At 34.7% G+C, this 65,676-nt stretch overlaps 4 protein-coding genes and 2 pseudogenes across 4 annotated transcripts; 3 read left to right on the forward strand and 3 right to left on the reverse strand.

Moving 5' to 3' along the window:
- Positions 1–20,748: 20,748 nt before the first annotated feature.
- LOC18029929 (E3 ubiquitin-protein ligase RING1-like) lies at positions 20,749–22,116 on the forward strand. The gene is made up of 2 exons (XM_006414765.2): positions 20,749–21,712; positions 22,043–22,116. The coding sequence occupies exons 1-2, from the start codon at positions 20,749–20,751 to the stop codon at positions 22,075–22,077; spliced, it is 999 nt and encodes a 332-aa protein (XP_006414828.2). The 3' UTR covers positions 22,078–22,116.
- A 1,756-nt stretch (positions 22,117–23,872) lies between these two features.
- LOC112082063 (putative nuclease HARBI1) lies at positions 23,873–25,485 on the reverse strand. The gene is made up of 2 exons (XM_024149156.1): positions 24,247–25,485; positions 23,873–23,890 (listed from the first exon to the last, which is right to left on the reverse strand). The coding sequence occupies exons 1-2, from the start codon at positions 25,483–25,485 to the stop codon at positions 23,873–23,875; spliced, it is 1,257 nt and encodes a 418-aa protein (XP_024004924.1).
- Positions 25,486–26,219: 734 nt separating this feature from the next.
- Positions 26,220–27,107, reverse strand: LOC112082064 (glutathione S-transferase T3-like). Its single transcript, XM_024149157.1, has one exon. It carries the CDS (start codon positions 27,105–27,107, stop codon positions 26,220–26,222), a length of 888 nt encoding a protein of 295 aa, XP_024004925.1.
- A 7,816-nt stretch (positions 27,108–34,923) lies between these two features.
- Positions 34,924–36,351, forward strand: LOC18029930 (UPF0481 protein At3g47200). The gene is made up of 2 exons (XM_024149948.1): positions 34,924–35,182; positions 35,327–36,351. The coding sequence occupies exons 1-2, from the start codon at positions 35,116–35,118 to the stop codon at positions 36,316–36,318; spliced, it is 1,059 nt and encodes a 352-aa protein (XP_024005716.1). The 5' UTR covers positions 34,924–35,115; the 3' UTR covers positions 36,319–36,351.
- A 2,234-nt stretch (positions 36,352–38,585) lies between these two features.
- LOC112082065 lies at positions 38,586–42,175 on the reverse strand (annotated as a pseudogene).
- Positions 42,176–49,404: 7,229 nt separating this feature from the next.
- Positions 49,405–49,505, forward strand: LOC112082534 (annotated as a pseudogene).
- The last annotated feature ends 16,171 nt before the right edge of the window (positions 49,506–65,676 follow it).

Raw genomic sequence — 65,676 nt, forward strand, 5'->3', positions numbered from 1 at the left:
ACCTTCGTAGGAGAGTTCTAAGCTTTTTCAATACTCTCAATGAATTTTGGATGAGTAGCGAGGAAAGAGAAGTACTTAAAACTCTTCTTGATAACCGGAAGGGCAGAGTTAAGTGATATGAGTCTTGGAGAATGGTCTGAGTCACCTGGAGGGTCAAAAACAGCAACAGATTCCGGGAAGGAGGAGTCCCTTTCGCTATTAACAAGAACCCGATCCAGCTTCCTGAGGATTGGGTGCTCTGGTCTGAGATTAAACCAAATTTAAAAGGCACTTCGGCTCTGAAGATCCCTCAACTCATTGGACTGCAGGCAATCTTGGAGATCATTGATAACTGAGAGAGAAAAAGTAGAAGGGATAACCGAGAAGTGCTTAGAAGAAGACGCGATCTGGTTGAAATCCCCTGCAATGATCCAGGGGCGAAATCAAGCTGGAGAGTTGGTAGAAAGATGAGTGATCTCAGCCCACAGAAGCTTACGCTCGGCAACTGTGTTATGAGCATAGACAATTGCCAGGGAAAAAGATATATTTGAAACATGAATAAAAACCCCACAAAGGATGAGTTGGGAGGACTTGGAGAAAGTAATAACTAAGATGGAAGGATCCTAGACTATCTAAATTCTCCCATTATCAGAGTGCTCGTAATTGTTCTCAAGTCTCCAGCCAGGGAAGGTCGCAGCTAAAATATCAGCCGAGCTATCCACCTTGACACGAGTCTCCAAAACTCCTCCAATCAAAACTTTATTAGAAAAAACCCAGCGCCTAACTACATGCTGCCTTGAGATGCTATTTAAACAACAAACATTCCAGCAGAAGACATTCCTTATATACAAGAGGGGAAAGGCGGCGAGTTAACAGTCAGACAAATCCCTCGACAAGAGGCGACCTCTTGCTTGGGTGTCTGTCTGCGGAGAGTCATCTTCTTTTGACTGAAAGCGGAGAGCCGACAAAATGAGGTTCTTGGCTTTCTTTCTGGCCTTGTTGGAAAGAAAGTCAAGTTCAGAAAAAATCATTTGGACTGATGCTGGAAGAGAAATACGATGCCTGGGGTCAGAGTCTTCCCGAGCTATCGGAGCCTTAGGTGCTTTGATTGGAGAGTTCGCAACAGGCAGAGATGAAAGAACCTCAGAGTAGGATTTTTTAACACCCTCTATCGGCGTTTTGGGAGAGCAGACAGTATCAGGGAGGTCCTGGCTATGAGTAGACGTAGCAGCGGTGATCTCAGAGGTAATAAGAGGAGTGCTAAGAGCCCGAGATCTTGATTTAGCTCTGGATATTGATCTGGCCCGAGCTGCCGTTTTCTTAGAGACTGATTGAGGGTCCAGCAGAGGATCCTCAGGCTGAGTGACCATAGAAACCTCAGAAGATAATTCAATAGGCACCACGGGAGGGACAACTGGAGAAGCAGCCTTCTTTGGAGCCGATTTCCTAGGAGGAGCTTTCTTGGTTAGGGGAATGGGACAGCGGTTTAAGAGGTGCCCAAATTTGTTGCAATTAAGGCACTTTGGAGGAAGGCGAGGTAGACAACCTCCACTCTTGCCGTGTTATCCTGAGTATCGCAAACAATAACAGCTGAGGGAGGGGAACTGTCAAGCATGATTTCCACCTTGACTTTTGTAATCTCTATATTGACTGAGTCGAGTCTTGAGTTTTCTGTGTGAAGCGGGTCTCCAATGGCGCTAGCTATGGTACTGATTCCGTCGAGTGAGTAGAGCATGGGTGGCACATTACGAAACACAGTCCATGTCGGAGCGGAGGTCAGTTCTGGAAGAGCTAGAGGTGCCGAATCAGACTATGGGGAGACAACAAAAGAGCAGTTTCCTGCATTCCAGAAGCCGACTTGAAGGACCCATTCTCTAGTTGGAACCAAGGGAATGAGAATGAGAAAGGCGCGGTCAGAGATTTTCCTCATGGAGATTTTCCTCATGGAGATGTTCCCATGTTTTCCCCAGATAGGATTAAGGTCCATGAAGACCACCGATGAAGGAGGAAAAAGACCGTGGAAATGAGCGATGACATGGTCCTTCCACATTTCAGAGGTCTGGAGAATAACCAACGCAGGAGCTTGGACAACTGGTAACCCATCCTCTTGGAAAGAAGGAGGATCCATTTTTCTGAGATTCCTCAAAGAGGCTTTGAATCGTTCCGCGTAAGAGAGAGCTGAGTTTGCAGGAATCGAGGGAGGAATCGATGAGTTTGATCAGATCAGGCGAGAAGAAGGCCTGAACAGCAGGGCCACCGGAGAATCAGGCAGATCTGAAGCCAATGAGACAAATCGAGCGAAATCGAAGTCTGAGCAACCGCAACCGCAGGAGGGGACAGATCTGAGAGAACCGTAGAGTCCTCCAAATCCGGAGAAACATGAGAAACCAGAAGGGGAGAGAAGGAAACCATTGGGAGAATAAAGAAAGAAGAACTTCTCGTCGAAGGGCGTGAGGCCAGTCGACGGCGTGAGGCCAGTCGACGGCGTAATTTCTCGGTTGCACTCTCTCAAACTCTCTCAGGCATGGGAATAAAAAAAGTTAAGATAACTTTTTTTCACACAGTCAAAACTTTGGTCTAGTGGTCTCAAAATCAGTATCAATTTTTTTTCGAAACCTAAGTCATCTAGCGAAAAGGTCCTAACCTAAGTCATCTAGCGAAAAGGTCCTCCTTATCTCTCTCTCTCTCTCTCTCTTTATTTAATTGATAAATGAGTTTAATAATTAATATGTTTATTAAATTTCATTGTGTTAAAGTTTGTGTGTGAAGAATCATGACTTATATCTAGGTAATTATATTTTAAGAGTCATAATAGGGAAGAAACACAACTCTTATTTCAAAAGTTATTTAAGTTGGTGTCGTTGTTGTAATAAGAGCAGTCTGTGTGTTCAGATTCTATTCTAATAAATAAAAACACAAGTTTTAACATGGTATCAGAAATTTTTGCTTCTTTTTGTGCTTGTGTTGGCCCTTGAATCAAACACAAGTTTTAACATGGTATCAGAAATTGTTACTTCTTGTATAGAGGATAAATGAATCTACCACTCCACTATAGAATTTGTGGTTTATCGGCCACCAAATTCTAATCCTTGAACTCACCAAGCCTTCACAATATTTTCGACCATTACAAACCTTATCCTATCCAGAAGGACATGAAGGTTTGTTTCTGACAGATGAACGCTTCTTCGAAGTCACCATCTTTCTGACAATCACAAGAAGAAGAAGAAGAGAAGAAGAAGTGTTTCTGCCAAAAACAAACCTTCGCTTCTTCTTCTTCTTCTGATTTTCAGAAAGATGGTGACTTCTAAGAAGCATTCATCCGCCATAAACAAACCTTCGAGTCTTTCTGGATAGGATAAGGTTTAAAATGGTCAAGAATATGGTGAAGGCTTGATGGGTTCAAGAATAAGAGTTTGGTGGCCAATAGACCGCAAATTTTATAAAGTAGTGGTTCATTTCTCCTCTATACAAGAAGTAAAAACTTCAAGCATGGTATCAGAACTTTATTGATTCAAGGGCCAACACAAGCACAAAAAAGAAGTAAAATTTCTATGAAACAATTTCAAGCAAAAACAGAGAGAATGACAACGACATCATATCATGATTCTTTTATTTGTTGGAGAAAAATTATGATTTTTGGCGTAGTAAGATGAAGACCATCTTAAAGACATGAGAATTTTGGTGTTTCAAATCAAGGAGACACTCGAAGTGGTTCGACAAAAAATTAATGGAAGGAAGCATCAATGTATGACAAGAAGCGCTGCAACTCTTGCAAAAAGTCATGACAGATGCAATATTTTCCCAATCAATTGGAAATGTGCTTGGGATGCCTGTAACTTAACATAAGTGTTTTTACTCAACTAGGATAGCCTAAGTACGTTTATTAGCAGTTTATAGTGGGGATTTGGTTAATATATATATATTAATATATATATATATATAAATAAGATATATGGATCAATCTTATTACCAATTGGTTTTGAGTTGGAAGTTTATAAAACTATAGAGATCCCAACCAATCTTCAACTTCTTAGCTTTTTTTACCCCATTTGGAGTAATTTCCGACAAAACATCCAATAAGTCTAATTCAGTTGATTGCATATATTATACTCATTCAGGTATTTTTTTTTCAAATTTAACTCTTATATTTTGTTTGCAGTGTTAAAGTAGATTTTCAAAACCTTTGATAAAGTTTATCTACCAATCAAAACTGATTTGATAAGATTTTCTTTCTTTACCATGTCGATCTTCTTTTAAGATCTTTAAAAAGATACTAGTAAAATCTTCTACTTTGTTCAAAGGTGCTGACTTGAGAAGGTCTCTCAAATATCTAAGCTTTGTCTATCTTTAAAAATAAAGTTGGATCTAAATGTGTTAGAGATTGTAACAGAAATTTCATATGATATTGAAGTTCTTGAACAATGAATGAGATGTATCAAAATTTCTTAAGAGTGAAATTATTTTATTCTGTCATTTGGTCACCCAGAATCAATCCGTTTTTGTTTTGAGTGGCGGAGATTAAATCCCGATTATCAAAGATAAAAATTATGAGCTGTATTGGTTTTGGGTTAAGTGTGTGATTGGATATACAAACATTCCGGTCAATATGTTTAAATGATGTTACAATATTGTATTTTCTTTGAAAATATGCATAAAATTATTTCCTTCTATTTAGGTCTGTAATAGTTTTCTTTCACTACAGGTATTTTCTTATTTTATGAAAATTATTTTAAATTTACTTTTATAGAATTCATTCTTTTTTAGTTGATTAGATATATATATATATATATATATATATATATATAAATGCAAACATCTCACAAACATATTAAAACCAAATAACTTTTTCATAAGTGAAATTTAAAATCCTGAAGCTTATTTTGATTGAAAGTTACATTTATATAGTTCCTTTGTTGACTATATTTAAAATAAGAAAAATATATTTACGTTACTATATTTAAAATATTTTTGCTATGTATACTTGAAAGCATTTCCTTTTATTTTCTTTCTTTGACTAACTAAATCCTAGTGTTGTTTCCTTTTAATCTATGTATTTTTTGTTGTTGAAAGTTTTTTTTTTTTAAAAAAAACAAAATTGTTAAATCTACGATACGAAAGTAAATCTGAAAGTATTTAAAAATACATACTAATTAAATGCTTTTTACTAGTCAAAATTTATTCTGAATTATTAAAAAATTATGTCCTTGTTTATAAGATGTAACTTAATTTTTCTTTCAAAGAATAATTATGCTTTCTTTTTTTTATCAATTCCATCAAATAAAAAATTCAAACAGCTAAAACATTCAAAGAAAAATTGAGAGATACAAAATTGAGAATTTGAAATTTATTATTAACATTTACACCTCATGTTTACCTTATCTGTTTGGAATCAGTTTTTGAATCTGTTTCCAAACAACTTTAAAAAAAAAATGAATTAAACTTGTTGCCACATAGGAATTAAACATGTTGCCAAACAATCATTAAACTTATTCTAAATTTTAAATATTGCAAATTAAACATATTTGAATCAAAAACATTGAAATTAGTTATTATTTATCATTTCACATTTTATATATTATAAAATATAATTTATAAAAAAGAATCTAGTTGTTTTGAAAACACATGAATCCAATCCTATGGTAAATAGTAAATCACCAGAAAAGGAAAATTATCCAAGATCCAAAAAATCTAGTGTTATTCAAGAGGGAAAGATATCTGAGATCATTCTGTTAATAACCTATTCTTAATTTCTTAGATCTATATAGAGATGTCTAGCACCATTTAATATTTGAAATATTACTGTCCAATCTGTATTTTCTTTTCTATATAATTTTTATTTTAAATATTTTCATGTATTTAAATATCTGTATAATATTTGGATATATATACAACACATTGAAAAAGTGAGGTATAATTTTATTTTGTAATTTATTTATAAATTATTATTTTTGATTATTTTCTCTTATCATTGGTTCTGACAAAAAGTAATTATTTGCAGGTGTCAGGATTTTTTAGCAGATATTGATCTCAATATCCTGATATTAAGGATATATGATCCGTATCCAACTCTTATATTCACAGAATAATTTTTCAAGAAATTTTATACGAAAGTTAAATGATTTCTTTTTGCCAAATATGTTTCTCTTATCTTCTAATTTAATTATTTACAAATCTATTAATTAACAGCAAACAATTAAACAAAAGCGTTAAATTAAAAGAAATAGAATAAAGATTAAAAACTATGAGATAATCAGAGAAAACCAAATGATAAAAAAAAAACAAAATGTTATGAAAATAAATGAAATTGCATAAATATAAAATAATATTATTAGCACATACCTTTTGCAATAATTCTACGCGAGTTCGATGTTTCTCCATTGGTGCGATTGAAATTTCATGTAAAATTTCTTGGGATGTAATCGCATTCACAGTGTTTTTTTTTCTGAAAGAACAGCTAAAATGATTAGAAAACAAAAATCTTAACCTTTTATACAACAAGATTTAACCTAGCTGAAAAAAAATTCAAACGACATCATATAAACATTCATATATATTTTCTTAGCTTTTATGATAATTAAAATTAATACCAAATCAATCTTTTTGTCAACACCAAATCAATTCAAATTTGAAAGAAAAAATTTATGTCAAGTTTCAATTTTTCAAAATGGATGCTATTATAAGGTGTAAGGATCTTACTATGCATATGATTTAGAGAAAATAGTTAGAAATCTATGTATAATAGAGTTCTTTTTTGTGTTGATCTATATGTTCCACTCACTATCTGCTATTTGAGCCCAAGTATTTAGAATTTACATTTGCTCTGAAAAAAATTAAAATTTCTTGAAATTATTGTTGAAGAAACAACCCCGCAAAATGTTATTTGGGTGTTATTGGTTTGCCTGCTTTAGGGGACTGCAGCTGCTCGATGTTCTTTTAATTGTGGCAGACCCTGCAGTCAGGGTCAGGTGCAGTGATATGCGTCTCAAAATCTTTGGACACTAAATAATTCAGCGTTGCGATTAGTCACTGCGACCAGCTGTGCAACTGCCAAACGAACAACTACCCTTGCGTCTGGGCGCAGATCATAGCCGCAGCCGCTAGCGGCAGACAAACAAACAAGGCTTTTTGTGTGTCAAATAAATGGTGTATCATGGATGTTATTAAACACATACATGCTAGATTTTCTTATATAAAAAAATGATAGCATAAAGAGATGCAAAACTGCTTAAAACCTAATTTCAAAAATGTTACTATGAAAAGAAGCCATTTGCATTTTATAATAAGATGGTAAGAAGAAGCCCAGTTTCTTGCAACTTCATCAGTGGTCATTACGAAATAGAAAGCCAACTATATATGTACACTAGATAACCAAAACATCTTCAATCAATTCTGCATCTTGTTTGACTTCTTCTTTCCATGAAAGTAGTGAACTTTCTGTTCAACCAAAGCAGTGTTTCATAGTCTGTAGCAGCAAAAAATAATCTAACCATCAATGGTTTAAATGATGTTTATTGCATTCAGCTAAAAACACAAGGCACAATTATCCAACAAAATGATATACCCATTAATACAAGCACAGATCTGTCACAAGATTTATATAACTTTAGATAAGCAGATCTTCAAGTAGTGGACTTATTAAACGATGATGGTAGATCGAATAATGCCATTCAAGAGTATAAAAGCCATTGTGATGAGTTCACAAACTTAGTCTTAAAGAATCTCAACCAAGAGACATATATTCAATATTTATTAAGTAAAGGAATTTCACTTAAGTTAGATAAACAAAACAAAACCTAAGCTTTAAAGATAAAAAAGTATTATTCCTTTATATTCCAAAAATCTGTATATATTTTCACAATGAGAAATGATGAACTTTTATAGGCTCATTTTCAAGAATTTAAAAATCAGTATATATTTTTACAATGAACGTACATGGTTCACCACTTCACCCTGGAGTTTTATACAGGGTAATAATGAAAACTACTTGTAGGTATCGTATTTCTCATTGTCATCTGTACGATTAGTTGCTAAAAATATGATTGGATGATATCTATTCTAAAACAGTACATTAAGTACGTGCAAGCAGCTTCAGCTGGATGTGTAACTGATGAGTAAGCGAGAGATCTCTTAGCGTTTTTGTAAATAACCAGCAGAAAACATTGTGTGTTCACGATGGGAATTCTACAGTATAGATTTTTTTTTTTTGTGCAAGGTTTTTTTTAATAGTATGATTATCGTTAAGTTTTGGATCATTTTGCTCTATTCTGGTCTTGGCTGATCATTAGCTGCTATTTGTAGAGTTCGATTTAAGATTTTGTTTATCTTATTGTCAAAATTAAAAAACTTTTGATTCTGGCTTTCTGAATAAAGACAACTAGGATACTGGCCCGCACGAATGTGCGGGCTTGAATGTTTTTATAAATTTTATTTGTATTGGGTATATTGTTAAGTTTATTGAGGCGAAATTTTATAAAATTGATAATTGACAGTGTGTGTGGGTACAATATTACCACATTTGGGCCGAATTGTATGTTATTAGTTCAAGAATTGGATTGTGTCTTACAATTGGCTAAACTTTTTTTGATGTAAATATAAATAATAAGTGATGTATAACTGATTAAGTAATTATAATTAGGTATGTATAATGAAGAAAGTGTAGATGAAAAATACATGTAATTATGAATACATACATTAATTTTATGTTCGTAAATCGTAAGTTATTCATCGAAATGTGACATATATGAACATATTTTATAAATTATATGCGAAGATGTATTTATTTATTTCAAAATGTAAATTCATTTGGAAATGGTGCAGTATTAGTCAAATGTTATTTAATATGTTGTAATTATAAACAACTTTTGGGGAATATGAAACAGAGTGAAAAAAATGAGGAGTCACTCTCTAAGAATTCTATATATACACCCCATACGAACAATTACTTACTCAAACACAATCCATACTACAATTATTCTTCTCTAAGAATTTTGATCAACTAACCAAGCAAACAATTACTTACTCAAACACAACCCATACTACCATTATTCTTCTGATGTGATCCTCAGACAGACGTACAAAAAATACAATTTTTCCTACATAATATTTCTTGTGCATCTGTCGAGAATCACATCAGAAAAAATTGTTATATTCATTGTGTCGCCACAGAGTTATTATAATTATATTACTTGTGAATGCTCACTTTCGACAGGAAGTATACTGTTAATTCTCTATACCAAAATCTGAATAGAGTAGAAATACAAATAATTTTGATCAGTAGGTAATGAGAAATGTATACCGTTTTACATAAGTTTTTGCTATATATTATTGATTTTTTTTTTATTATTCACTGGAATTTTTAGAAAAAAACTGTCCTTGCTTATGTAGGAAATTGTTATTTACATCGAATGAGATCCAATATTGTGTAACACATAAAAACCTTTTAATTGGTATTTTTTAATTTGGAAATATTACAATTTTCCAAATTATCAGGAATGTTAGATTTTTTATATCTCATCGCAGCAATTATCTAAAATAACAATAAATCGCATTTTTCTATATTATGTATTTCATTTAAATTTGAAATTTAAAAAGTTTATCAATTTTATTAGAGATTTCTAAAATTTGAGATATATTTTATCTTATTAACAACTAAGTTACGATTAATCCACATCAACAATACATTAAACTTACAATTATAACAGTTTATTAACTAAATTATAAATTATAAGTTACGGTATATTTAATGAAATATTAATTGGTTGACTGTTGTATTAATTATGTAATATGTAACGATGGAAAATGTAGTATTTAGTAGATGATTTACCTTACTATTTCTGATATTCAAAATAAAAGGTAATTTAAAAATTTAAGACGATGAAAAACAACAAAATGAAAGTAACTTATTGAAATAAAGATTCAGCATGCAATTTTAAAACTAATATTAAGAAAGACATATAAATCTAATTGACCAGAAATAAGCCCATTGCATAGCATGCTTCTCTGAATGTGTCGTATACAACACCATTAACTGTTCAGATATCTTCATAACTGCGAGGACCTCTAATGATATTCAATAGACAACCCGAATAAAAAATTTTCCCATCATAAATTGAATACTGTTGAAAAATAGTTGGATTTCCTGAATCCTTCACCCGTGGCCTCCACTCATGAAATGTGGCATTGCAGACAAATTGATGAGATAATTCAGTGTAGAGCAGGAATCTGGCAGTTGGGTATATCTTGTTACACTCCATCCAAGCAATAAATTTTGTATTTTTCATTAGTTTTTTTACCTTGTTTCGCTTGGGAGAATTTGTTCTTGGTAGATGAAATTAAATAATTTCTGAAAACAATCATAAGAACTTGTTAAAACAGTTAAAAGGAAACAAATAATATATGATAAGAAGTTATAAAGGTTCAGTTCAAAAAAAAAAGAAGTTATAAAGGTTAAGTATCTATAGTTCTATACCAAGGATTCTTAATAGAATAAAGTTGGACGCAGAAGGATTACTTATCCTGTTCATGGCAGTAGAAATGGAGAATATTGAGAATTTTTTTTCAGTGTAACAAATGAAGTTGCAGTTCACAAAAGTATGATGTGAATATATAGATGGATTAAATAGGGCATACACGATAAGTTAAAGATTGCAATATGCATCTCGTTATAGAAAGTAACAACAATATATCAATATCATTCATATTATATTTTAAAAAATCCAGAATATATGGTTAGATAATTCAATTTATAAATAATTGCTTTATAAGAATATTAGTTTGAAATTATCGGAGCACAATATTATGTTATCATATATTGCGGTTTAAAACAAACTGTAAAGAGTAAAATCCAAATTTTTAAACATTTTTGTATGAGACAAGTTATGTGAATTAGACGAAGAAGACTTGTGTAAATATTATGTCCATTTATCAAAAGCGAAAGTGAAAAAGTCAAACAGGTTGGTTGAAACAGTATTCCCAAGAAAACATAGAAATGTGGTGACATTTAATATTTTATAACTACCCTATCCTATATCAAATATGAGGTAGCTTCTATTATAAAAGTACATATAAAATTTACTCTGCAACCCTAAACGCCTGATAAGAGTTTAGACAAAAATGGAGAATCACAAAAAAAAAACGTTTTGATGAAAACGGATTACTAAAAATTAATCCACCACCATTGAACATTAGATTTGGTGTGGAAGAAACACCATCACCTCCTTCAATTTCTGAATCAGAGATAGAGCAAAATAATATGTGGGAAGAGATGAATGATTTCCTTAGCAAATCAACTGCGAAAGCCATCGAGGTTCCTTCTGAGGTAATTTAAACTTTAAATTATTATGTTTTATTGATGATTTCTGTATTATTGGATGTTTATATCAATATGTAATATCTGCAGCTTAATGAAGAAAAATCGACTGATGATCCAAAGGAACGTTGCAAGAACGGAAAACACGATCTCCATCTAGATATGGAGATAAGTTTGAAATGTGTAGAATGCGGCTTCGTTAAGACAAAAATCCGCTACCTAGATACATCTCCGTGGGTAAGCTATTAATATTCCATTAATACATTGATTTTTTTAACTAATATGTTTGAAGTTAACTACATAATATGTTTTTCAATATTGTAGGCACATAAGAATAAACGTGGAAGGAGAAACTTCGAAGTTTAGCTAATATTATCTCTGTTTTTTTTTGTACCATAATTATATTCAATAAAATAAAAAAAATTATTCTCCGAATTCACTTTTTCATATATGTGTATTAATCAGTAAGATTATAAGCTCAACTGCTACATTGATTATAATCCACAAACATTAAAACATAAGCAACAGAATATAATATTTTACACTCAAGTCAAAAGGTAATGAGAAAAGCTTAATAGTAGTTGTCATCACTGAAATGCAAACGTCAATCGGAATTAATTTAAAATTACTCTTACACGTAAAGTTGTTAATAGATCAATTGTGAGCATTGGACCAAAAAAAAAATCAATACTGAGCCAACGTTGTCAATTGCGTAAGAAACGTTATAGTTGCATCGCGTGTCATAAACATCTCTCGGTTAAACTCATAAAGGCTCCTAATAAATGTAATTTCCAAGTCTACCGTAAAAATTAGTATGGTACTAAATTTGGCATAATATGAAAAATAGCCGGTAAAATATTATAGTTGTATAATTTGGTAATATCTTATTATTATGGAAATGTGAAATATTGGATGAAAGAAAATGTCTATAAAGGAAGTAACATTTCTAAATTCAAATGAATTCTATATATAGATGGTATGTTATATCCAAAACTATACATATATACATGTAAAATATATAAACAATAAATACAATGATATTAAAAGACATAAGTAAAATGGCAATTAAACATTACCTTAAAAAATACTAAATATTTCGTAACAAATATACGAAAATACGTTCAAATACATCCCAGTTTTATGGGTAAATATTACATAATGTTTGAACGTTTAACAGTTGGTATTAAAATATAAGTAGAGGGATAAAAGTTATGGCCAGCTCGGATCTCCATGGATATCGGTAAAAGGAAAGCCTGACAGAAAATAATTTTCAAGTTAACAATTGAAAAAAGAATAAAATAACCCATAAAACTTATTATAAACATTAATACCAATTAGAAAATTACCAGACAAGAAAATCAGAAACCTCTTTTATGTGAGGACTGAAAAGTATTTCAGAATGGTCTCCAGCATTCTTATGTGAGGACTGAAAAGTATTTCAGAATGATCTCCAGCATTCTTTATACGATATCTCCCTGTATGATTTAGAAATATAAAGGGCAGAAATGTTAGAAGCCAAATTAACATATTAACAAAGTCGAAATGAATGTTCCCACTCGCTTATAAAATTTTATTACTAACCTTCGGAATCATAGGTCAGACGAAACATGCGCAAAGTCAAGACTGTTTCATAAGTACCTATGTCTTCCCACTTCTTCCAGAAATCCAGAGCAGTCTTTCCAATGAGTTCGATATCCATATCATTATAACTAAACCAAAAATTATATTACAACAACATTAACTAAAATATAAATACTCTGAATGATAAGACAAAAGATTGGCCTTTACATATATAGATGATAATATAAAATGTCTTACTTCATGTCTCTTATCTGAATGTCCAATTTGTGAGAAGGTCCAAAAATCATCTCGTATAGGTCATCAATGTCAGTACTTAGATCATCATCAACATAGATGATTACGCCGATCAAATCTACAAAGAAAAATTTTTATTACACAATATTTGTAACTCTATATCTTAAATTGAACAAAGGTGAGAAGCCTAACCGATAGAGTACTCAGTAGGGAAATTCCCTCGAATAATGGCATCAAATGGCATAAAATCTATCATATGCTTAGGATTGACTTGAAAGGTCTTGTCTACAACAGTATCGGCGTTCATGTTGATGAAGTGGTAGTTTATAGTATTTCTGAAAGATCCGAACGCATTGACAACGTTGAAGAATTTGACATAATTCCATTCTCCTTCTTTAAACTTTGGACCGAGGGAAAAAATAAGATCCTGATCTATCAATGCCTCTATTTTGTAACCCTAAATTCGTGAACCAAATAATCATATCAGATATTCATGTGTTTAAATGGTCATAACATGTAACAGAATAAAAAAAATTTTAAAATATGAACTTACATTTTTGTCACCGAGGATAAGATGCAATTCATGGCGATGATTACGGTAGTTGAATTGTTCCCAAACTCGTATGACTATTATAAGGATTCTGGAGTCAGATTTTGTGGGAGAAAGATACTCAAGGGTACAATAGCGAGGCATGTTTGAGGAAAGTGGTTGTTTTCTGGGACTTGTTTGTTTTTTGTTAAGATGACGAGAAGTTTTTCTACTTGGTCCTTTTATATGTATAGGAAAACAATAGAAAGTACAGGGTTTGAAAGGTTGTGTCGTTTTGTAAAATCCGAATAAATAGTAAGCTTTGACATTTATTGCATTAAGTGACTTACGAACAAACCAAAATGGTAACATTCAATTCATTGGTATATTTGACTTTTATATTGATTAAAAATATATAGTGAAATATGTAAATATGGTAGGAAAATGTCATATCTTGTACTGACTACTTCTTTTTAATTAAGTCAATTACTTCATTTCATTAATTACAAATCATTAATGAGAGTACAAAACCTAAATTTATGTACTATATTTTTTAATACAGACACAAATCACGGACCATCCAAATTTTGAATATGATTATTATTTTTTATAATCAAAGAAATAGAGTACGATTCTCGACAATATACCCAAAAAAATGTAATTGTTATTTAGAAAATATAAAATATTTTCATTGGATAAGTTATCTCAATATAATAATTTTAAAGTATGGTTTAAGACTATAAAAATAAGAAAAAAGAACAACAACTTCTTTTACTGAGACTGGTCTTCATATTCATCGTTGACCGGAGGAAAATCATTTGAAGATGCAAGCCTGAAATAATATTAGAATTTTTTAATCATTATAAGCGTTATGTCAATATAAGAAATATAACTATCATATATTTAGAAAGATTATAATATAGGATACAATATCAAAGATGTAATAAACATACCTCAACTTTGCACTTTCCACTTCTGGGCTAGGAGGATCCTCGACAATATCAGATATGAATCTTTCCGATTCAACTATACATTCATCTAAATACATAGACATACTCACTATTTGGAAATATATATATGTAAAACTTGTAATTAATTTAAAATATCAAATAATGAGGTAGATAGTTACTTCTCCATCTAGTGAAAGAGAAAAATCGCAATACAATAATACGCCTAGAAGACCTTTCACGATTCGTCCAAAGATCTTCAAATTTCCTTGCCAAGTTATCCCAAGCAATACATTTCAAAGTTTCTCCACAATATATTTAAATCATTTAGAACATTATTATTATACTTTAAAATTGGTTTCAAAATAAAAAATATACAAATAACAGATGTTCTCAGAATAAGTTGTACAGACCTGAAATCTTGAATTTTAAAACGAATAAGTGGATGTTCCGTGGGTGTGTCCGATGTATCGGACATAGGAACTCCTAACTGAAGTTTCTGAACAAATGTGACAACGTCGAGAAGATCAACTGCAACAATAAATGTGTGCCTTTAAATACATGTGGAGTTCCTTAGATAAACGTTTTTTTTTTAAAAGTTGTAAAAAACATACCAAGATAACTATCTGTATGAATAAATCTATATAAAATATTCATGAAATTACAAATAGAATATATTCCTCTTGAAGACTTTGGATCGGTTTTCTCAACAATGGTATCCTCGAGGAAATGTATATGATAGTTGTTGGATGATATACTTGGGCGAATCACTCTGTCAGTAACTTCAAAATTACCAAGAAAAACCCAATCTCCTTCAACCAATTCATACTCGAATTTGTCCATTATATCATATTGAATAGTAGACTGGATGCAATTGCCCTACACGGTTTATAAAAATAAATAATTTAGGAAAACATTCCTAAAACATATAAACGGCAAATCTTTTCAAACTTGAAAAACTTACAAATTCATCTGCAAGAACTAACATCCGATTAGGTCGATCGAAGAGAGTATAATCATAATAATCTCTTAGTGTCTGAACACAAATACGATATCCACCGTTTGAAATCTGAAGATCGGAAAATCTTTCACAAGGAGACATTCTTTGTTTTAATAATTTTGTGAAGAAGGAATATGAAAGAGTATAAGGAAATGAATAGTTTTCTATGTGATGGAGTAAAACGGTTACTGTTTTAATGTCGTCTTAATTGGAACTCTCGTGTAAATTTATGACAGTTGGTTGGAAATACAAAATCACAAATTAAAAGTGCTAAAACAAAAATAATTAGGGAAAAACAATCTAGGGCAACATTAACGTTCCACGATTAAATAAAATACGCCAAAGGTTCCACAAATACCCCAAACAAAATAAGGAATAGAGTTCAAACGTTATCCACCCATGGGACAAATTGGTTACAAATATCAAAAGCAATAATCAATCACCAGCAATACATTTCTGCAATAAGTTCATTACGATGTCTTGCTTCTTCATAACTTCATTGAGATCTCTTGCTTCGGTCGCTTTTTGTTAACAGATCTTTCACCTTCATCCAAATAGTCGGGACTCTTAATTACCTTCTTAGAAGAAGGAGTGAGTGAAGATCTAGACGATGGATTCTCAAGTTCGTCTGAACTCGTAAGCATCAACGGTTGCTGGAGACATATGTACATTGTTGATGTCTTAATTTGACTAAACGATAAAAAAGTGAGCTTTAGAAGTTTGTAAAAATTTATCATATATTACCTCTGATCGAGAATCCCACTCAGTCATAATGTCGACATCTTGAGACTATAGTTCTACTACATACGGAGACTGGCTTCCTTTTGTATGTTCTTCTGAAACAGCATCTTCATAGTTAGGAGCTTTGTCAAGCCATCAGGGAGACCTCTTGGTAAATCCTGCGCATCATTATATATAATGGATTAATATTATTTAAGAAAATGTAAATATTGCATAATGTACAAAATTATTACACAACTAACCTCATCATTTTGTTCCATTATAGACTCAGCTGAATGACCTAACAACCTTTGAGCAGTGTCATCAAACATCAAAAAGCGGACATCGACGTCTGAATCATCAGTTACAAATAATACAATGTAGTACCTAAATTGTTTGAAATATAATAAAAGAATGAGTTATTTAAATGTTACAATCATAAACATATAATGTAATGCTGGAATAAATGTATGATGAGACGAATCAATGTAATAAAAGAAGGCGAACATTAATCCAGTCAATCAGAGAAAATCAATATTTCTAATTCTGCTATATGTGCTAAATATATTACCTAAGAAATACTTAATGAAATAAGTAATGTTTTCTTGACTTTATGGGACAAATCATTGTATTACCTTGCGACGATGGTATCATATGAATAAATATCACCACAATTCTTGCAACTGAAAAGAGGAATCCTCTTATCGTAATCTTCATCATCAGACATAATTCCATGCTCTAAAATTTTGATGTTGCAAGGTTTGCATGCCCAATAATACCACAGCTTTGAAGTGTCAATGTCTTTGACCGTAACGCATGTTACACTCTTGCCAGGCTATAACAAAACCATTAATGTGTATATAGTTAAATGTAAATATATTTATACCATTTTCAAAATATATAGCTCATACCACTTTTGTATCACGGATTCCAGCTATCGTCCGCCTCCTATTTTTCACACCTAAGAATTCTTCACGGTAGTCAATAGCACCACCCCAAGAAGTCTAATAACTCTGTTCAGCATGCACAATCATTTGATTGTTTTTTGGCAACCTACAAAAACGTAATCCTATAATTATATAAAGAATTTTAAAATGATATTAAATTGTCACATAACATACTTTTCTCTGAAGTCTTTCACGATCTTGAAATCAGGATTAAACAGAATCTTGGTGGAGTTGAAAGCATTTGATATTGAAATGTCACCTATACTCGGAAAACATAAAAAAAGAATAATTAACAAACTAATCCAAACCCTAAATCTCTAAAACTGTATATATATATGAATAGGGGATATAGTGATCTAACCTTTGTACTCTTTTATACAGACAAATCGCATTACACACACAACAATAGCAGCCATATGTTTATCAGTGTACTCAACAGTTGCTTTAGCATATTGTCCCCATAATGTACATTTCAATTGGACATCGCTTCATCAGTAAACATATTAGCGTTAAATTTTTTTAAAATATTGTTATGTTTATATTGGTATGATATCATAACCCCTTGGTATCCCGAAGTGTTATCATCAATTTCTCGCTGATCCCACTTTTTCCTTTAGTTTTTATAACTTCCATACTCCCAACGGTGACAATTTGTCCAATGACATCTTAAAGAAAAAATATTTGTATTCAATGATAAATATGTACATTATTATAATATAAATTTCATAATCAAGATGATGACATACTGATGAGGACGTTTTTGTCGAGTTTGTCTTCCTTGATTGACCTGAAATCAGACAAATATTTCTCTGGCAAATCTGATGGAAAATCATTAATCTCCTTAGCACGGGTTGTCCTGCACAAAGTGATATTGTATGGTAATGGAGTCGTCCTAAAATCACCATAGTATTCTTTAATTATGAAGCAATTAATAGAAAGTGATTTTCCTTCTGTAAGAATCCCTTTATGTTTTGCAATCAATTCTTCATCAACAGTAGCGTGAATCCTAGTGCCCTGTGAATCACACGTAAATAGTATTACTATATAATCTATACATTACTTAAAATAACAATAAGAAAAATATATAAGATTGCATACAAACCTCTTCTCAACCAATACCATTTCTATAACAAAGCCAGACTGCCTATTCTTGACTTTCCAAAGTGAAAATATAGTACCTCTAACTTTCTCAATTTCACTTGATTGATCTAATTTGGCAAATGGAACTATAGCAGCTGAACGTCTGCGGACTAAAGCCATTTTAGTGAATGAGAATGGTAGAGTTTTAGGGTTTACGATAGGTGGTATATATAGGGAGAGGAAGTGAATGAAAACAATTTAAAATGATGTTAGGCAGGAATTCAATTATTTGGAGAAAGAGAATAAAATGAAAAATATGGAAATTCGGAATGTGCGTAGAAGTAGGTATTTGTTGCGGGAATATTTGAGAATCAATATATTCAAATTGATTTTATTGCCAAAATTGATGTCTAGTATTAAACTGTAACATAAATTCTTGTTTCTTTTTGAAAAATTAAGATTTCTGTATATTTTGTTACATTAACTCCGGTAAATTCTGCTAATAGTTAATGTAATCTTCTATTTTTGGAATTATTTCTATTTTCTGACGCAGAAAAGTTTTTAAAAATCAATAATTTCAATAAATTTAGAAATGGGCTTCTCAGACGTATAGGGCCAAATAATGTTTTTAAAAACAGATAATTAGATCGGATCGGGTATAACCATGTTTATCTGTTTGTGATTTTCTTGTTTCTTAATTATTTTATACCATAAAAAATTGGACAGAATTTACACATCAGCATCATCATCCAATGAAATTGCGCAGAGCTAGCGACCTTGCCATGGTACATTTGACGTGGAATAAACATCATCATTGACATTGGCAAGGGAGGTTTTCTAAGCCAATCAAATTAAAACAAATCGGATTTTTTCATTAAACTACATTCTCATTTAATATATAGAATTAATTTTAAAGAAAACATTTTATTTATTAGTAATTTTTTATAATTAATATATCAAAATAAAATTTGTGTTGGTTAAACAAGAGAAAAAAAATATTAAACTTTAAATTTTATTATTTTTAAAGAACACATATATAATTGGAATAAAAGTGAAAATGATGAAAAAAATTATCTTCTTGATTTAAAGAAGTGAGTATAATATTTTATCATCATGTTAATACTAAATTTAAAAAGTAGCATTTGATTAATTTGTAAGTGTTTAGATATATTAAAGTACTAGGTGATTACCCGCATCCTGTGCGGGACAAATATTAATCATATTTTTTTATTTAAAATAATATATATAAATACAACTAAAACATGTTAATTAATATTTATAATTATAAATTTATACATATAGATTATGCAATTACACATAATAGTTACAATTATATTTATTTTGTAATATAAATATAATTATTGATTTCTTATAATTAACTTTAATAGTATTTTTTCTATGCATGAAATTGCATATTTAAAATTTTGAGTATACTAAATTTTATTGATATATGGTATCTAACCGCTTCAAAATCAGATTAAGATATTTTATTTTTAATATAAAATAATTGAATTATAATATGCATTAAAAAATTTAGATTTTTTTGTTAAATAGATAATATGATTATTTTTTTTTTAAGAAAATTATGATCAAAGAAAGATGATATAAAAAAATATAATGTTTAGTAACATAAGTAATACTATGTATGATGTCAAAAAATAAGTAATACTATGTATTAAATTTTTTATAAATAAGTTGATAAGAAATAAAAAAGAAAGAATATATTTAAAAATTAAATATTAAGTATTAAATATATAATTGATATAAACTAATCTCTAACTAAATAAATGTTAATGGAATATTATGTAATTATTCTAGTAAAATAAGCATTTTTCTATATGTGTTTTCAGAAGCTCTCTTATAATGACACAGCAGCATGACACTATTGTAAATCACACATCAAATAAAGATTATTTTAAAATTTTCCTTCTCAAATAATAATATAAGATAAGTGTTATGTTTTTGAAATATGACATATTATATATACAGATTTAAAACAAAACCGTTAAAACCTCATAATTTACATAAAAAATATTAGATAAACACCATAATGTTTTTAATAAATATAATTAGTTGATTGATTATATAATTAAAACACTAACATATAAAATTTATATCTTAATAAATATAATTATTTGCATACAATTATTTATCATAAAATATCCATGTTTGGGCGCAAAATCTAGTGGATCATTGAAATGATTCTAGCCTTTACGTAGAGGCAACCTCAAAAGCATAGAAAACTAGAAGAGATGAGCATTGCTTCTTCATTCATCTATCTTATGTTTTGCCTTCCAAAGAAAACAAGACTTCTATTTGAACAGAATCTGCCTTGATCAATTGCTTCATGCAACCCTCTAACATTTATCTATATATGAGTAAATTTATGTATGTCTTATATTTAACAGTTCCTTCTTCGAATCATGCCATTGAGTCTGCCCATAACACGGACCAATGGTGCACCCAATGGAGCATTTAGGACTTTTGGCCTCTACTGGTGCTACCATTGTGAACGTACCGTCAGGATTGCATCCTCTAACCTATCGGAGATCGCGTGCCCTCGATGCTTGAGGCAATTTGTTATCGAGATTGAGATTAGACGTCCTCGAATTGCTTTCAATCATGCTGCTCCACCTTTTGATGCTTCTCCTGAGACTCGTCTTCTTGAAGCTCTTTCACTCATGTTTGATCCTCCAATCAGAGCTGGATTCGGTGCAGACCCATTTCACAGGGCAAGATCGAGAAACATGGAATCTGAACCAAGACCCCGACCACACCATCGACGACGTCACAGCCTTGACAATGATAACATTGGCGGTTTACCTCCACCAAGAAGAACATATGTGATACTCCGGCCCTTTGATCCAACTAATCCACTAGGAAACATGACTGAGCCACCAAATCTAGCACCACCCCAGCGTTTGAACCCACATGATTTCTTTAATGGAGCTTCAGGCTTAGAGCAGCTGATCGAACAGTTAACACAAGATGATAGGCCTGGACCACCACCTGCACCAGAACCCACCATTGATGCGCTACCGACCGTGAAGATTACACCACAACATCTAACCAACGACATGTCCCAGTGCACGGTGTGCATGGAAGAATTCTTTGTTGGCGGGGAAGCTACAGAACTACCATGCAAACATATTTACCATAACAATTGTATTACCCCATGGCTCAGGCTTCACAATTCTTGCCCTATCTGCCGCCGTGATCTGCCACCAATCAGCACCGTTACGGATTCTCGGGAAAGGGGTGATTCCATTGGAGAAGACATACCTGAAAGAAGGCGCCCGAGAAGGATGCAGCTCGGGAACATTTGGCCTTTTAGGGCAAGGTACCAAAGGGTTAGTCCAGAAGAAACAGCACACAGGAATCCTCGAGGTAACAGGAGCTGAAACTGAGTATTTCGGGAGATAAAACTGACAGTGGAGTCTCTATTATTCAAGAAATATACATAGTGACTATCTATTGCTAACAACATATGTATACACGCTGTGAGAAATATGTCTACGGGAAATGCCTGTGCATATCCCAGAAATAAACTCAAGTTGACGTTTCATGCTATGGCTATCAATTTCTTCTTCGTCTGAGCTTATAGACATATGATAGAACATAGTGATACATATGACTTGCATGCTATAAGATAAATATTTAGAGGGAAAAGAAAATAGCCTTGACTAAACTAAACTTATCTCTCAATTTCTTCTGCAGTTCAGTCGCGGTGGCCTAACTGTAATATACTCTAGTTTCTTGAAAACCAATCCATTGCCATTCACTAGAAGAGGGAAACATATGCGTCGAACTTTTCCAAGACATGTAAATCCTCTAAGAAAATAGAATGCAAACATATGAACAGGAACCATTTACAAAACCAATGTACTCAAAAATTCAAACCATAACACTAAAATTTAATCAAGTAGTTTCTGCAAATATGACTGTTTTGAAAGATACACAACAGCTATATCAATGTAAATTGCTAGTCTCAAAATCTAAACATTTCACTCATATGACAATCTTGCAACCGATGCAATGAACATAGTGTCCCATATGTTGTAGGAAATTCAAAGGATCAGTACCAAATACCGAACTTTCAACTTCTCTGCAACATAAATCTACAATCGTTCTACATATGCAACGAACATATTGTCCCATCTTTTCAATTCAAAGATCACTACCAAGTATTGAATTTTCCCATACTCACTAACATAACACAAATCAACAAGTTACAGAATATATTAGTGAAGTCAGAAGAAAAAAGAGAATAGCTGATTTAAGTAAGCAATGAAAACATATATGGTGAACTCGTTTCAGGTAGATTAACGCAACCGGATTAAAGTAATTCGAACTCCAAACATCAATCTGCATACATAACCAGCTGCAAATTTTCTGTAACAAATTTCTATTTACAGTATCGATCGGCCTTCTTCTTGACACGATCGTCCAGAGCCTCTGCCACGCATTCGAAGTTTGATTTCGGAATGTAACCGAATTTTTTTGCCTCCACGGGAAATAGCTCCTCCAGCAGATGAAAATAGGACAATCAATCAAAGAGATGAGAATTATTCTGCTCCTTACAAGAAACTAATCGATCTTATTGCTGTGTAGATGAATCATGGATTTCATCATATCAAAAGGCAGGAATAGGATGGTTTTATATAACAGCGACGGTGGGGATATAATTTGCGGGTCTTCTGCAATAGAACCAACACAGTCATCCATTGAAGCAGAAGCTGAAGCTCTCAGAATAGCATTAATTAATCGTAGAAAACTTGAGTATAAAGGATTTACGATATGTGGTGATCTGCAGGGGCTTTATGGATCTTCCAGCAAACCCAAAGTCTGATCAAATCACAAGAAGGCCTATATCTCTCGTGTGCGACATTTTTACATGATATTAAGAGTGTAGTTCTTCAATGTGATTTTATTTTTAGGAAGATTAATCGCACTGCTAATAGAGAGCTAATGAATTAGCAAAGAAAGCTAGGATAACAGTGCAAAATCATGTAATTAAATGGCTGATGTAAGGTTCTTAATGAAATGAACAATTTGGCGACAAAAAAGAAAGAAAAAAAGTTACTCAAGTGATAAAGTGATAAGAAGAGGAAGGTAACAAATATAATTACCGACATTGTGTTACCTACCACTTCCTCTTATATAAAAAATATGTGCTGAGTTTGTGAGGTTTAAAGCAGCAATAAGATGTTAATTGAAGAGAAGTTGTTTTGTCCTCCTTCCCTCTCGTCTCTCTCCACTTAGGGCATCCTTAATGCAGATACCTTCATGGGTCTCCAAATGTGGTTTTTATTAATATTATATCAAAAAGTTGTTTTAAAGATTGTATGTAGAGACCATTAATTGTACTTTGTTTAATGGGAGAGACTTACTTGGGTCTCTAGGAATAGTGTTTTTGTTTTTCGTGTTAATTAAATTAAAGAAATATATATTATTAATAGATAAACTTTATTTCATTAAAACACATGTAATACATAGAAAAAGAAAAAAAGAAAACATACAACATATTATAAAAACGTAATTATTATATTAACGACCTCCAAATTTCTGCCATATATGTTCCAACAAATCCTTTTGTAACCAATCATGTACTCCCTCTGTTTCATTATAGTTGATTTTCTGAATATTTACACACAAATTAAGAAAACTATAAATACTCAATTATTTAATATTTATTTTTGTTAATTAAGTTACTTTTACAACTGATTTCATTATTTTATTATTACTTTTTCTTTTTTAACTGTGCTTTAATAGAGTAAAGCAACATGCATTAATATTATTCATTCAATTTAAAGAAGAGACATGCATTAATTAGATGTAGGAAATCAAATATTATGAAACAAGAAAAAAAATCTAGAAAATCAACTATAATGAAACAGAGGGAGTATTTTTTTGTCACGAACTCTCAACCGATTATCCATCAGACTTTGAATATTTGTTGCCATATTTGTTGAGAACGCATGAGTTTCTTGTGAACTACTAGTTCCTTCTCCTTGTTGAAATTCTGAAAAATTATACTGAGTGCGTGCATCCCTTTCGTCTTCAACTATCATATTATGAAGGATGATACAAGCTTGAATAATCTTACCTATTTTAGCTTTATCCCAGAAAAGAGCCGGGTTTTTAACAATGGCGAACCGAGATTGCAAAACACCATAAGCTCGTTCGACATCTTTTCGAACACCTTCCTGACGCTCAGCAAATAAAGTGGCTTTTTCGCCCTGTGGAAGTGGAATTGATTTGATGAATGCTGCCCAATTTGGATATATACCATCGGTGAGATAGTATGCCATATTGTAGTTTCTTCCGTTGACAGAAAAATTCACTTGCGGGGCGTTACCGTGTAAGATATCATCAAATACGGGTGAACGATCTAGAACATTTATATCGTTTAGAGTACATGGAGATCCAAAAAAGGCGTGCCAAATCCAAAGGTCATATGAAGCAACGGCCTCTAAAACGATAGTTGGTTTTCCTGCTCCCCGAGTATATTGTCCTTTCCAAGCGGTTGGACAATTCTTCCACTCCCAATGCATACAGTCGATGCAACCTATCATGCCAGGAAATCCACGTTGTTCTCCAACATGAAGTAAACGTTGAAGATCGTCCTGTGTGGGTCTCCGTAGGTACTCCTCCCCGAACAAGTCGATTATTGCTTCAACAAAATTTTCTAAACAAGAACGAGCAGTTGTTTCCCCGAGCCTGAGATACTCATCTACCGTATCAGCTGCACCACCATATGCCAACAGACGGATGGCTGCTGTACATTTTTGTAGAGGAGATAGTCCGGGTCTTCCCAAAGCATCTTTCTTTTGTCGAAAGAATCGCACTTCATTGGAAAGTTTATCAACAATACGGATAAACAAAGACTTGTTCATCCGAAACCTTCGCCTAAAAAAATTTTCAGGATATGTAGGGATATCACTGAAATAATCATTCCATAATCGATTATGCCCTTCTTCACGATCTCTTTCAACATAAGCTCTTTTTTGCTTAGGCTTGCTAGTCTCTTGCTCCTCTCCATATTGAGTCCACATATTCTCATACGTTTGCTGAAAGTATTGTGAGAACTTTTCCTTGAAAAAGTTCTCGAAATTTGGCTCACTAGAATCATCATTTGGGATATTAGAAGAGGAGGCCATTTAAAGAAAGATGAACTTTGAAGAAGAAAGATAGAAAGATGAAAGGAGACAGTGTGAAGGATGAACTTGCGAATACAAAGTTGAAGTAATATTTGAAATACTCATCTCACAATATATAGACATTGTCTCGTTTACATGAGTGGTGCACATAAAGAAAGAATGAGTGGTGTAAGAAAAAGCAGAGTACTACACGTAAAAAAGCATACTAGAAGACATAAAAAAGCATACTACAAGACATAAAAAAAGCATACTACAAGACATAAAAAAAAGCATACTACAAGACATAAAAAAATTGCATACTACAAGACATAAAAAAAAGCATACTACAAGACATAAAAAAATTGCATACTACAAGAGTCATACAAGTGAATAATTTTCCACCGAAATGATTCCCTCTCAACTTGTGACTGGCAGAACTTGTTTGTATCTTCGGAGTCATACGCATGTCTGAGTTAGCTTATCTTGTCCTCCGCAACCACTGATATTCCCTGAAACAGCAAGAAACATTGTAAATACATATATGTGTATATAGTGCTGCTGTAAATCAGGGAACAGCAAATATTAACAGCAAAGAAGAAGCATAACATAGATTAAGCGTCCAATACATAGATAACCCAAGAAAATCCTTAAACAACAAAACAAGATCCTAAACGAGACATAGATAAACATCATCTAAACGATAGACAAACCACAAACAACATGAGACATAGTTCGAAAATGACAAGACCCTAAAACTAATCAGAGAACAGTTCTTGGACAAGCTTCTTCTTCATGTTTTCCTCAAAGTCAGCCAATGGCTCCTTCCTCGCCATTAGAGTGTCAAGAAGAGCAATTTTTGACATCCTTTCTTGGATTGCCATCTCTTTCTCCCTAATAACCCACATCCCCTCAAACTCACATAGAGTTTTCCCTTCACCCAACGTTTTTTTGTTCTTTGCCTTCGCCGCCTTTATTCCGATAGGTCGGTTGGTAGGTTGAACTTGATCGACACACCTGTTTTCCGGCATCTCCTCATTCGGTGAAAATGGAAGATCCTCAATCCTTCGTTTTTTCGAAGGTCCATCAGTTTTTGCTGTCGAAAGTTCAGACCATTTCTGGTCATATCGCAACTCCCTCCAGGCGTGTTCTACGTTGAATTTTTTCTTGTGATCTTGGTAGTAAATTTGATGAGCCATCTTGAGGACATCGTTGTCGTTCATTCCGCTTGTCTTCTCTCTCGTGGCCGTCTCAAACGCTCCGCAGAACTTGCACACGGGGTCGTTTAGCTTGTGCCACCGTTGTTTGCATTTCCCTGACTCACGTGGAACACCATCTGTCGGGTTCATATGTTCTGCAAAATAAATTGCAATATTTTGCCAGAACGCGCCCGATTTCTGTTCGTTACCCACAACAGGGTCCTTACTTGTGTTCAGCCAAGCGCTGATGAGCAGCACGTCTTCTTTGGGGGTCCAAGTTCTCCTATCGCCTCGATGACCAGGTGTGTCACCAACCGTTGCGCATGGCGACCACTGCGTGCTGAAGACAGGTAGTGGGTCGATGGATGGAAAACCATCAGTGAGGGTTGGTTCTTGTTGACTATTTAATAAGTCAACAAAGTTAGCTGGCTGAGAAAATGGATCCATTTGAGGCGAATGGAAAAGAGTTGAAAGAGAGTTGGAATGAAAGAGAAGTGAAATGAAAGCAAAGAGAAGTAAAATGAAATGAAACGAAATGAAAGCAAAGAGAAGTGAAATGAAATATTTGTGGAAAGGTAGAAGGGTGTTAAATAGGATAAACAAGTGTTAGAGTTAATGACAACATTGAATGGACTGACAAACTTCGAGAGAACATTCAAGTTTAAGGTAGATGGGTGTTAAATAGGATAAACAAGTGTTAGAGTTAATGACAACATTGAATGGACTGACAATCTTCGAAAGAACATTCAAGTTTAAGGTTGACATGACACAAACCTAAATCGCAATGACCAACCATTGTAGCAATTTATTACCTAATCTAATCATCATTTATTACCTAACCTAACAGCTAAAACCCTAGCTATCTACATAGTAATGACAACAACCACAACGTTAAAGGTAAACATAACTTACTCGTTGAACTGAAGGAGCATCATTGGTTAATGTTACACCAGCTTCAAGTTATACCCTAACCAGTAGCCCCATTCCCTGACCTGAAACTAAAACCAGAAACAAGCAAACAAGCTTGTTAGTTAACAAACAAAAATCAAAAACAGATACGACCACAATACAAGATCAAGAGCACCAATCAAATGCACATATCAATACATAAACATTGATCAAAAGCACTTATGTATCTTTTCATTCATAATCAAACAGTAATATATATCGATCTAATGCACCGATCAAATGCACATATAAATACATAGACATCGAATGAAAAACTGAACTATCCCAACCAAAAACAATGAAGGACTCAACAGATAACAGCACAAACATTCAATTTCTTCATCAAATACAATAACATTTCAACATTCACAAAAAGCCCCAATTCTCGAAATTAGGGTTTACTCAAAAATCACCGATTAACCATCGAAAATGAAATTGATCCACTAACAGTAAAGGAAATGAACATCTAACCCTAATACAAACAATCCTACACAATCATATTCATGGATAAAAATCCATCTGAGATTACACGAAAACAACAACGAAACATGGAAGATAATAGGGGGAAGAACACTTATCTGAAAGCGGCTAACGAGGTCGTCGATGACGGAGATCCTGCGGAGTCAAATCGCGATCCCTCTGCAAATCGATCGGAGATTCGAAGGATGAAATCGTTTTCGTCGGTGGAGAGGAGAAAAAAATGAGAGAGGAAAACACGGGGAAAAGAAAATGAAACCTTAGTGTTTTTTTTCTTCCCAATTTCATTAGCCAACCACCGATAGCCACGTGGCGCTGGAGACGTCTTCAATTGTCGCCAAATAAGAGACGGATGGGCCAAATTAAAGACGCGGCCCAAATTCTTTATTAATTGATCTCTGTTAAAAACGGGCCGCGTCTCTGCAGTAATGATGCCCTTATTCTCTCTCTTTCGTACATAATACATACACATATATGTATATATAACAAATCTTACCTTATAATATATAAATCAATTATAGTTTATAGCAGGTTATCAGTACGAACGCCTCTTGATCCGTTTTTATACTAAAGAAATAAGATTTAAATTTATGTTCAATCTATTTCAAGTTTATGTATTATTTTGGGATAATAGGCTCTGCCTTCACCGAACTAATAATTTAAACTTAGGTTCAATTTATTTTCAAGCTTACAAGATGATAGGCTCTTCCTTCCCCCAAACCGATCGTTATGATAGGCTATCCCTTCAAGATCATATGATCATATGGTAGAGTATGTCTCCTCGGATCATATATATATGGAATGGAAGGTTAAACCTCTTCCTTGATTTTATATTTGTGAAGTGGATAGTGATGCCTCATCCTCAAAACTATGGTATACCCTGCCTTCTCAATTATATAGAAGGTTCTGCCCTTTATATTGTCTAAAGTATATATTTTCATTATATATGCATATTTAAAAGTTTTTATAACGTTTCTTTAAAATCAAATTTTAAATTAAAATTTTTGCTAAATTTATGATATACATACAGTTATCATATCGAATTTGGTGAAGCTCGAAATCCCTGCCCTTGATGTATCTAGAAAAAATTACATGTCATGTGCAGTAGATGCAAAAATGCATCTAAAAAAAAGGGCTTCTCTATACCATCGATAAGTCGGAAATGACATCAGATGAGAAAAAGGTGAAAGCCATGACATTTTTGCTCCATCACATCGATAATAGTTCAAAAGAGGAATACATCACAAAACAAGATCCTGCAAATCTTGGGCAATCACTGAAAAATCATTGGGCACATACCTGTCGTACGCCAAGATATTTAGCCGATCTGTATTAAGTATCACAAAATTTCAAAGAAAATGATAAAGGAAAGGATTTTGAAACCAATTTCATCTTTGATGAAGCTGGACCATCCTTTGATGGCATAAGTGATTATACTCATCTTGATATCGCTGATTTCCTTGTTGATTCCGAAGAATCAACGGAAACAAAACGATTAAGATCGATGTAAGATATAGGCTTCTTGAAGAAGACAAGAAAAACCAATATAATTTTAAATAAGAATGTAATATATTTCTGTTAACATGAAAATGTTTTCTTATGTAAAATAACTTTTAAAATCATGTTTTGGTTTATAAATGCATTCTCTTGCATATTGTGATTCAGAACATGTTATCGTTTGAGATTCAAGATGGAGATACATGTCTAGCAGACAATGCTATGACACATACTATACTTAAAGATAAAAAATATTTCTTCTGTCTCAAAATAAAGGACTCCGCCGAAAGCATGAGTACCATATCTCGTAATGCAAATATTATAATAGGCTACGTAAGGGCTAATTATTTTCAATGTCAAGGGGAAAAAAGTTTGAAATAAGCAATGCGTTATATTCTCCTAAATCTAGCAGAAATTTGCTAAGTTTTAAAGATATCCGAGGAAATGGATATCAGATATCAAGTATGTATAAATATGGCATTGAATATCTTTGCATAACATCTGAGAGGAAACATGTAGTAGAAGAATTGCCAATGATGTCCTCAGGATTATATTGCACAAAAATAAATATGACTGAATTATATGTTACAGTTTACTAGTACATTTAGAGTGTGGCATGAAAGATTTGGCCACCTTGGATCTGTCATGATGAGGAGGATTATGAAAAATTCGAGTGGCCACCCATTGAAAGACGAGAAAATTTTTTAATCAGGAGAGTTTTCATGTCAGGCATGTTTTCAAGGAAAACTCATAACTAGGCCCTCACCAGCCAAAGTTTGAAATGAATCCCTCGTATTCTTAGAAAGAATACATGCTGATATATGTGGGCTGATTCACCCACCGTGCAGACAATTTAGATATTTTATGGTATTAATTGACGCATCTAGTAGATGGTCACAATTATGTCTATTGACCACAAGAAATATGGCTTTAGGAAGATTCATTGCCCAAATAATCAGGTTGAGAGCACAATTCCTTGATTATACCAAAGAAAGTCAGGCTTCATAACGCTGGTGAATTTAGTTCAACAGCCTTTATTGATTGTTGTATGTCATTGGGAATCGATGTTGAGCATCGGGTCCCACATGTACATACACAAAATGGCATGGCTGAGTCTTGATAACACCGTATTTGTATTCATCTTTGATAACACTGTATTTGTATTGATTTCAAACGCTTTTTCAAAGGTTTTAATTAGTTTTCTGAGTTTTATTGCAGTTTTTATATATTTGTAGTTTCAAGACTCTTTTCAGAAAATTTAGAGAAAAACATGACAAAATGGAGGAAATCCATTTTTTAGCTCAGAGTCAAACCGTCAGAAGTTCAATCTTAAATAAAGACATTCTCACCGTCTGATCCAGATCAAATTTGGATACATTCAAGAAGATCCAGCTGACTTTCTATAGCATTTTACTTTAGGATAATCCAACGGTGCAATCAAAAGGTACATGAAGATCAAGTTGTCTCATCGACCAGCCCGAACTTCAGCTGACCCACGGCAAAACACCTTCTGGCCGCACCCCACACTTCTCATCCCTTGGTAAACTATCATTCCACCAGTCCTGGAGGACTCTCACATGTGGTACATCACAACTCGGCCCCTAGGCCCAACATCAAGTCCATTTAGTCATTTCTCTTCACAGAAGCCCTAAAGAAGACCTAGAAGACCTTAAGACCTATAAATACATATCTTAGCAGCCTAATCAGGTGTGTGCTCTTGTAATGAGGTTTTGAGCCACAAAAATTTGTTTCTTAGGGTTTAGGCGAAGGAGAGAGGGATCCGTTTCCTTGAACCTTTGACCTATCTCCTTTCTTTTTATCTATCTTTTCTATTTCAGTTTATGCATCTTTCATTATTGTTTATCTTTTCCTGCATCATGTAACAGTATTTTAGTAGTTGAGTTTTTAAGGATCCATCAAAGGGATCTATATGTTCCATTAGGATTTCTATTTTTTCTCAACCATATTCTAGATCTCTTTTCTTCTAAGTTGAATTTAATGCATGAGGTTAGAGTCATGAACTAATCTCTGAACCTAGGATTGATCAGAGCCACGAGAGTGATGTATCAGATCATCGTACATAGTTTCAGAAGAACATAGTTGCTGTAGGAGACGAAAGCTACCTATAGAGAAGATTTGAGCAAAAACGAATTTAGTTCAGCTAATGCATGATCTTACTCGCGACAAGAAACGAAAGATACTTGTCAAGTTTAAGTGATTATTTGGTTAAGGTGACGAGATTTGGTTAGCCATATAAGTGCCTATTCTAGTTCTTTGCAGATACTAGGAATAGATTAAGAAATACTGCTTGAGACTAGTTAGAAGATACTTAGATATCGATTAAGATAAACAAGAGAAGTCTGCATCGATCCCTATGAGTTTAGAACCCTAGTATGCTTCTAACAAATATATAAGATATATATATATACATCATATATTGAAACCATAATTTAGTTTAAAGCCATAAGAAAATTGAATTCATATAATTAAGCTATATGCTTCTAAAGCCAGTATATATATATATATATATATATATATATATATGAACTGGAGCTTCCATGAAAATATCAAAGTTGAAGCTATATGCTTTTAAAAGTGTCCACATAGTATTTAAAAAAGTCAATTTTATTGGTCCACATTAACATTAAAATTTAAGAAAATTTACAAACTCTAATATTATTATTAATAAAATAAATATAAAAGAATAAGGAAATTATGTATCAAATTTTCATTGGTCAACCACAATATTCAAAATTATAAAACTTCTAAATTATATTTTTGTTTTTAAAAATTATTAAAGATAAAGAATTATGTTTACAATTTATATCAATAATAAAAACTAAAATAATATTAAAATAGGAAAATTATATAAATAATTAAGAATAAAAAAAATAGTAAAAATTTCTTCACATACACACACACATTTAGAGACTCCTACATTAGTATTCAAATTTTTGTCATATAATTATAAAAGAAAATTAAGTTAATTTTGTTTGTGTGTTTGCAACCATTTCAATTCAAAAAAAAACAAAACAATAAAGTTATCTTTCACTAAAGAATGAGTTATTACAACGTAAAAGAGACAACTTGGCTAGACTACCCGTTAAACTTTTAGCTAAAAAAAAAGATTATGATGAAAGGAGATATAGACAAAGCCACTACAAGTCGCTTTAATGTCGAGAAAGAGATCGTAGTTCTCCAAATCTTGGCCACTGTATTTGAAAAGAAGGATAAGTTCTAAGCAATCCGAGAAAGATGTCAAGTGATTGATACCCGATAATTTTGAAAATTAAAGCGCTGAGAATAGAGAAAGAAGTTCTGCCATTAAGGCGGAGGAGACCGATGTATTCGAGGAACATCTTGAAATAACATGGAATCTGACAGTGTTTTAAAAATCCAACCCGAAGCACAATGGTAACAATTAGCTGATCAAGCAGCATTCGATTGCAATCAGTAAGCCTCATCACAAGGAAGAGTGACCGCAACCACTTGCCGCAAAGGACCTCGAGCAGAATCTTCCAGCTTTGATTTCTATCACATTCAGGCCTCAAATATATATAAAAATTGAAATTACTCAATTGAAATTACATAAGATCGTGAGTGCATTTAATATATGTCACCAGATAAAATTACGGTTTCTATATGTTCCTGGTAAACGAAAAGCAAAAACATTTTATCGGTTTTTTTAATTATTAATTTGTTTCAATGTTCATTCTATTATTATTTTTGTTTGGTTTCAAAAACTAATTTTTCCTTAGATACGAGAGTAAGACTTGTGCTTATTACTTTACCTTTTCATTTGTAAATTAAACTGAAATTTTTTATTAATTAAAGTAGCTAAAATTTTAACTATTTTGCTTTTTCTGTATTCTATAGAAAACATATATAAATTAAAATGAAATTAAATAAAATGTGTAGCGAAGTCTTTCTCCTCTGCAAGCAGAGATGGAAGCCCTTATATGGGCTATGCATCGTATGTTAGAGAATCAGAAAACGTCAATAGTATTTGCAATAGACTGTTCGGAGGTAGTGAAGATAATGTCTACACCCGAAGAATGGTCAGCTTTTGCTTTACACCTGGAGAAGATTGAGAAGATGAAGAACAAGTTCAACTTTTTCTCGATATTGTATATCTCACACGCAAAGAATTCGAAGGCAGAAAACCTAGCAAAAAATGCTTGGATCTACCCTCATGAAGTTATTTATGTAAATTCAGTACCACCGGTTTGGCTTGTCGAACCGTTCTAGATACTTAGACTGTCAAAAAAAAAGAAAAAAAAATTAAATAAAATAAAAAAACTTATTCACTTTGATTGGAAAAAGTAAAGTATAATCATTAAAAATCATTCAAAAATTAACATAAATAATATGATATAAGTGTCATGAATCTGAAAGCAAGAATTGGAATTATTAGTTTGTTTTTCAATGTAGTATATTAAGAAATTTTTATTGGTTAAACTAGCTAAGGAAGTAAAATAATTTTTATATTTATTTTTTTTATTAATTTTATAGAAAATATATATAACGAAGATGGAACTAAAATGATGAAAAACAATGATTTTTTTTATTTGGAGAACTGATGTATAATTTTTAATTTTTGTATCAATATTATGATTATTAAATGACATTTGATTACTTTGTTACACTTTTAGTTAGTTTTAGTATACTATTTATAAATATTATATCAAATTATAAGTTTTTCAAACAGAACATATTACATATTCAAAATAAGACTATAAAACCTCACAAATTAGATTAAAACTGCAATTTTTTTATACATATTATTACATTTAATAATATATATAAAGTAATATCTTAATAAATAAAATTAATTACATAAATTTTTTTATCAAAATAGTATTTAAAAACATATTCATAAAACCTATTATTTAAAATAGTTATTCGTTTCGGTCATAACCAACTTTTTGATTGTTAGACCTTGATGATCCTCTAGCTTTAATGTGACTTTCCATGATGTCTAGTTAGGTGTGAGGTCAATTTTTTTATTAGGTCTTCAATTCATTGTCTTACAATAATCATTTTCTTTTCGTTTTAATGCTGAGCTATAACCAACTTTTTGATTGTTAGACCTTGATGATCCTCTAGCTTTAATATGACTTTCCATGATGTCTAGTTAGGTGTGAGGTCAATTTTTTTATTAGGTCTTTAATTCATTGTCTTACAATAATCATTTTCTTTTCGTTTTAATGCTGAGCTATACCATTTGACATTATCTTGTCAAGAAAAAATAAAATTCCAGAAACAGATAGCCATGAATTCTTCGAGCCAAGGCACTAGACAAAGCACAATAATCTCAGGGACAGATAACGATTCCTCTTCTTGCATCATTCAAATTGAAAACCCCCTAAATTCCCCCAAACGTCTGAAGAAATCAGCTGGTGGTCAATCTTGTTGCATTTTCAGAATCCCTCACACTCTTTTCCAAGCCAATGAAACGGCCTACAAACCGAAGATTGTCTCGATCGGTCCTTACCATCATTCGGATGGTGAAGATGCTAAACATCATCTTGAGATGATCCAGGAGCACAAACAAAGATATCTTGATCTCTTCTTGTCCAAGACAAAGGAAAAGGACGTGTGTTTGATGCATTTGCGCCAAGTGGTCTCAGCGAAGGAAGAGAGGATAAGAGGTTCCTATTCTGAGGAGCTAAAGTTTGATAGCGAAAAGCTGATCAATATGATGATTCTTGACGGTTGCTTCATCCTCACGTTACTCATGGTAGTTTCAAAAAAGAGTTGGCGTAAGATTTTTTCTGATGACCCGATTTTCACGTTGAGATGGATCCTACCAACTCTTCGAAGTGATCTTCTCCTCCTCGAAAACCAGGTTCCGCTTTTCGTTCTTCAAGAACTCCATAAGACATCAAAACTGTTTCCTTCTAGTAGCCTAAACGAGATGATCTTTGCATTCTTTAGTTATTCAATAAAAAGGCAAAAAGAGTTTTGGGAAAAGAGAAAGAATCTTGTTGCAAGCCATCTTTTAGATCTCATCCGTAAAACTTACATTCCTTATCAACCGCAGCAAACAAAAGAACAAAGCTACATCAATATATTTTGTTGTTCAGGGGGAAACACATGTTTCCATATATTTAGTCATTCCAAAACTAAACTTCAAGCGGAGACACCAACACATACACCGCCTCTTTGTCCTTTTCTCAGTCTGATCCTCTCAGCCAAAAAACTTCGGCTGAGAGGAATAGAATTCAAGCAAAAAGAGCAATTTGAGACACCACTTGACATAACTCTCAAGAACGGTGTGCTTGAGATACCAAAACTAACATTTGATGACTTTTTCAGCTCTCTTTTGATCAACTGTGTCGCCTTTGAGCAGTTTAATATGACATGCTCCACCGAAATGACAAGCTATGTTACTTTCATGGGTTGCCTCATAAACTCTGAAGAAGATACATCATTCTTAACCGAGAAAGGGATCATTGAGAACTACTTCGGGACAGGAGAACAAGTATCTTTGTTCTTCAAAAACACAGGCAAAGACATTGCGTTTTCGATATCCAAGAGTTTCTTGTCAAGTGTTTTCGAGGGAGTGAACAAGTACACTTCACAAGGGTACCACGTACACTGGGCAGGATTCAAGTACACACATTTCAACACCCCGTGGACCTTTATATCATCTTTTGCTGCTTTGATGCTTCTGCTCGTTACCATCTTCCAAGCTTTCTTTGCGGCCTATGCTTACTTTCGCCCACCCAATTAAAGACGTACACGTGAGATAGTTGTTGCTTTGGCAGTTTGGCTTCATAAAAAATACAATTGGCGTGGCATTCACTACTGTTGCATCGTCTCCTACCTGACTATGCGTGTAGCTACTTTCGTCATTGATCATGTGATGAGAGATAGATTGGAAGAATTGTATTTACTCTCATGATTATAATGTTTAGGATACATCATACATACATATTTATAGTGGAGATTATTCCTAAGCTTGAAAGATACAAATATGTAAACTTCTTATATAATAAATACAGAATATTTACTAATAATATTCTAATAATTCTAAGTCTTTCTATATCCTTCTATATGCCCCCTCAAGCTCAAGGTGGTGATGGAGCGAAGTTAGCGACTTGAGATTGACAATAAAATCTAATGTAGAAGGTGATGAAACGGTGGAATGGACGATGCGATGGTGACTTGAGTTGAAGATCCGATGGCAACGTCAGATAGACATATGGGGGAAGCTGAGAATGTGCGGTAAGTTTCTGCAAAGCATGAAGCGGTGGTGATTTGGACCTCTCGTGAGAATAATTTTTTTTTTGTTTTTTTTTTGTTTGAAATAATATTGAAAGGAAGCCTAACGCTTTGAGAAGTACGTGGCTTGAGAAAAAAATAATAACAAAGAATTTTGCTGAAAAGAGCGAGTCAATTCTCATGAGGTTTTTTTGCAAATTGTGTGACACAGAAAATCTCGTGTGTATCACACAAAAAAAAAAAAAAAAAAAAAGACTAAGAGGTAGACCTGAATGAAAAGCTTGATAGCTTGGATTCAGAGGCACTTAGGCTTGAATTTTTGAAACACTAGGCTTAGATTCAAATGTCTATGATAGACTTGAATAAGAAGAAGCTCATTGCCTTAGATTCAGAGGCACTTAGGCTTGAATAGGAAGCTCGATAGCTTGGATTTAGAGGTTCATGATAAATTTGAATTTTGGATGTACTTGGCTTAACATAAGACAAAACAAAATACAAAAATAAAAGAAGCTCTATGGCTTGAAAGAAAAATGAAAAGAAGTTTGATTGTTAGATCAAAACTTCTCAGCAAACCTTCTTACCTTTTTGAATAAATTACGCTATTTGACTTTTTGAAAAAAAAATTGAGTTATTTGTATTTACAAACAATATGTATATTATTATTAATCTTTATGTTTGCGCTTGGAACTCCATTTTTCCCCTTTAAATGTTTTAATATTGATAAAAATGTTTTTAATAAACTAAATTTATGTTAATTAAAATATTTTTTTGCTACTTTTTTTACTGTCTGAATTATTATATATTTGAAATTATGAGAACAATCAACGAACGTTTCTATTTCACTGATTTTCTGTTACTTGTTTTTTTTTTAAAATTAAATACTATTCTTTATAAATTTTCAATCAAAGTTTTGTAATATTTGAAAGATTAAAAATCTACAAAGTCAACCCTTGTTACAGAAACTACAGAGTCAAAATGGGTTGAACAAAAAAAATCTACGAAGTCATTTGTATTTTAGGTAATTTTTGGTTTAAAATGTAGTTTAGGTAGTTTTTTCTTTCGTTTTAATGTACAATAAGTATATATTTATTTATGGCTAAGGATCTCTCTCGAGCTTCGGTAATCGCCATCTTTCGTGCTTGCATTGTTTCTCCTCACACACACATATATATATATATATGATCTATTTATATATCATATATAATATTTTTACATATATTACAATAAAAATGTTCCTTATTAGAGTAAAAATGTTATTATAAATATATATTAAAAGAACGAGATTCGGAAAAATAGTTTACGATAAAACTATTTTTATCGATATTTTTAAGAAAAGTATACAAAAGTACATTTTTGTATGTTTTTATCGAGAAACCGATAAAAGTCGCGTTTCCTCGAACTTTTCGTATCACAAACCGAACTTCCATCAAATCGTCTTCACCAAACCGAGCCGGTCATGTGCTGTCACCTTCTTGGCTGAGCCGGATGTGCTGTCATCCATTTGGCCGAGTTGGTCAGTACGTGATCGACCGGCTAGGCCATTTCTCCTTCTCAAAACAGGTTGGCCGAGTCGGTCATCCCTATGACGTGCTGTGGCCTTCTTGGCCTAGCTGATCTAGGGCAACCAAAAAATCCTTTGAAGGGATCATCAACACGATCATCGAAAAATCCCAAATCTTCAGCGATACGGTGGCTTCAATCAAAGCTTCTTAGCGAAAAGTAGGAACAGACATCGATCGATCGGAATCGAAGAAGAAAACCAAGGAGGCGATCGTCTTAGAGAAATTGGAGGCGTACGGAGTTGTGCATCCTCATGACGATCCTCTCGTGATCAAACTCACCATAGCCGACCACGACGTATCTAGGGTACTCATTGATACCGTGAATACCCTTTTTATAATATTTTATAATATTTAATTTTTTAACAAGATACTTTCAATGACCTGTGGATATAAACAAGGAATGCAGTTTGATTTAGAACTAATACAATCATAAATAATTCATTAAAAGGTACAACTAACCTTAATTCTACCAAGAGCTTCATTCACTTCATCGAGAGAAAAGCCTTTCATAACACTTGGTCTGAATTTTTCCTTGCACATCCTAGGACATGTACTCGCAGAACCTGGAATATCTTCTATGAATTTCTCCTTCAATGCTGGAATGGCCTCAAACGCAAGAAGCTACGCAAACGCGAGTTGAAACCCCATATAGTTGGATGAGATCAGGGAAAGAGACAGTGAAGGATCTAATTGCACTCCTTCAAGATAAGAAGATAAAAGGGACAGAGTGTGAGAAGTTATCCTTAGCTTCACTCATATTAGTTGAGGGGTTAATTCGGGGTCTCAACAGTACAAATTTAATCCCAGCTTCAAGATTGCAAGAGGCGTTGAATTTTGAAGACTACATTAAGAAACCATGGGGGCAGATTGGTTTTGACTATCTTAGATCACAAATCATGAAGATGCCTGTTAGCAAATGGAACAAGAAACGTATGATCTTGAAGGATTTGGGTGGGCTATCAATTTTTGGGCTCTGTGTTCAGTACCTCATCTAGGTACTAGATTTGGAAAACAAGACGACCACTACCTCTGAAGATCCTTTAATGTTAAGATGGATTTCAACTGAAGTACCTTGAGCTGATCGAATTTCAGAAGTGGAGAACATTGACAATGTAAGTGTTTTTAATTTTTTTATAAAACATCTTATAAATATATGCATTTTTATGTTTTTTGCTTCAAAATGTTTACAGATTATGGTCAAAACAATTCTTGGAGACCCGGAAAAACACAAGAATCTTGTTCCACCAACAGATTGTAGAGACAAATTTTATGGAAATTGTTGAGATGATCAATAATGGATACCGATTGAAGGCAACTGACTGGATTAAAGGATATGTTGATGTCTGTAATGCAAATGAAGATATCGGTAATGAGCATATGAAGAAAGATTTGTCTCTTAATCAAAAGGTAGACATGTTAACCCAAATGGTTCAGCTGGTCACCAAAAAAGTTAATTCCATAGAAAATCTTCTTCTATATGAATTCAAAAAGAGAAAAATACAAAGGTATGTGAATAAACGTTTTATATATCAATCAGTTTCATGCTTTTTAATATTATGTTATTGATGTTAAAGATCTATAAATTTCCTTAGAATCAATTTTACAAATGATTACATTGATCTGTTACAGAAAAGAAAATCCTAGAACACAACTTCTGATACAAATCAACATAGTCATATAAGAGATGCACATTTTGTGATAGAAGCTACCCTTTTAATCAAAAGGTAGACATTTTTGTGATTTTCTGAAAATCAAAATCAGAAAAAAATGAACTAATTACGGTGTGAATTGAAGGTTTTACAGGGTTAAAAGGTTGGAGATTTCTGGTAGGTTGGCATGTTATTGAGTTCTTGTAGGTTGGCATGTTTTAAGTTGGGGGTGAGAAGTGAGAATTAGTTTCAGAGATAGAGATTTTTTTTTTGGATTATACCATTTGATTGATCTATTCTAAGTAGATGAGAACAAGAACAAAAAGTCTAACCTGACATATGCACTTGCAAAATACTTGCACTCTGACTTCATCGGACACGCATTACAGTTGGGCAAAACCTTTGTGCAGAAAACCTAGGTTCACCAAAATTTAGTTAAATCAGTAGTGTTCATGATTAATTAATAAGTAAGAGTTTTATTTTATGCACCTTTCCAAATGGTATAATCTGATAGTGTACCTATAAATAAATAATGTAGAGTAAGATAAACAATAAATGTTCATAATATTTTACAAATATTTGATTTTATGAAAAGAAAAATTTGGACTTACAGAGTTTCGTGAGATAGTTTACACAGTCGTGGCCAGAGGTACTTCTAAATCGAATCCGGTGATGGATAACTGAATGAAGGAAAACGTTAGTTTTATAGTTGGTAGTGTTATTAAACTTTTGTTTACATTTTCCAGATTTGTGATAATGCCTAAATCTTTCAGCTGATGAAATTGAACTCCATTTGGTAATGGTTGGAGAGGGACCCAACCAAGCCGAACTGCTATACGGCAGACATTTGTGTCAACCTATACACATCAAAAATGTGGCTTTAATGAATAAGAGATGGTAAACAAAATCCTAGTAAACAACCATAATTATTTTATATCGTACTGGGAAAGCCAAATGTTTAAGTGCTTGCAGTCGTACGCACTCGGCACTCTTCAATCATATCCCTTCTATCTCTAATAGATATCTCCTTTGATATAAAACAATAAGAAATTTTGATTATTATTGCAAATAATGAGATCGAGTAGAAAATAAAAAAATCAACATAAACATACTTCACTAGATTGGATGGAGCATCTCGAAGCCATTCAAGATCCACCGCTCCATTTTCATTCATTTCCTTATCGAAGAATTTCTTGAGTAACTCACAAACTTATGTTAGTCCCAAACATCTAGAATAGTTTACTTTTTAAAAGAACTTGTTCTTACCAGTATCCTCGTTGCAAGTACTTCGTGTACCCCTCGTTCTCTAATGATGGTTGCAAAGTCTTCATGGCTAGATAACCTAGCAGCATTCCAGTCAACAGAGTCCATATGCATCTTGTATCTGGATCCTTCTCTCGTGTAGATTCTTCTATGACTTTTCCAATCAACTTCCTCATCTTCCATAATACCAGTATATGGGTTTTTTCTCTGTGCAACTTTCTCATGTTTTTCCTTAGAGTCATTAAGCTCCAAAGGTACCTCAATGCAGTACTCAAGACCTTCTGAACCTTTTGTTGCATCCACTGGAAATTTTGAAGCTACCTTTATGAAATCATTGCTGTAGATAACCATAATCACAACGTTTATATCATTTGGTGTCCTATTTTCTTAACTGTTTCAGTTAGGATTTTACCTGGAAAGAAGGTCTGAAACATTTTGGGTCAAAAAAATTCCAACCACTGAATCAACAATAGAACATTTCCATTTATGGAACTTCCTATCACCTGCAGAATAGTTACTGATAGCATCATGGAACACAAAAAAATGTACTAACAATTTGATCAGTTACATAGATGTATACACGTTGATTCTTTATAGTACATATACGTATTAGCATGCTCTGATTACTAGTAAAATCTTTTATTAACAATTTACCTTGCAGAAGATGCATCCAGTTGATGAACTGTTGTATCTGAATTTGGAAGATCTCTCTTATTTTTTTCCATTTAGACTCTGCCTCCTCGTTAGCGTATGATATGCTTGGAAGATCATTCACCATTAATAGCTCCCACACCTTCATGGTCTCAGGATCAAGATTGACCTTAGTCACAACTTTTTTTGTATCCCTTTCAATAGAAATAACATCTTGACTAACAAACAAAGTCCCAGCCATGATTCTTTTACTTTTCTTGATTTTTCTTTCTAGGCTCAACTATATCTTCCTGTTTACTGTCTTTTTCCTTCTTCCTTTTCCTGTAAATAGTAGCAGGATCCTTGGGTTTTCTTCCCATCTTCCATGATCCGGGGTTTATTGAACCTCGGACTTCTTGGTCACACATTTGGGTTAGTTATCTTTCCTTTTCCTTTTACATTGAAATATTGACAATTATATTATCACCACCATATAAAACAAGTAGAAAAAAATTAATGAGATAAACAAAGTACCTTTTGTTCCACTAGAGTGAGAATTGTTTGCACCTATGGTATATAACAAAATAAGATAATTTAAAACTTTGAGATCCCACAATAATTCATATTCAAATTTTAAATAAGCTATGAGTGATATAAGTTTCTATGCAGACCAAGTAAAATTACTTACCTTGTGGAATTTCTGACTTAGCACGCTTTTCTTCAGGTTCCTCTTTTGAATTCTTCTCCTCTTTTCGATGAACACCTTAGAGTAAGTTATTATTGGTTATGTAATGCGTGTCAACTGTGTAAGAGAACAAGTTTTACCCTTAATAAAAACAAATGAAAGCCGCAAGTGCATATCTAATCAGTTGTAGTATTTAGGGATCGAATCCACAGAGATTTGTGTGTTTGGTATTCTTCTACGGTTTCTAACTTTATGTCTAGACTAAATTGGTTTTAGGGGTTGGTTGTTTGTCACAGATTAAACTAAAACGAAAGAAAGCAAATAAATCTATCCTAAAGGGCAAGTAGAGAAATCGAATGAAAGCAAATGAAACAAGCAAAATATCGGACTAAAGTAAATAAAATGCAGATCTAAATAAACAAGTAAAAATCGATTGGTTTGTAAACCATGGCTAAAAACGCTGAGCTTTTGGGAACTCTACAGGGATCATTATCGGTTTTAACACTAGAGGTTATAGATTGGGATTGACGGATATCGAAATATAAGGTTCTAGAGCTAGAGTACGGCGGTATGACTACGTCACTGTCCTGATCATAACCAACTGTTTCTCGCAATCCTGACCAGTAGGTTTCCACTTTGGCCCTGGAAGGGAGAGAACACAAGAGCTGCATAAGACTCGTCAGTACTCACGATCTCACCGCAGGTAGGTTTCCACTCCTACAAAAAAATCGCCTGTTTCATTCTAGGTCTGATACTTAATGAAAAATTTTGCAACACTAACTAACTAGATCAGATACTAGGTGATGAATCAAGCATACATGCAATAAGAACGAGAATAAACAGAGAACAAAGTTAAAATCCCCGATCTATAAACCTAGATGTCTTAATCGATTATGAGAGCCCCTTTCGGGAATCCTAAGCCCAACTCGGGATCTACTCAGAGATGGCTGAAGTCGACATCATCATCGGTTTTAATAAAAGTAATCAAAAACAGTAAAGAAAAGAGATGAAAGAAAGCTTCTCTATTGAAGAACTCAGACTTGAACAATCTTCTATAAAAATCGCATAAAACTGCTAAAGGAAAATGGTTTCTGTAAAAGTATGAAGGTTGTGTCTAAAAACGACCTAAATGACAAGTATTTATAGTCTTCAATACTCCATGGTCTCTAGGGTTCCGGAATTGAGGCTGAGAAATGACTTTGGGCTTCAGAAATATGGGCTTTTAGTCGGAGTTGGCCGGCCGCGGTTGGGAGTAACGTGACCGCGGGAAATATGTGGTTGGCCGCGGTCGGGAAGCTTGTGACCGCGGGAAATAGGCTGGTGGCCGCGGTCGCGTGACTTGCTGGTCGTCTTTGAGTGTCTCCGGGGCAAATGGAATATCTTGAGATCCAACCGTTGGAATGTCTCCAAACCAAGTGCATTTGAAAGCTGGTTGATTCTTCTATAAGTTGTCCAATTTTGAGGATGATCAGACGGTGAGAAGGTCTACGTCTCTCTATGAGAGTTCTGACGGTCTGCATTTATCCAAAAGAGTCTTTTTGTTCCAATTTATGCCTCTTTATCCCAAATTACCTGAAAAGTCTTTTAAAATCCAAAAACATGGAAATCCTTTGAAAACCTTTGAAAATGGAGTAAAAACACCTGTAAAAGACATTAAAGTGATCCATAAAAATGGTCAAAATCCGGTGTTATCAACTCCCCTAGACTTAGTCTTTTGTTTGTCCTCAAACAAAACAAAGGCCAAATCTCGGTGAGAGGTTTGAATACGCAGGAACTAAACAAAATCTTAGAGACCAAACTTCTAGACCAATATCAATCATTATGCATCAATCGAGAATAGCCTAGAAAATTCTCACTAGTAGTAGGGGCATAACTAGTCCGTTAATCCGTCATGCGGAAATCTATTGCACTAAGATCTAACTTCCAGTAAACTAGCTCTTAACATTCATTAAAAATCTCGGTGGTTCTCATCAAAGAAATTATAAGCAAGGCAATCTAGGCTAGGTGTCAAAAGGGTTATTCTAGGGGTAAGGCATAAAGTGTTTATGGGTTACCTGAGGATCTGGAGGATGCAAGATATTATGCAAAACCGCAAGAGAGAGTGAAGCTGTTGGTATCCACAGTTTTCAGTCACTTTCTTCTTGCCATAGATCCCTGGTCTTCTTCCTCAGGTTCTCTCCTAACTCCCCCAGACTTAGATTTTTGTAAATCTTTCAAAACCATAGCTCTTTAAATGAGTAGTGGTTGCTTCTTGCTCCAAAAATTTTGACAATCTAAGACTCATTAGGCTTTTTGTTTCTGCATCTTTCATTCTCTTTTTTTGTTTTTTTTTTGGAAAGAGGGAACACCTTTAGATATAGAGTCATAGAGAGCACGAAATTACGAATAAAAAAACAGTCTTTTAAAGCTTAATAAGGTTTTTGATACTCTTCCTTCCTAATTCCATTCAGTCTTCCTTGTGAGTGACTGAAAACTGCGTCGCTCCTCTTCTCTCCGACGTTTTTGCACATTTCTGCTGATATGAACTAAAGAGAGAATGCATGAGGATTGAAAACAAGGGTTTTGGGTTTAGGGTATGGTACCAAATAAAGATGAACTGGCCATCTAGGACGACAAAGAGTGGTAAAAATGAGGGTAAAAGACGTCCTAAATGTATATCTTGATGCCTGCCTAAAATCAATGATGAGAAAATTAGATATCAATATTAAGGTCAAATAAAATGAACTAGTATATCCTGTCAGAAAGAATCTCCATGAATATAAGTCCTCTGGTAGGACTTCGTAGTGCAAGTATTCTAGCTACCGCTTAGTCTAGTGCTAACCACAAATGAGATATCATGCGTAGTGTAGAAGCGTGCAGGTCTAAATCATCATAGTTTTGTGTCAAACATTCCTGAAAAATACTTAAGGTCGAATAGGTTACATATTAAAATTTAAAAAGTACTTGAAATTTGAAAGCAAAAGCAAGGAAATGATTAGTACGGATAGACATCCTCCCCCAGACTTAAATCACATTGTCCCCAGTGTGAAAAAGTTGGCGAGAAGATGGTGAATAAAAGCGAAAATAAAATAAAATAAAAGAAAAGAAAATGATGATAGAACCGTGATGGCTGTCAAATGACAGTGAAGTGCTGATCAATCACTCATCCTCCAATGTGTCTGTTTTGAACTGGTGCTGCTCCTGTAGGAAGGTGACAACACGCTCAAAGCGTCGTCCTTGTCTCTCAACTCTGCGCTCTAGGTCAGAATGTGTGTGTGATGATGTTGATGATGAAGTGTGGCCGGTCGAAACATATGGCTGAAAGTGAGCACGGGCTGCAGCTGCATCGCGCTTTGCCTTGGCCACTATGTATTGGCCGATGGTGAATGGTAGACGAGGCACAGATGGCAGAAACTCATCGGGTTCCGGAGTCCATTGCGGACGTCCTCCGTTACACAATCTCGGGACTGATGCTGAGGGTAAACAGACTCAGTGCTCCTCAGTGCCAGAACAATACTTGTAACCAAACCTGTCTGATCGAAAGCGGCACGAGAGATAGTGTGATTGCGAGAGAGATAGAGTAGGTCATACCAGACGCCGGGAAGTGGATCATCAGATGGGAAGTTGAATCCTACAGCCTGTAGTATTGCTGTAATAGCGCTCCCGTAAGCTGGAGTAGCATCCTCGCAACCATGTAAATCATGCTTCAGCTTCACCATGTTCTGTGCTATGATCCAGGCAAAGCAGGCAAGTCGTGGGTCGTCCATAAATAGTATCTGAAGTGTAATGAGCTCGGTCTTCAAAACACATCCCATGTTGGCTCTAGAGAAAATTGTGTGTGCTAAGAGTTTGTGCACAACTCTCACTGCAGGATGAGTAAAGAGGGCTGACTTGGATCTCCCGCTATCATAGACGCCATGACCCATCTCTCTCCACAAGTCAAAATCGGGTTCTTATTCAAGGTGAATGCCATCAGTGTATGGAAGCTTAAGAGCTTCACAAAGTGAAGGAATGGTGAGTGAGTAAGTCTGTCCGCGGATAGAGAACAACAAGATGCCGTCAGATGCTCTGGGGTTCCTCCTCTTCGTGTGGTGAAGTGTGACAGTTGCTAAAAACTCGCGGACTAGCTTGGGATAAGTTGGAAGGTTCAGCTCCATGTAGGGTCTCAGCTTAAGTGCATCGATGTACCAGATTACATCTTCTCTAATTCCAAGCATCTCGAGTGTATGATAATCAATGCAGGGCGTCGGTTTGATGTTCAGCTTCTTGAAACGTCTTGCATAATCCACTCTCGGGTTGATCTCTTTCCCAATGTATCAGATCTGTGGTGGCTCGGGAATTGCTCGCGTTTCTCTTGAGTTCTGGAGCAGTCTCATCACGTAGTTTCTTCTTCTCGGTCTGGCTTGGTTCAGCATGTACTCTCCAAGAGTAATATCATCGGGAATGTCCTTAGAGCTGTCACCAGTGCGACGACTTCTTCAGGATCTGCTTTGTTCCATTTTCCTTTCTTATCTTGTACGCAACGTGGGGGGGGATTTAAAACTTACAGAAAATCTTAACGGGCTTTACCGGGAATGCTCCGAGAATCACCGGGAAATCACCGGGAATCACCGAGAATTACCGGGAAATCACCGGGAATTACCGGGAAATCACCAGGACTCATAGGTAACACCGGGAAACACCGGAAAACACCGGGAAACACCGGGAAACACCAGGTAACTTTTGAAAAGCGGCGGAAGTCCGAGTTCCCGTCTCAACGACCAACGGCCGCAGTCAGGAGACGCGCGACCGCGGTGATTATAGGCTCGGCCGCGGTCACATTCACGGTGCCGCGGTCGATGATGCTTTGGCTGTGGGTCGGTTGGTCGCGACTGTGGCCCTTTTTTCTTAGGCCTTCGTCCAACTTTCAGGTTTCTGCCGGGCCGAGCAGCTAAAAACCTCTCCTCTTTTCTCGGTTTTTCTAATTTTCTGATTTTTTTTTTTGTGTTTTTGTTTTATAAGAGTACCTGAAACTTAAAAAAAAGAAAACATAAATTATAAAAAGGAAAAGAAAACTAAAAGAAAGAATACCTAAATGGGTTGCCTTCCATTAAGCGATTTTGTTTTAAGTCGTTTAGCTCAACGTAGGCATGAAAAATCAGGCTGATTTGAATGGCACTCCACTTGATGTGCCTTTATCATTTCCGGTCACTGGAGGTTTAACTTCTTCTCCTTGAGGAGCCGTCTTCTTTCATTTACTCTTCTTTCAGACTTTAACGTTGTTTAAAACATTTTTTGTGTTTTCGATCAGCTTCTGGATTTGGTCCTCACTAGTTTCTGTCGCGTCTGGCGGGATGATGATCTAGATCTTTGCAAAAGCTCTCGGCTTCTCCTTTTCTTTCTCTTTTGGTCGGTTTCCTTTGCTTGGAAAATCATCTAGGACAGTCGGATAAAACTTTCTGCGATCTACATTAAGGAAGGCATCATGCCGGTTCGCGTGATCGATTACTGCTCCTACAGTAGCTAGAAATGGTCTCCCGAATGAGTGGTCTCTCTTTGTCTTGATCCATTTCCAGGACTTGGAAATCTGCTGGAACAATCTTGTCTCCTACTAGAACTTGTAGATCATGAATCGCCCCTTCAGTATCTTTTTGAGATGAATCTCCAAAGATAACCTTGACCGTCGATGTCTTTAAGGTTTTTATGCCCAATTTTTCGGCAAATGTCTTTGACATGATGTTGACATTGGCTCTGGAATCGCACAGACAGTCTGTGAACTTGATTCCTGAAATGAAACATTGGAAAACAAAACGTCCCGGATTGTCGGCTTTTGTAAACCTTTGAAACGGTGAACGTTGAGGTACCTTGAATGGTGGCTGCTTGGCATCGACATCCTTGTAAAGTGGTACAAAGATTGGGGTTTCTTCATCTTTTCCATCGGTTCTGGCTTTTTTTTCGGGCAGCGTGGTTATGGCATTGCAAAATCTCTTGGGGTTATCCTCAACTCTTCCGGGAAGAGCTCCACTTTGCCTCTTCATAGACTCGGCTGTTTGGGCAACTTGTACGTCTAGCTTTTTGACGTGCGAAGATAAAGCTTCAAACTTCCCGTTCAGGTCATTGTACATGCAGTCAACCTTCACGTTCAGGTCTTTAAATACTTTCTCGTTTGTCATAACAAGCTGTTGGATGGATTGTTCAAGTCTTCCGATTTGTGAAGCTAGCTGGTTCGTTGTGACTCCTTGCTGTTGTACAAATTGATTGTTAAAAACCGTACCTTGATAGTTATATGGCTGTCGCGGTTGATAAGCTCCTGTCCCTCCAAAATTTCCACCTTGGAACTTGTTTTGGAAAGATTTTTTCTGTGGTGGGTAGTACTGATCTTGAGGATTCTCCACATTTGGATTGCGGTAAGAGAGATTTTGTAATTTGCATTCCGGAAGTTGTTGTTGAAGCTATTGTTGAAGAGATTTGGATATGGTGCTTGTGCTCCTACATAGTTCACTTCTTCTTCTTGAAAGGCTGGATTAATGTGATCGATATCACTTGGTCCTTCATCCTCTACACCATTGTTGGTCTCATAAGCATAGATTGGGCGGTTGTTGCTTTTCAAAAGCTGGCTCATCATGTTCTTCAACTCGGTTATCTCCTTGTTGTCTGCTCCGGTTTGCTTCGTCGAGCGATCGTATTCAGGACAATCATTGCTATTGGCTTGAGCTAAATTCTCGATGAGGGCTCTTCCTTGTGCTATCGTCTTTTGTCTAAAATCTCCATTGCTAGCTGTATCAAGAGAAAGTTTGTATTTTGGTTGCAAACCTCGGTAAAATGTGCTCAGCAGGCTTGATCCAGGAAATCCATGGTGAGGGCAATCACGTTCATACTCCTAAAAACGTTCCCAGGCTTCATAGAAAGGTTCAGTCGGTCCTTGCTGAAAACTTGAGATCTTGGTTCTCAACAAGTTCGACCTTGACTTAGTATACAAGTGGTTCAGGAAAGCAGTATTACATTCTTCCCAATTAGTAATCGATCCTGCAGGCAAAGATTTCAACCAACGGTGAGCTTTGTCTGCTAATGAAAAAGGGAACAACTTACACTTTAAATAGTCTGCTGGAACTTGGTTTGTTCTCATCATGCTGCAGATTTCTTCAAAGAGCTTGATATGGTCCATTGGATGTTCAGAAGGAACTCCATGGAATTATTTTTTTTTCACCAATGAGATGATTTGAGGCTTGACTTCAAACTCATTCCAGTTCTGAAATGGAACTTGAATTGCGGATCAGTTCTGAAAATTTTGAGTAGGTGCATCAAAATCAGCTATGCAATGGTTCCTGGCTTGTCTTCGGTGTTGATTTGCTTGCTGAACAGGGCGGTTAACGCGTCCATTCGGATGCATCTCCTGGTGGTCACCATCAGCTGCATTGATAGGTGCATCAAGGTTTTCACGTTCTTCTATCTCGCGGTTTTGATGGTTTCTTCGAGGAACCTCATCCTCTTCTCCATCTTGTCAAGCATGATCACCTCCTCTGTGATCGTTTTCTTCATTTTCTCCATGTTCGGACCCGTCTTGGTCCATGTTTAAAGCTCAGTTAACAGGATCTCCAGGCTGGTCGTCGTTGGTCATTCCTTGCGTTCGTCTAAGTCTTCGAAGTTCTCTTTCGTGTCTGTCTATCTCGTCTAGAATTGGAATGTTTTCTACAGGTCTGCGCCTGGTATTCACGCAATTCAGAGAAAAACAAAATAAGGGAAAGATAATTCAGAAAACTTTAAGAAAGAACTAGAGATCAGGTGTCTAGAACAGATATTAGAACAAGAAAAATAACAAAGGCAGCGAAACAAATCCCCGGCAACGGCGCCAAAAACTTGATGCGTGTCAACTGCGTGAGGGAACAAGTTTTACCCTTAATAAAAACAAATGAAAGCCGCAAGTGCACAGCTAATCAGTTGTAGTATTTAGGGATCGAATCCACAGAGATTGGTGTGCCTGATATTCTTCTACGGTTTCTAACTTTATGTCTAGACTAAATTGGTTTTAGGGGTTGGTTGTTTGTCACAGATTAAACTAAAACGAAAGAAAGCAAATAAATCTATCCTAAAGGGCAAGTAGAGAAATCGAATGAAAGCAAATGAAACAAGCAAAATATCGGACTAAAGTAAATAAAATGCAGATCTAAATAAACAAGTAAAAATCGATTGGTTTGTAAACTATGGCTAAAAACGCTGAGCTTTTGGGAACTCTACAGGGATCATAATTGGTTTTAACACTAGGGGTTATGGATTGGGATTGACGGATATCAAAATATAAGGTTCTAGAGCTAGAGTACGGCGGTATAACTACGTCACTGTCCTGATCATAACCAACTGTTTCTCGCAATCCTGACCAGTAGGTTTCCACTCTGGCCCTGGAAGGGAGAGAACACAAGAGCTGCACAAGACTCGTCAGTACTCACGATCTCACCGCAGGTAGGTTTCCACTCCTACAAAAAAAATCGCCTGTTTCATTCTAGGTCTGATACTTAATGAAAACTTTCGCAACACTAACTATCTAGATAAGATACTAGGTGATCAATCAAACATACATGCAATAAGAACGAGAATAAACAGAGAACAAAGTTAAAATCCCAGACCTTTAAACTTAGATGTCTTAGTCGGTTATGAGAGCCCCTTTCGGGAACCCTAAGCCCAACTCGGGATCTATTCAGACATGGCTGAGGTCGACATATCGGTTTTAATAAAAGTAATCAAAAACAGTAAAGAAAAGAGATGAAAGAAAGATTCTCTATTGAAGAACTCAGACTTGAACAATGTTCTATAAAAATCGCATAAAACGGCTAAAGGAAAAGGGTTTCTGTAAAAGTATGAAGGTTGTGTCTAAAAATGACTAGTATTTATAGTATTCAATACTCCATGGTCTTTATGGTTCCAGAATTGAGGCTGAGAAATGACTTTGAGCTTCAGAAATACGGGCTTTTAACCGGAGTTGGCCGGCCGCGGTCGGGAGTAAGGTGACCGCGGGAAATAGGCTGGTGGCCGCGGTCGCGTGACTTGCTGGCCATCTTCGAGTGTCTCCGGGGCAAATGGAATATCTTGAGATCCAACCGTTGGAATGTCTCCAAACCAAGTGCATTTGAAAGCTGGCTGATTCTTCTATAAGTTGTCCAATTTTGAGGGTTATCAGACGGTGACAAAGTCTTCTTCTCTCCATGAAAGTTCTGACGGTCTGCATTTATCCAAAAGAGTCTTTTTGTTCCAATTTATGCCTCTTTATCCCAAATTACCTGAAAAGTCTTTTAAAATAAAAAACATAGAAATCCTTTGAAAACCATTGAAAATGGAGTAAAAACACCTGTAAAAGACATTAAAGCGATCCATAAAAATGGTAAAAATCCGGTGTTATCATTATGCAATAGATAAACTGAAACTCGACCTAAGGAACTCATACTCGATCTAGATAAATTGTGTAAACTGAAAATTGCAACTTTTGTTAGTCACTAAAGATGGGAAACAAATAACAGGAATACAAAGTTATAACATGAACGAATTACCATCTGCTACACTATAATTAAAGCTCTTTGCACATAAATCAGAGAAAAAACTAAGATACATGAATCAAATGAGCCAAACTGATTACCTTGAGGACCTCCAGGGAAGAAATACTTATCTCCAAGTTCAGAAATAGAAGTTAAATTCAACACTTCTGAAGCCTTGATTTCTTGTGAAGAATTTGCAAAGCCATCATCAACAACATCTTGTAGTTTTCTGCGTCGAACATAGGGTTTGAGAGAGTGTTGAGGCTTAGTAGGTGTCCCTGGAACATAACTTCTAACATTTTCTGAATCTTTTGACTCTTCCATTGTTGTCTCTTGCATAACATAAGACATTGATCAACCAACACTCTTTTCTCACTATAACCAAAAATATACTTCAAATACGATCAAAATGAGCATAAATTTGTGGTAGAAGGCTACATTTATATCTTCTGAAGTTTTTGCAAAGTCATCATTAACGTGTCGTAGCTTGTTGCGTCTAACATAGAACTTTAGAGACTGTTGAGGCTTTGTAGGTGTCCGTGGAACAATAGAACCACTAACTATTTCGGAATCCTTCTCCTACATCATATAATACATTGATCAACCAACACTATCATATCATAGATTCTACACGATCAATTTTTATGAACTCATAATCTACTGATACAAATGCCTACTATAGAGTCTATCACTTCTTTTTTGACCAAAAAAAAAGAGTCCATCACTTCTACAATTTTATTGAATCATAGAAACCAGTAAGATGGAAATATCCAATTAGTATCGAAATTTCATAGCAACCTTTTAATGTTTGGTTAATCAAATCATGGATATCACAGACACAAAACACTATATAAATTTCATACAAGCCCTTTATAATGTTTGGTTAATCAAAGATGGTCACCAATCACAGACAAAAAACAGTTTAACATGTAAGGAATTTACAGAGTAACACTAGAACTCAATGGCTAATCGACAGAAACCGAAGAACTAGACCATCAAACTAAACAACCTAACTACAATCGAGATCAAAATTCAATATTCCAGATTGAACATATTAGTTATAACATTTATAGAAAATAATGTCTCTACCCAGCAACATATGCCGAAAAAGAACTTTAGTGATTAGTTTAGATCTTTGGTACTGATCTACACAATTTTTTCTCATATTCTTTATAGCTACTACTTATGTGTTTCCCACGGAGACAAAGATATCTTTAAACTTACACCAGTTATCCAATTAAAGCTATCGATTAAAGTGCTTCATTTTCAAATCACAAGCCGTTGATTACTTTAGTGAAAGAATACAAGGTGTAGCAGGGTAGAGTTACCTGGTGTTTGGGACGAAGATCAAGAGGCAAGAACTTCTTGTTCTTATATGCTTTATGGGACATCACTTCCTCACCACCTTGCTGAAAATCAACACAAACAGAGCCATATGTGATCAATGCAATTAAATCATAGGAATAACTTTTCTTTTATAACGGGCACATTGGAAGAGCGACTTTTCTTTTCAGGTGCATCACAAGAGACATTCTCTTCTATGTGTAGGTCTTAACTTTCTTTTTATGTTTTTCATAGTTCAAAATCAACAAACATGTAATAAGATCATTAACCGAGGCTAACATTAGAATTAGCTTCACAAAGCTGAAAATGCACTATATACTTACCCTTACCTGAAGCAACAAAAGCAACTTCCTTCTCTCTCACAGAGACTGTATCAGGGCCATTATTTTTTTTCAATGTTTGGTGCAGAGAAGTTCTCTTCTATATCCATGTCTTGATCTTTTCCATCGTTCCAAATCATCAAACATGTAGGAATAATATTAAGGCTAACAATAGCATTAACTTCACAATGCTAAAAAATGCACCATAAACTTACCACCAGATGCAACTGAAGCAACTTCCTTCTCTCTCACACACACATCAGAAGGTCATGTGTTTGGTGCATTATCACAAGAGACACTCTCTTCCATCTCTATTTCTTCACTTTCACTTTCTTTATATTTTCTATTTGGCCAAAGCATCAAATATGTAATAACAGAACAAGGCTAACAATATAATTAGCTTCACAAAGCTTAAAATGCACCATAAACTTACCCCCACCAGCAACTTCCTTCTTAGACACTATATCAGAAAAGCCAGTTTTGTTTGGTGCATCACAAGAAACATTATCTTCCATCTCCAAGTCCTCTGGTGTCCTAGCCCATCCAAACTCCTCCTACAGCTGTTACCTGTAGGACTGATGCAGCCTGGGACAAGACTAGTAGGAAAGCCGGACTTGCCTGGACATTATCCTCTTCGAGCTGCGCCTCAGCTCGAACCTTCTCTCAGGTTGTAGAATGCATCCCATCCCCATTAATGGCAGAAGGGATGGCGATGCGATCAGCCCTTTCAATTGCTGCTGCCGAAGACATAAGGACCATATCGGTGGAATCCGATTCCTTACTCCTGATCACAGTCATTTCCACTGGCTCCCCTATCTCTGAACTCTATGGAATCCTAGAAGACATTGCTTGCATTTCCAAGTTGTTTGAATTTATCGCTTCTAAGTTCATTCCTAGACGTCTTAATTTTATTGCTGATCGGCTCGCTACACAAGCTTTGTATGCTGTTAAATCTCCGTTTGCTTAATCTATAAAATGCCTTTGCTGTTCAAAAAAACAATAACAAGATTTAAATCCCATACACCAATCCAAGAACTTACATGGGCTGGAATCGTGTCTGATCTCTTCCTGTTCTTTTTCTTTAGCAGCACTTTGATCTTCCACATCATGTGCATCTAAATCTTTAGCAATATCTTCTTTAGCAGGATTTTGGGTATTCTCATCATCTGGATTTGTGTTTGCACCATCACCATCATCTTTCTCACCCTATAAATAAAAACATCAGTAAAACGATATTTTATAGATTTATATTTGAAAAGAAATAGTAGTACACTTGCACCATTTTCATTTAGTTTAAAAAGGCAGATACCATCCTTTCCCAGAGCTTTTTCCACAATTCGAATTCTTCAAAATATACAACTATGTATTCTCCATCTTCTCCCAACTTAACTATTTTCTCCCAACTTTTCCATATCTCCATACCTTCAGGGTTCCAAATACAATTTGACAATGCAAAAACTCTCATATGTTGAGGTTTTGTACAAGAAAGTTCATTCTTACCCATATACTTTTTTTTGAGATAACTAATCTTATCCCTAGTTTGTTTCTTACTAACCTCAAAGTTAATCTATTCCTTCAAAAATTCATAAAACATATTAGTGTCTTCATAAGGACTCTGATCTCTTACCTCAATGAACTCGATCATTTTTTCTGAGAGAGTGATTTCATCATCTTTGGTCCACACTCTTTCAAAAAGTGGCCTCTTTGTAAACTCGTTGGTTTTGGAATCATTTGAGGTATCTTTCTTCTTCTTCTCTAGGTTTGAAGCAGCCACAGAGAGGGTGTTTGTTTTTACTATTCTGTATATCATATATCGTAGACAAGATAAAAATAGTTATAGATCGGGTGATATCAATATTGTACGGGATTAATTGACCCTTACGCTACACCAGTAGATTCGTCTCGTCGAGGGCTTCGATTTGATATGTTGATAGTCTTCTGGTTCCTCACGGTTTGGAAGATATGCGTCTTTTAAGTTTCGACTTGCTTTTAGGGTTTTGGTGGTGGCCGGATTTATTAGGGTTTTTCGCTCAGAGAATCTTATCGTGCTGATAACGTGTTGTGAAAACTTAGAAACTTTATTAATCACTGGAATGTATATATAAAGTACATAGGGAATCTAGATTAAGTACAATGCCCTGATGGGCCTAATGGGCCGGTATAAGAGTCCATATATGATATGTGTTATAACAAGTTATATATAAAATATTACACTTTTTTCCTTTTTTTGAAATATTTTTACTCCAAAGTTGAACAGTAAAATAGGGAAGACAGAAGGTCAATCCCTAAAAAGATCGGAAGATCGGAACTCCCTAAAAAAGTAATTTTTCTTCAATGGAAAGTGTATGGACGCAATCCGCCGATGATGCTCCCTAACGGCTCAAGGTGCTCAAGGTCCCAAACTGCTCAAGGTCCCGGAGATGCAAAATATCATTTTAGTAAGCAAAATTACAGTCCTTCAGTTAATAAATGTAAGGAATGGGAGCAAATTTTTTATCATTTCAGTCCTGTTAAAATGGCCAAAAAGTTCAGCATTCACCTTCGCTGCCTCTCACTTCTTTCTTGGATTAAAGTCTTCGAGAGCCTTGTGGATTGCAAAGATTACCATCTTCTTTACCTTTTAAAAGTTAACAAACACACAGAATAAAACCATTTGGAGATGACTTACTTATAAATTCCTAAAAACAACAATAAATCAAAACAAAACAAGAAATACCTGCAATTTATCCTCTTTTGAATGATGGCCAGGTGGTAGAAGACGATGCTCTTTTGTCAAGCGAAAGCACTCACTGACATTTTCTGGTGAGACAAATTCAAGCGCCATCTTTGTGCAAGACTGCAAGAAACAAAATGATCAATTGATGAGCATTAGCATTGGCCTCAGCCTCATCCTGAGCCAGAGCCTGAGCATTAGTATTGGCGTTCATCATGAGCCTTAGCACAAGCCAAAGTCTCTTCCCAAGCACGAGACAGAGCACGACCCTCCACACTAAGGTAAATGAACAACAGATGAGGATCAACCATACATACCAACTAGTTATAGAAATGCATAGTATACTAATTAGCTTTGTAAACCCAAGAAATAAAGCAAGCCTACAAATAGCCACCAATAATATACACGATGTTGGAAACCGATTGACAACTAAATACTGATTTCAAATCCAGTGACTAAAAAACAAACCTAGGCAAAGCAAGAGTCTTGAAACAGATAATATACGATAAGAATTATGTGTGATTAGATATACTTAATTGCAACACTTATGTTAAAAAAATTATCTAATTGTAAAGATCTTACAGCATATAACCACAGGTGTTCGCCTCAGCCTCATCCTGAGCCTTAGCACGAGCCAAAGCCTCTTCCCGAGCACGAGACAGAGCACGACCCTTTGCACTAAGGTAAAGGAACTACCTCCTTTCCGTAAACCTGTTTTGATGTTCTGTTTAATGGTTTGGCTGGCCAATACATATCTTGAATAGGTTTTGGCAGGCAAATACATAGCGTATGAATTCTACTAATGTTTTATTTTGCCCCAAACTATCTAGATTAACATGTGTCTGTGATTTTTTTTTGTGAACACATGGTTTTCTATATGATTCTGCATGTTTATAAGTTTTTATAATATTTTTATAAGATGTTTATAAGTTTTTTATAAAATATTGATAAGTTTTTATAATACATAAGATGTTAATGAACTTTTATAATATATGTTTATATATATGTTTATAAGTTTTTATGATATTTTTAAAAGATTTTATTAGTTTTGATATATATGCTTTTCTAAGCTTTTTATACGCTTTTATTATAATATTTTTTATATAAACTTTTATATTAGTTTTTAAGACGTTTATTATATTTTCGTAAGATGTATATAAATTTTTATTTAAATTTTTTTTATTATTTTTTATATTTTCATAAGATTTTATAACTTTTTTGTAATATTTTATAATATGTTTATAAGCATTTATAAGAATGTATATAAATTATAAAATTTAATAACTTTTTTATAATACTTTATAAGTGTTAATAACCTTTTATAATATTTCAAAACTTTTTATAATATAAGTTTTTAAGAACACACGTGTGGTTTTACGACTTCCTACATTATAAGGCTGTACAGTTTTTATATAAGCTTTTATATTATTTTTTAAAATGTTTACAAGTTTTTATAACTTTCACCGATTTGAATTACTCAAACGACTATCTTCAATACTTGTCTTAAAAAGTGTAAACATTTTAAGTGTTAAGAGATTATCATTGAAATCGAAGAGAGCAAAGTTGCAAATGCAAACCCATAAATATTGCCAAAACAGTTTATGGCAGAGAAGTAGACATTCTAGTGAACAACAAACAAACATTGAATACTATAGTGGGTTCTTTCTAATTTTGTTCCAAATCTATTCTCTTCATCATCTCTCCCTGAGAACACAACACTTCTCCTACAACTGCGAGGGGCCTTGTGGAAGATGAGCTCGCAAAAGCAGAGGATGAAGCAGACGAACTTGCACCATCGTTGAGGACTCTATCCTCATTACTCATCCTGTGCAAGGGTCTATGCCACCATCTGAAGTAATTTCACTTGGAACAGCTATAGAAGAGTTTGCCAGGATTTTTTGTTGTCTTACTAAGCTGCAGGCCTGTCGGTATGTTACATTTCGGACACACTAATTCCGAAAAATAAATATCGTCTTTCCTAGACCACACGACATCTCGGCATTTATTCTGCTTCTGCTTGCATTGTAAAATCAACATGCCATTCTTGATTGCGAAAGAGGGTTGAGAACCACAACAGCTCTTCTCATGGCCAAATGAAAGTTTGTCAGGGGGATATGCAGACATTCTCCTGTAAGATATTTCAGCATTTGTAAGGCAACAATTGTATACCCGTAGAAACAACCATTTTATGCTATTAGCCTCTAGTGCTACTATCAAATGCAGGTAGGTGCTTATGCTATGTAACTGTAACTAAGAAAATTTTTGTTTAGACTCTTTAGTCTTTAGGATAAGTGCAAACAACTGTAAAGCAAGAGCCAAATTCAGAAATCACAGCATGACAGATTCACACAATCACACACAATTCTCTAGATCCAAAACAGATTCTAAACAACATATTCATTGGCACAAAACAGTTTCATATATAACTAAGAAACACCACAAAACAACATTAAGAGTGTCCAAGGAAAATCTGTAGTTTATTGATCCAAAAAACATAAAGAGTTAAGCTTTTTCCACTTTTAAGTCCCAATAATTGAACCAAAACAGATTCTACTATAAATAAGAAACATCCCATAAGAATCTTAAGAGATAAAACTACTGTAAAAAAAAAAAAGAGATACAAGATGTATCATACAACCATTGAAATTCAGGATAAAACCTGTTTAAATGGTTTCAATAACTTATACGTAATAGTCACTAATCAAACATTCTCATATGCAAACAGCAAACTGTTTGTGACAAACAAGAACTCAAAATAGCAGATTCACTCAAAATCCTATTAAACTCTCAAAAAAATCTTATGTTAAACACTTAAACTGTTTGTGACAATTGAATTGGCACACATTTTATAGCTGAAACTAGATCTGATTGGTTTGGTTTGTTTTATCAAAAAAATTACAGATTCAGTAAAACCTTTTTCCACTTACGTTTTTTCACAAGCAAAGATCTTTAGGCTTTCACAGAATCTTAAAAATAGCAGATTCACTCACTGAGTCAGCAAATTTAAGACAAAACACAAGAAAGAAATACCTGAAAAAGTTTCTATCAATAGTTCGATTGAAGATAAATTCCAACTCTGAAATCCTTGTGACTTAAGAAGCAGATAGGACGTAAAAATGGGGTTTCAGGTACCGTTTTGGGAATATGAACAGAACTAATCAAAACTAAAATTGACAAACCAATGGTCGGATTAAGATTGAACTTCGAACTGGAAACTGGATCTGCAAAGAGTCTTGTTAAAAGAGGATTAAATGAGTTTAAAGCTAGACGGATTTGCAAAGCATCGTCTCCATCACGACATCACTCAAGATCTCTAATAGACAACTTTAGATGAGAAAAATATCAACACTTGCCCTTTTTACTTCACCTGAAGATCTCAAACAATAACAGAATTACAACGGAAATTAAAATTTCTAATCTATAAAATAAAAACAGAGAATTATGAGAAAAATTAAAGCAGAGGGATCCAGAATTTTCCAAACACCAAACAAATTAATTAAAAATAAGAAGAAAACCTGGAAAAGAGGAAGAAACCGACAATGTTATAGATTTGGTCAGGACAAACTAGGGTTCGTAACAAAGAATTGAAGAAATAAAAAAGATGAACACTTACTTTGAATGGAGAAGCGGACAAAGGACTCTGCATTAAAGTTGCCATTCAGAACAGAACATAGTAAGTTTGAATAAATTTGTTCAGTTCCTCAACGTCAAAATCTTCCTTCCAACTCTACTTTTTCACCAATAAAAAATGGAAGAATGATGATGCCAACAGAAAAAGTTAAAACATAGAAAAACCTTTGGTATTCACTTTGCAGTAAAAACTAATCTCCAACCATTGCACTTAAAGATTACACCATAGTTGGTGTAGTTTTAGCACCAAATATTGTTTTTCTCTAACCAAAACACCAAATATCATGCTAGAAATATTTTTTATTATTTAAGTTAAATATTATTTTGATTAATAAATAGTTTTGATAAATATTTATTATTCTTATAACTAATTTAGTAATTAATATAACAGATATTTATTATTTTAAATGTTTTTGTAATTTTATTTTTTAATGTTTAAATCGACTATATTTTTAAAATAAATTTTCGTATTAATTTATATATTTTATAAAATAATATATTTCATTTTAAATTAATATTTTATTAAAAATTATGATATGAATATAATTTTATTATTTATGAGTATTATATAATTAAATTTAACATTTTTTAAAAGTTTATTTTTTAATTATTATTTTATTAATAAAATAAGTGAATAGTGTTTAGTCTTGTAAATAGTATCACACTAAATTTGGTGTAATACTATTCAAAACACCAAATTTGGGATCAGTTTTAGAGTCCCATTGAAGAAGTGCTGTGACCACTGTTCATATAAACACCAAATTTTAGTGCTATAAATAATGTCAAATTTGGTGTTTGGGTCAATAGTCTTTTTTTTCATCTACAACCACAACACCAAATCTCTATAAAAGCTTACTAAATGATTATAAATCACTATGGTTTGTCATTGCAAATCTATCATAAAAGCTTACATCCTATTTATTAACTCTAATCCATTTATATAATATATAAAGGATATGGATACACATTTATCATTCTTATATTTATAAATTAAAAAGTTGTACAGCAAAAGTAAAATTTAAAATTTTGCATCCAAAAAATATAACTTAACCAAAACTGATCTAATTATAAATTATAAAAATATAAAGTTTATAGTATAAATTTAGAATTATCTATATAGATAAAGTAAATTTTCTCTCTTCTCATAAGCATCATATTAAACATCCACATTAGTTCTACTACGATAAAAACGCCTAGAACTATCTAAAACAAAGAGTAATTTGAAATGGATAGAGTAATACTTTAGACTAAAATTGACATATATACTCTAATGTTTATCTTTTTTTAGCTGCATTTTTTGTCACTAAAAAGAAACAGAAAAAGGTAGAACATAGAAATGAGTAAAAAAAAGGAAACTTTAATGTTTATCTTTTTTTAGCTGTATTTTTTTGTCACTAAAAAGAAATAGAAAAAAGCAGAGCATAAAAAAAACAGAAAAAGGCAGAGCATAGAAATGAGTAAAAAATAAAAAGTAGGGGGGGGGAGGTCTCGAGACGAGTTTTAAGTCAGAAGATCTTTCAACTTCTGCATTGTTTCAAGATTTTTTCTATATCTGCATCGGTTCTGTCAAACCCTAAGTTTTTTTTTTTCTTTTGAAACGAATCAAACAAAATGAATATTCTAATTCCTTTTGGTTTATTCGTTTTTATAGTTTGTTATGCAATTAGCTATGCAATTTGCAGAAAACGGTTCGAGGATTCTGAAGAATTGGGTAAAGTGACAGGTACAATGGCAAGTAAACCACTATCCCTGGCGACTTCTCAGGTGAATTTCCTGGAGATCCTCTCTCCGTCGTGGATCCCCTCTCCGGCGTGGAAAGCCAGTTGTTTGGCGTGGAGAGATCAAGCTCTCAGAGACACTCCGGAGGATTCCTTCGTGGAGACGGAGGAGTACTTCTCCGCCACCATCTCGTTTGGGTCGACCACTGACTCTAACTCTTTTCCAACCGATCTCTTCTCCAGAGAATGCCATACCTGACACATATCTACCCATGATCTGTTCAAAGTTTAATCTCTAAGCTACTCTGCAAGAGCATAGATATGCAATTGTAGTATTGCAGGGGTCGAACCACAGAGACAAGAAATCACTCAATAAACCTAATAGAATTCGAATTACGCTAAACAGAATTATAAAAAATAAATAGCGATGCAACAGAAATAAACTAAGCAGCAGTTAAAACGTTTGTAAGATTCAGATGGATTGAGATTAGGCTTAGGGCGTTTCTTAGGAAATCAATGAATGCGGATCAATCGATTAGTCAGGGTTCAGGTTTAAGCACGGTTCTTGAACTCGAATCACAAAATTATAATTGACCAACTTCCGTTGTGAGAATTATCTAAGTTAAAATCCTAGAATTCCAAATTCCTTTGCAAACCCTAAAGATTTAAACCAGCTTTAATGCTCAAGTTCAATATGTTCACAAAGCATCTAAACCAAATTCCTTTGCGAATAGCTACTTTGCTCACCCTAGGTTCTTTCCAGTTATTCAATTACACTTCTGTGTCAATTAAGCAACCTAAGATCTAAGTTCTAGGTGATCAATCCAGAATTAGCTTTAAGAACAACCTATGGTGAAGAACTAATCAGATTATGAATCCTAACTTAATCAATTAATCAAACATTCAGAGAAAACCTTAATGAGAACCCTAAACCTAACAAGCTAACTACTCAGACATGGATATTGAAACAACACACATGATTGAATAGATTGCAATAAGAAGATAAATAAAATAAATAAAAGGGTTCGAAATCTTCTCTCTAAACGAACAGAGTTCAAACTTGTCTCCCCAAGCTCTCAAAATCGCAAAAGCCTAAAGCAAAAGATGTGTTCTCTCGAAAATCTAAGGTAAGGTTCAAAAGAGACGAAACACCCTATTTATATCTTTAAAACACGTATTGGGCTTCTTTGGAGACTTCTGGGCCCAACTTCTTCTTCAAACAGGAAACAAATTCGCGTTTTCCTTATTTCTTTAGTGTCGAGCGTCACTCTCCATGGTGTCGTGCAACACCAATGCACATGATTTTTCCTTCGCGAATTTGATCCTGATTTAGCAACAAAGTGCTCCATAATCTCCAATTAAGCTCCAAACGTACCTATGACCTGTAAAGACTCCAAAAGACTCGAAAAACACTAAAAAGACTCTATAAATAAGACATATATCATGGTCAAAAACCATAAAAACCATGATATATCAACTCTCCCAGACTTAGCATTTGCTTGCCCTCAAGCAAATAGAATACCAAATAAGAGAAAGAGGTTTGAAAAACACGGAGACTCAACCTTTCACTGGAACATCGCTTTGAACGATCACCTTGTAACTCAAATACTGCTTCATTATTCCAAATCGAACCACCATGTACTTCTCCGCAGACATTCACAACTTCTCAGATTAAGTCCAAAATTCCACAACATTGTCCATAAACCCTCATCGCTGGATCTCACTGATGATTCAAATGCCAAGAACCTTCTAGACTCTTTCCTGTACTATACTCAAACAAATCAGCCATACAATCCTTTGGTACTTTTCATTCCCCCAGACTTATTCTTTTCGCACACTCATCATCATTTTTTATGGCATATACACGATAAGGTTAAAGCTGCGAGTACTGATTGTGTGAGCCAATACTCGCACAACCAAAAATTTGTTAAGGAAAACTTAAGGGATCCGAAATTTCTAGGGATTTATCGCAAGAACAGTAAGATCAAAAGAAGGTTTTTGCTGTAAAAGTGTTTGTTGCAAAAGTTACAGAATGAATTGTATACATCGTCTATTTATACTTATTCTCTGAACCGCCTAGCCGAGAATCTCGGGAGAGATTTTCGGAATATTTCCTTATCGCCTCGTGCGGCTCACCGCCTTTGTATCTCGCCTAGGGTTTCTATGGGCTTCGTCTCTCAAGGCCTTGGTTCGGCCCATCTGAACTTCTCCACGGCTCGGCCCGTTTGCCATTTGAGTCGAGACATGGTTTGGTCCACCTCACCGGGGCGCGGCTCGGCCCAAGCATGTTGAAGTGCGGCTCGGCCCATTTCTCATGATACGGCTCAGCCCATCTATCTTTCTTCACGGCTCTCCCCATTGGTCTATCTTCACGGTTCTCCCACTTGGTGACCACGGCTCTCCCACTTGTCTTGGTAACCACGGCACTCCCACTTGTCTTGGTGACCACGGCTCTCCCACTTGTCTTGGTGAGCACGGCTCGGCCCCTGTTTGGTGGACGGCTCGGCTACTTTGTCTCTCTTCTATACTTAGTCATTCTGAGATGGTTTTATCTGCTTGGGGTGAAAACCGACCCCAACAGTTAGCCCCCCAGCTCGTCAGTTTCGGAGGCGAGAATGACGAGGTCCATTACTCCTGACTGTAGGATAAACCATCGAGTCAAGCTGTTTCGACTTAAGCCTAGGCGAGGTGCTTCGGGAATATAGATGCCGAGGCGTTCCCAAAGGATGCCGAGGATGCCGAGGCGTTTCAAGAGGGTGCTGAGGACGCCGAGGTGTTAAGGGCGAGGCGATTAGTATTGGCGAGCCATGACGAGGCGATTTAAGAAGGTTATGCCGAGCCGAATAAATGGCGAGGCGTTTCGAGAGAAAGTTGGTGCCGAGCCGTTTCGTTAACGACGAGGCGTTTCAAGAGAGAGCTAATGCCGAGCCGTTTTGTTAACGACGAGGCGTTTCAAGAGAGAGTTAATGCCGAGCTGTTTTGTTAACGACGAGGCATTTCAAGAGAGAGTTAATGCCGAGCCGTTTCGTTAACGACGAGGCGTTTCAAGAGAGTTAATGCCGAGCCGTTTTGTTAACGACGAGGCGTTTCAAGATAAAGATAATGCCGAGCCGTTTTGTTAACGATGAGGCGTGGTGCAATCTGTGCCGTTTGGTGAGATATCCTTAGGAAAAGGATTGTACGCGAGGCGACTTGTGAAAGTTATGCCGAGCCGAATAAACGACGAGGCGTTTTGTGAAAGTTATGCCGAGCCGAATAAACGACGAGGCGTTTTGTGAAAGTTATGCCAAGCCGAATAAACGACGAGGCATTTTGCGAAAACTGTTCCGTTCTTAATGACAAGACGCCCATAGTGCTACGGTGCGCAGAAAGACTAATACTAAAGCTTTTCCAGAAAATACAATGCCGAGGCGTGTTAGATACTGTCGGGGGAAAGTGTTACACCGACGCACGTGATCTAGATACGGCTTGTTACTGGATTAAGTCAGGAGATGCCAAACTGACAAGGTCAAAATATGCATAGACGACAAGGCAAGATAGTGCCTAGAGGATGCTTAGGCGGCGAGGCAAGATGACGCCTAGCCAACGAGCCGAGATTATGGCTAGGCGATAATGCAAGAGGATGCCTAGCTGCCGAGCTGAGTTAACGGCTAGGTGACAAGGCAAGAGGATGCCTACGCGACGAGCCAAGATGACGCCTAGCCGACGAGCCGAGATGATGGCTAGGCGACAATGCAAGAGGATGCCTAGCTGCCGAGCCGAGTTAACGGCTAGGCGACAAGGCAAGAGGATGCCTAGGCGACGAGGTAAGATGATGCCTAGGCGACGAGCCGATGATGGCTAGGCGATGATGCAAGATGACGCTTAGGCG

Source organism: Eutrema salsugineum, unplaced genomic scaffold (assembly GCF_000478725.1).
Source record: "Eutrema salsugineum unplaced genomic scaffold, Eutsalg1_0 scaffold_1, whole genome shotgun sequence".
In the NCBI taxonomy this organism is placed as follows: domain Eukaryota; kingdom Viridiplantae; phylum Streptophyta; class Magnoliopsida; order Brassicales; family Brassicaceae; genus Eutrema; species Eutrema salsugineum.

What these genes read in the sequence shown, in the direction of transcription:
- LOC112082064 (XM_024149157.1), bottom strand. Translation starts at nt 27,107, where the DNA reads ATGGATCCATTTTCTCAGCCAGCTAACTTTGTTGACTTATTAAATAGT.
- LOC18029929 (XM_006414765.2), top strand. Translation starts at nt 20,749, where the DNA reads ATGCCATTGAGTCTGCCCATAACACGGACCAATGGTGCACCCAATGGA. An exon ending in AGCACACAGGAATCCTCGAG is followed by an intron (nt 21,713 to 22,042) that starts GTAACAGGAGCT and finishes TTTCTTCTGCAG; the next exon opens with TTCAGTCGCGGTGGCCTAAC.
- LOC18029930 (XM_024149948.1), top strand. Translation starts at nt 35,116, where the DNA reads ATGATCCAGGAGCACAAACAAAGATATCTTGATCTCTTCTTGTCCAAG. An exon ending in GACAAAGGAAAAGGACGTGT is followed by an intron (nt 35,183 to 35,326) that starts GTTTGATGCATT and finishes TACTCATGGTAG; the next exon opens with TTTCAAAAAAGAGTTGGCGT.
- LOC112082063 (XM_024149156.1), bottom strand. Translation starts at nt 25,485, where the DNA reads ATGGCCTCCTCTTCTAATATCCCAAATGATGATTCTAGTGAGCCAAAT.